Raw genomic sequence first — 72,089 nt, 5'->3', positions numbered from 1 at the left:
TTGACACTGGATCGTCCCTCAATGTTCTACCAAAGAGGGCACTTGCTAAATGATCTTATCAAGGTTCGAAAATGAAACCTAGTGCGCTTGTGGTAAAAGCAATTGATGGTTCTAGGAGGACAATAGTTGGGGAGGTAGAGCTACCAATCAATTTCCAAGTCATGGACATAAATCCCGCTTATAGCTGCCTTTTGGGACGTCCATGGATACATGCTGCTGGGGCAGTGACTTCTACTTTGCATCAGAAAATGAAGTTTGTCGTCGATGACAAGCTCGTCATTGTCTTGGGTGAAGAAGATTTTATCATTAGTCAACTCTCCTCTTTCCGTTATATCGAGGCTGATGAAGATGCCTTAGAGACCTCTTTCCAAGCACTTGAAATATCCAACGCCACACTTGCAGAAGTAAAGGATCCTATTGAGAAAACTAGTTTGTCGTTCGCCTCTTTGAATAGTGCAAGGTCAACAGTTGAAAGTGAATGTCCTACAGGTTGGGGGCAAGTTATCAATGTCAGCGAGAAAAATGATCGTTTTGGTTTGGGGTACAAGCCTTCTGCCAAGGAAGGAGCCCTGATCCCTGCAAAGGACCGCATACGAAGCATACAAGAAGTCTTCCTAAGCACAGGATTTATCCATGGGGATCAAGTTGGTGCAGTTGAAGATGACACTGAAGATGGAGAAGCATCAAATTTGATATACCGGTGTGAAGCAGCCTTAACAAATTGGGAAGCAGTTGAATTCCAGAAGTTTTTCTTGTGTCAAAGTAATTGTGTTTTCCTTTGTTCTTTTTCAAAATTCTTAGCTCTGCCCAAGGCTAACGGATCATTTGTACAGCCACTTTAAATTTCAAAATCATTATGACAAATAAAGAGCATTTTGTTCAAATTCTTATCGTTCATTTATTTGTTCTTCTTTCCTTAAAATGGCAATCCTTTCAAAAACTACAAAAATATTTTTAATTCTTTTGCATTTTATTTCCACTTTTCTAAAAAATCATCATTTAAAAAACATGCAGAATAATCAATAAACTAGTTGAATTCGATGACCCCACTACTTCCTATAACTTTGAACTCCTCATCTACCAAGCGGAAGAGGATAGTGAGGAAGATTGTGATTGCCCTGAAGAATTGGAAAGGCTTCTCGAGCACGAGTCAAAGGCCCTTTAGTCGCATCAAGAACCAGTGGATACAATCAACCTTGGCACTGAGGAAGACAAGAAAGAGGTCAAAGTTGGAACTACACTTGGGGCAAGCATCAAAGAAAGATTGATCAAGTTGCTACAAGAATATGTAGATGTATTTGCTTGGTCGTATCAGGATATGCCAGGTTTAGATACTGATATTGTTGTCCATAAGCTACCACTACTGCCAGATTACCAGCCAGTGAAGCAGAAGCTCCGAAGAGCAAGACCCGACATGGCTCTAAAGATTTGTGACGAGGTGAAACGCCAATTTGATGTCAGTTTTCTAGCAGTTACGAAGTACCCTCAATGGGTAGGTAATATTGTACCAGTACCCAAAAAGGATGGCAAGGTCAGGATGTTTGTTGATTACAGGGATCTAAAGAAAGCTAGTCCAAAGGACGATTTCCCCCTGCCACATATTGACACTCTGGTAGACAACACTGCCAAGTTCGCTGTCTTCTCCTTTATGGACGAATTCTCGGTTATAATCAAATTAAGATGGATCCAGAAGACATGGCAAAGACCACATTTATCACCCCTTGGGGAACAATTTGCTACAAGGTAATTCCATTTGGTCTCAAAAATGCTGGGGCAACTTACCAAAGAGCAATGGTCACTCTTTTCCATGATATGATGCACAGGGAAATTGAGGTTTATGTAGATGATATGATTGCAAAATCCCAAAGTGAAGAGGATCATATAGATCACTTGCAAAATCTATTTGAGCATATTCGGAAATTTCAACTACGACTGAGTCCTGCTAAATGCACCTTCGGTGTCCGATCTGGAAAATTGCTTGGTTTCATTGTTAGTCCACAAGGAATTGAGGTAGATCCAGACAAGATTATGTTGGTGTAAGCCCTAGAGGCCAATACTTTTGGTACTTGTATCGAATTATTTAAAGGCATTTTCTTTATTATGGTTGATTAATAAGGTCCCTGGAATAGATAGTCCGTTTAATGTATTAAGTGTGACTTAATCATGAGAACACATTAAACATAAGGACACTATTCTTAAAGTATCCGTAGTCGAGCTTTAGTGTGAAGTGGGATAACATTAAAGCATTAAGACTATTATGTTTGTAGACTGATGATCACATCTCATGGATCATGGATAAAGAGTTATCAAGTCTTAAACATAGGTATGAATATTAGGAGTAATATTTATACCGGATTGACCCGCTATGAGAATACTATATAGAAAGTTATGCAAAGTGTCATAAGTTATTCTCATGGTGATAATAGTGTATACCACTCTTCGACCTAAAACCACTATGGATCCTAGATGTAGAGTCGAGTGCTTTGTTGCTGATCTAACATTGTCCGTAACTGGATAACCATAAAGACAGTTGATGGGTACTCCACAAAGCATGCTGAGCGACATGAGTGTCCTAGATGGAATTTGCCAATCCTGCGTAACAGGATAAATGTCTATGGGCCCAATATTGAACTGGACAAGGGTGACACGGTCTATACCTTGTGTTCAATATAGACATAAGGGAAAAGGGGTAATTATACACATAATTATTATCACAGGAGGTTTTGTGAGATCACATGACATTTTCGTGACTTGGGTAGCAGTGATGTGTTGCTAGATACCGCTCACTGTTTATTATGTTAAATGCGTGATTTAATATAATTGCCAACACCGCGAAAACCTATAGGGTCACACACAAAGGACGAATTGATGAGAGATAGAATAATTAAGGAACATCGTAAGGTACGGTGTACTTAAGCGGAATACGAAATATGGTAAGGTACCAAGTACTTAAGTGATTTTGGCATATTATGAGATATAGGCCAAAATGCACTTAAGTGGACTTTTTGGCTTGAAGCCCACACAAGTGGTTCTATAAATAGAGCTCTTGTGCAGAAGCTTTGTATGGGAATACAACACAACTGAAGAGTTGGAATTTCGTATCTCTCTCTCACTCAAAGCCTTCATTCATAACAGCTAGCACTGCGATTGAAGGAATCCGTTCGTGTGGACTGAGTAGAGACGTTGTCATCGTTCAACGTTCGTGATCACCCCGTGGATCTGTATCAAAGGTTTTGATCATTATCAGAGATCTGCACCAAAGGTTTGAATCGCCACAAGAGGTAACGATTCTATCACTGATCATGCCCATTCGTAAGGATCACTAAATGGAGAATTTTTAAATTCCGCTGCGCCTTGGATGGCTATTTTCCTACAGGTTAGAGCAATACAAGAAATGCCTACTCCACGTACAGAGAAAGAAGTTAGAGGATTCCTGGGACGTTTGAACTATATCTCTAGGTTTATATCTCATATGACTGCTACGTGTGAACCTATATTCAAGTTGCTTAGAAAAGATCAAGCAGTTGAATGGAACTCTAACTGCCAAAGGGCTTTTGAGAAGATCGGACAATACCTACAAGATCCCCTATTCTAATTCCATCTATTCAGGGGAAACCACTATTTATGTACTTAACTGTGCTTGAAAAATCAATGGGATGTGTGCTGGGACAACATGATGAAACTGGTCGAAAAGAACATGCCATCTACTATTTGAGCAAGAAGTTTACCAATTGTGAAACCCGGTATTCACTCTTGGAGAAAACTTCTTGTGCTTTAGCATGGGCCGTTCGTCGTCTAAGACAATACATGATTTGTCACACTACTTTGTTGATCTCAAAAATGGATCCAATAAAATATATCTTTGAAAAGCATGCTTTAACTGGAAGACTCACCCGTTGGCAGATGTTGTTGTCATAGTATGACATCCAATATGTATCCCAGAAAGCCATTAAAGGAAGTGTGTTTTCTGAGTACCTGGCAAACCAACCTGTTGAAGACTACCAGGCGTTAAAATTTGACTTCCCTGATGAAGACATTATGGTAGTAAAAGATTGCGAAATCCCAAGGCCTGATGAAGGACCGGAATCCGGATCTCGGTGGAAGCTAATGTTCGATGGTTCCTCAAATTACATGGGGCATGGCGTAGGAGCTTTTCTATTGAATCCGAATGGTGGATACACTCTTTTCACAATAAGGTTGTGTTTTGATTGCACAAACAATATAGCAGAATATGAGGCGTGCATCCTAGGCATCGAAGTAGAAATTGACCTCTGAATCGAAATCCTCGAAGTATGTGGAGACTCAACCTTGGTGATATACCAAGTCAAAGGCGAATGGGAAACCCGGATACCAAGTTGATCCCATATCGTGCCTATGTCATGGAACTAATAAAATACTTTGACGAAATCACTTTCCGTCATATCCCCGAGAACTGAGAACCAAATTGCTGATGCTTTGGCTATGTTGGATTCAATGTACCAAGTTAGATTCCATAATGAAGCGCCTCTCATTCAGATATAGCGGAAAGTTGAGCCTGCCTACTGCCAATCGGTTGAAGAGGAAGCCGATGGTAAACCTTGGTTTCACGACATCAAATGCTTTCTGCAAAACCAAGAATATCCAATAGATGCAACAACCCTTGACAAGAAAACATTGAGGAAATTAGCATCCAAATTCTTCTTAAGCAATTGTGTGTTATACAAGAGAAACCACGACATGATTCTGCTCAAATGCGTGGATGGACATGAAGCGGACCTGTTGATCAAGGAGATTCATGAAGGATCCTTTGGAACTCATGCTAATGGGAATGCCATGCCCAAGAAGATTTTGAGAGCTGGTTATTATTGGTTGACCATGGAATCCGACTGCTTCAATTATGCTAGAAAATGTCATAAATGCCAAATCTATACCGACAAGGTACACGTGCCTCTGACCCTACTAAATGTTTTGACGTCACCTTGGCCTTTCTCAATGTGGGGCATCGACATGATTGGCGCCATCGAGCCTAAAGCTTCCAATGGTCACCGCTTCATCCTGGTTGCCATTGATTACTTTACCAAATGGGTAGAAGTCGCTTTTTATGCTAATGTGACAAAACAAGTGGTTGCACGGTTCCTCAAGAAAGAGATTATTTGCCATTATGGAGTTCCAAGTCGGATCATTATAGATAATGGGACGAATCTGAACAATAAGACCATGAAAGAACTATGCAAAAACTTCAAGATTGAGCACCATAACTCTTCACCATATCGTCCAAAGATGAATGGCGCTGTTGAAGCCTCTAATAAAAACATCAAGAAGATCCTGCAGAAAATGGTGAAAACCTATAAGGATTGGCACGAAATGCCACCCTTTGCACTGCATGGATACCGGACTTCCGTCTGCACTTCAACAGGGGCAACCCCATTCTCTTTGGTATATGGGATGGAAGCGGTTCTCCCAATTGAAGTGGAGATACCTTCAATGAGAATCTTGATGGAGAATAAGCTAGAAAAGGCTGAATGGATTCAAAATAGATTTGATCAGTTAAACTTCATAGATGAGAAGCGAATGACTTCTTTGTGCCATGGGAAGTTATACCAGAAACGACTTAAGAGGGCTTTTGACAAGAAAGTACGTGTTCGGGAATTCAAAGAAGGAGACCTCGTGCTCAAGAAGATCTTGCCATTACACAAGGACTCACGTGGGAAGTGGACTCCCAATTATGAAGGCCCATATGTTGTGAAGAAAGACTTCTCCGGAGGTGCCTTGATTCTCACAACTATGAACGATGAAGAGCTCTCACACCCCGTGAACTCTGATGCAGTTAAAAAATATTGTGCCTAATAAAAACCCGCCAAGTCGAAAACCTGAAAGGGAGATTTAGGCAAAAAAGGGGTATCCCGGTGGATCAAAAACCCGAAGGGGCGATCTAGGAAGATGTTAGGGATGAATAAAAAATGATAGCTCGCTAAGTTGAAAACCTGAAAGAGGAACTTAGGTATAAAAAATAGCGTCCAAAGGTGGATTGAAAACCCGAAAGGGCGATCCAGGCAAAATTTATGGGCAAAAGGCATAAACTGCATCAGTTGCTACTGATTGACACAGAAGAATCCGAGGCGGAAGATCAATCCAGTTACTCCCCTTAGAAACAAGGTTTTGGGGAATCATATCTATTAGGGATATTAGTGGTCACTAAATTCAACGTAAACTTTTCCTTATTGCCATTTTCAAAATTGTAACATTCCATGGAGCTACGCCATTTGTGTGCTACCATTCTTGAATAAAATACAAGTTTTGCCTATCAATCATTGTTAATTGTGTTCTTTTATGTTTTTCTTTATTATGCAAAGTGTCATTTATTTGTTAATAATGAAACTTTGAAACTTGAAAAGAATTTGAAATTTAGTGAAAAGAACAAAGTTACTTTGATATATGTGAAAATCAAGAGAAAATCATTTACTTTTCCGAAAGTCTCAAGATTGCATAAATACTCCTGGATCACCGACAAAAATCTCCATGGAACACAACTTATTAATCCTCTGGAAGGATGGCCCTTTGGTTATTTATAATTGTCAATCTTGATAGATTCTCCTCTGGATACGCCTATTACTTGTAAGGGTTTGAGTTATTGGTGTTGAGGAATCAAAATCTCTATAAATAGTCCCTACAAACTCCCAGACTGCCTATTGTCAGCATTGCATATCATGATCATTCATATATCATGCATAAAACAAAAATTAAATCATGCATGGTTCAAAATGTACTTTGTACTCATTTGTGTTGCCCCTTCGATCTCGTCGTTGATTGTTATCCCTTGACCCAAATACCATTTGTCGCTATCACGCCATCCAAAGTCCAATCATCATTGGCATCCCGTAAGGTCCAGTTGTCACTGGTGTTATCTCCAATCCGATTGTTATTAGTATGTCAAGTTCAGTTGTCACTAATATCTTATCAGAAATCCAATTGTTATTTGGTACCCTTAAAATCTAGTTGTCACTAGTATCGTTTCAAGAGTTCAATTGTCATTGGCATCTCCAAAATTCAGTTGTTACTGGCATAATCATCAAAAATCCAGTGGTTACTGGTATCATTTAATAATCCCATGGTCATTAGGGTTTATTTAGAGTCCAATAGTAACTGGCACTATGGTCTTAAAAAACCAATTGTTGTTGGTTTTCTCTAAAAAGTCCAATTATAACTGGCACTCCGTTTGAAAATCTAATCGTAATTGGTACTTGAAGTTTGGTTATTGCCAACATCATTTAAAGTTCAGTTGAAGTTGCCATTAATCCGTTAGAAGCTGGTTGTAATCCATTGCTTACGGTCCAAGTCCAATTGTTGGCATATACAGAGAATTCGATTACCCTGTTTTTCCTGATGGTTCCTAGAAAGTCACAAGTGACTCTTCATTTTAAGGAATTCCCAAAAGCTTGAATGTTACTCTTGTTGAAAAACTCCAATGATGTTTGGTTTTGATTGATTTCTTTGTAAAGAATCATCGTACTCTTTTTGCATCGATGATCTTCTCGTAAGAAGACTCCTAATCTAGTTTGTGTGGATGATTTTCTAGTAAGAAAACTCCAATGTGATATGGATAATCTTCTCGTAAGAAGACTCCCGTCTATCTTGTTATTTTGGGTAAATTTTATGGTAAAAATCTCCAAAGTCTTTGATTGGATATGTTTCTTATAAGAGATCCCCATGATTGTTAAAGGTATTCTAAAGGGTTAGGTCATGTCTAAACTTATTTAATAAAATGTACTGTGGATATTTCTTATGAGAAATCTTAAGAATTGTCAAATACATTCTAAAGTGTCAGGTCATGTCTGGACCTATTGATAAATTGTACTTTGAATGTTCCCCAGTGTCTTTTCCCCAACAAATTGTCATCCCCAATGAGTCTCCACCCATTGCCTTTGACATTTTCTATGAAATACCGCTACCGTATTCTCATCATTCCCCACAGGTCTGTCCATCATCCATCATAAAAATCACGCTAGGGTCCATCATATCCCCAACAAACCAAAAAGAGGTCTTTCAACTCATAACACGACATGTTATCACATCTAGGGGCAAAATTCAGGTCTTTTGTATTTAAATACCTTTCACTTTGGATACCATGAGGATTATCATCACTCATGTCATCTGGTAAAGATATTTAAATAGGGGCAACTGTCATACCCTAAATTTTGGTCCGTCTAAAGGCATTCATTTACATTTCAAGCATTTGTATTTATCAATTTGCATCCACTCATTGACATAAATTATTCCATTTAAAAAAAAAATTATTTCACTGACATTTATTTAATTTTTATTAGATTTTTTTTCTATTTATCAATTCACATAAAAAAAACATGACCTTTATTCATAAGCATTCATATTCATACATTATTCCATTTTTTAAAATTTCATTTTAATGTCACTAATTTAATTTTCATTAGAATTTTTTTTTCTATTTACCAATTCACATAAAAAATATGATCTTCATTCATAAGCATTCATATTCATGTACACCACATACCCATAATTGATATTTGTTGCATTACATTAAGTGCTTGTAGGTTTAGAGATTTTTGTCATGGAAGATTTAGTTTTAATTATTTAGAGTTATATCTTTACATTCTCAAAAATTAGGTTCTTTTTGGTTTGCCTTGGTATTATTTTTAAATTTCTAGCAAGTTAAGTTTTTATGTTATATTTAAATAAGTATTGACAAATTAATTTTTTGTTTCACAAATTAAGATATGAATTTAAAAAAAATGATAATGATAATTTTTTTTCTAAATTTGTTTTACATTTTATTTACATTTTGTTTTACATTTTATTTTACAATTCAAATTTGTTTTTACAATTTACTCATTTCATTTGAATTTATTTGAATATTTTGTAACATTTATAATTCTATTATGTTTATTTTATTTTCTTTATAAAAAAATAATTAAAAAAATTAGTTTTTATGTTACCTTTTGTCTATATCACAAGAAAAAAAAAATTAAAAAAAAGTCTTCTAGTTAAAGTTCAATTTTTATGTTACAGTAACTAAAACCAACATAACAAAAATATTTTATTTTATTATTTTAATGATAAAAGTACATAGTGAACACAGTTTCTACAGTATTGCAATAAGACTTGTTTATCTTCATGGGACCGGTTGTTATCTTGCCTCCCTTTGTTCCTTTATTTCTTTCCAAGCAGAGATTTGTCATGTATATGCAGTGATAGCAGAGCAACAACTTAACACATTTTCAGGAAACAAACACCAATAAAAAGAGTCAAATTAAAAAGGTTGAGAAGCAGTTTGTTAACAAATATAAGTGGTGGCAGAGTTTATACCAAAATAACAAAAAAAGTCTTATCTCTTGAAAATTGGATCAGATGCATCATTTTATGCATCAACATCACACCTTAAAAAAATCTAACATAAAAACCACCAAGGAGGAACCTAGCAGGGATCTCACAACAATATAAAATTTTATCAACCACCAAACCCTAACATTTTGAGTAGTGACAAGCAAAACAATTTGGACGCATAGAGGACCCAAAAAACCACATCCGAAAATTTCACATAAATCATCACGGTGACGAACCGATAAGCAACCCAAATCCACAAAAAGAAGAGAAGTAGAGAGGTTGAGAAAGATATACTTGAGCCTTGCGTAACTCGTTTCTTGTGGGGTATTTTTCCTATCCATTTCTTCTTCTGTATGCTAACTCATATTTCTTTCGTATTTCTACTTTCCGGATTGTTTATTTCTGTGTAAATCACCCCAACATTTGTGCTTTGAATTGTTTTTATTTATTTTTAACTTTCACGAGCTTCCCGTGTCGGATCTTGGTCGGTTCTTTTGTCTTTCCCTGCATCATATTATTTACAGCAACCACCTTGAGAGAGGAAGGAGAAGGTTTTTGAAGGGACGTATCCCCGAGTGTTAGGACGGTCGCCGTCGCGAGCTTTTCGCCGTGGATTTTTGAAGGTCGCCGTTGAGATCTGAGGGGGGGAGCCGTCGTCGCGAATAAGGGCGTTGGCCGTTTTGTTCGAAGCATCTCACCGTGAATCCATGAAACCGGTTCGCGATAGATATGGTTGAGGGAAACGTACAGATCCTTGGATACGGCAAAGGGAGGATTGGGAATCGATCATTAGTTTAAGGTTTCGATTTGGTTTATGGAAGCTTTTTCCTTTGGCATTCTTGGGAAAGTATTTGGTTTTGAGAGAGAGAGAGAGAGAGAGAGGGGGAGAGAGAGAGAGAGAGAGAGAGAGAGAGAGAGAGAGAGAGAGAGAGAGAGAGAGAGAGAGAGAGAGAGAGTTCTTGCTTCGGTTTCAACAGAGAATGAGAAAGGAGAAGTGTGAGGAATTCAACCTTTTTCTTTATTTTGATTGGAATCTCACTAACTTTTCTGTTGCCCAATGCCATTACTGCTTTTCCACTTCCCAATTGATGACTGTTGATATTCAGGAACAATAGATATTCATTAGCTGTTGATTTGATTTCCACGTGGGTTGCTTTTGGACAAGGGGGTGGCAGTTTCATTTAGGGTTAGGGTTTTCCATAAGCTTGGTGCATCAAGTGGGTTGGATCGGATCCAACCCGCTGTAGGCCCAGCGCATCATTCGCTTCTATTTTGATTGGGCTACGCCCGCCCACACTCGGCCCAATCTTTTTTTCTTTCATTTTTTATGTAATCTTATATGTGTACGCATAGACGTTGTAAAACATCACAAGACTGCTTTGGGTCTAGCGGTAAAGACTTCTCCTGTCTTCCGCTAGGTCCTTGGTCCAATTCCTGGCTTGGTACTTGTTTCATTTACTTCATTTTGTGTGGATTTTATGTGGTGTTTATATTTTTCTTATTAACTATTTAGGGTAGTCTCTACCCCATTTAGTTTTGATTTATCCCGAAAACATTACCCTTTTCGATTTTAATTATTATTATTCTTATTTAATTATTACACTTCGTTTTCTTAAGCGTTAAAACAAAACTCTTTTATTCGCATATTTATTTATTACAATTGACACATTTTGGAATCCTCTTCATGAAGCCTTTGAGAAAACATCAATTTAACCTCTTTGTTGTCTAAACCTGTGCTTCGGTTATTTGAACCTCAAACCTTCACATTAATCTTTTTTTTTTATTTAATCCTCTCTGCTCAATAAAATCTGAAGAAAAAGATTACCCTGGATGGAATACCCAGTTGTAATCCCGAATATTAGGCTAAAGCTGTAAGAGCTTGCAAGCCATAAGTATTCGTCTTCTCTTCAAAATACTCCAATAATCAAATCATTTTCTTAAATAAGATCTGAAGAAAAAGATTACTCTGGATGGAATATTCAGTCGTAACCCCGAATGTTAGGCTCAAGTTATAAGAGCTTGCAAGCTATAAGTATTCTTCTTCTCTTCAAACGCTCCAATATTCAAATCTTTTTCTCAATAAAATTTGAAGAAAAAGATTACCCTGGATGAAATATCCAGTCGTAATCCCGAATGTTAGGCCCAAGTTGTAAGAGCTTGGAAGCCATAAGTGTTCGTCTTCCCTCTTCAAAATATTTGTAAATATTCAAACGTCTTTTCTCAATAAAATTGAAAGAAAAAGATTACCTGGGTGAAAGGTCCAGACGTAGTCCCGAGTATTAGACCCAAGTTGTAAGAGCTTGCAAGTTATAAATATTCGTCTTTCAAGCCCAAAAATACATCCAACCAATCAAACTCTTTTCTTCGCCGCCGTGCGATTGATCAGAAAAACCTTTTCAAAACGAAAGACATCTTGTTTTAAGGTGATGTAAAGCAATGCTTCAGCCAAAATTGTTGAGTTGAGATAAGTGACTTTTTTTCCGAATGTGGATTTGTAAATCCATTTGATGTGTGGTACACGTCCGTTCCTCATCTGTTTTGGGTAAAACAATGTTTTCGTCGATTAATACAATATAGCTTTCGCTAAAATCGACCAACAAATAAATGTTTTCTACCCAGAACTACGTAAGCCTTGAGTTCTCTATGTAGATACGTAGGAGCAAGATTACGAAATCTTGTCAGGCCCATTAATAAAAAACTTAGGTTTAGTCCCCTTCGTTGTAAAAAATCAAAAACATCTTTTTTTCTTTTTATCCTATGATTCTTTCCCTCATAATAACTCGAGAAAACCTAACATTTCAAGCTAACACTAACGCGCACAATTAACCTAATGGTTCCCGTTGAGTATAACGGACGTGAGGGGTGCTAATACCTTCCCCTTGCGTAATCGACTCCAGAACCTTGATATTGGTTGCGACGACCATAATCATTGTCGTTCTTTCTTGGGTTTTATCGATATTTCCCCTTTCCTTTTTAGGAATAAATAAATTTCGGTGGCAACTCTGTTTAGTCCATCCTGCGAGCGTGCGATTGCGCTTCGCTAAGTCGTGTTCTCATTTTTTTGAGGTGCGACATACTGTTTCATCGAAACAAAGATTCGAGCTTCTGGAAGCTTCCTTCAATCCATAGATTGATCTTTGTAACTTACATATCTTTTGGGCTTCTTCTAGTATGTCAAATCCTTCAGGCTGTGTCATGTACACATCCTCAAGAAGATTCTCATTAAGGAAAGCAGTTTTGACATCCATCTGCCATATTTCATAATCATGATATGCAGCGATATCAAGTAAAATTCGAACAGATTTAAGCATTACAACTGGTGAAAAGGTTTCGTCATAGTCAACCCCATGAATTTGTTTATATCCTTTTGCAACCAGTCTTGCCTTATAGGTATGTACCTTACCATCCATGCCAGTCTTCTTTTTGAAGACCCATTTGCATCCTATAGGGTTAACTCCTACAGAAGGCTCTACCAAGGTCCAAACCTAGTTTGTGTACATGGAATCCATTTCAGATTTCATGGCTTCTAGCCACTTCTCAGACTCAGGACCAGTTATGACCTCTTGGTAGGTCACAGGCTCATCTTGATCCATGAGTAATGCATCATCTTGATCAGTTATGAGATATCCATATCTCTCAGGTAGGTGACACATCCTTCTTGACCTACGATGGTCTTGTTCTACTTGAGCATGTTGTTATTCCATAACTACTTGTGTTTCCTGCTCTAATTCCTCCATAGGTGTATCAATTCTTTATGATTCTTGAATTTCTTCAAGCTTTACTTTCCTCCCACCGATTCCTTTGAAATAAAATCCTTTTCTAGGAAAACTCCAGTTCGAGCGACAAACACTTTGCCCTAAGAAGGATTGTAGAAGTAATACCCTATTGTTTCTTTAGGATACCTCACAAATAAGCATTTGTCATATTTGGGCTCAAGCTTAGTTGAAATTTGTCGTTTCACATAAACTTCGCAACCCCAAATCTTCATGTAAGACATATGTGGTTTCTTACCACTCCATATCTCATATGGTGTCTTATCAACCTTTTTGGATGGAACACAGTTAAATGTGTAAGTTGATGTGCATGTCCCAAAAAGGAGTTTGGAAGATCAACGTGACTCATCATAGATCAGACCATATCTAACAAGGTTCAATTTCTTCTCTCAGATACACTGTTCCATTGGGGTGTTCCAGGAGGAGTAAGTTGGGATAGAATCCCACACTCTTTCAGATGGTGATCACCTCGATCTGATAGAAGAGTTTTAATATTCTTACCTATTTGGTTTTGTACTTCATTCTTGAATTCCTTGAACTTTTCAAAGGACTCTGATTTGTGTTTCATTAAATACACATAACCATATCTATTGGAATCATCAGTAAATGTGATGAAGTATTGAAAACCTCCTCTGGCTGGTATGTTCAATGGTCCACATACATCAATATGTATGAGGGCCAAAAGATCATTAGCTCTTTCACCTTTTCCTGTGAATGGAGACTTTGTCATCTTTCCAATTAAACAAGATTTTCATGTCACATATGATTCATAATCAAAAGAGTCCAAGAGTCCATCTTTATGGAGTTTGGAAATGCGTTTCTCATTTATGTTGCCTAATCGACAATGCCAAAGGTAAGTTGGATTTAACTCATTAGCTTTCATCCTTTTAGTATTAATGTTATAAATAGGCATTTCAAGATAAGGACATATAGTCCACTATTCATTTGTGCAGTAGCATAGAATATATCAGTCAAATAAATGGAGCAACAATTGTTCTTTATTATAAATGAAAAATCAAACTTGTCCAAACAAGAAACGAAAATAATATTCCTGCTAATTGCAGGTACATAATAACAGTTATCTAACTGAATTATTAAACCACTAGGTAAAGTCAATACATAAGTTCCTACGGCTAATATTGTAGAATATTAGTGGTATACACCATATATTAGTAATGTATTTTGGTATAAATCAACTGTGCCTTATTTTCTCTGTTTTGGTATAATGTGTTTTGGTTTAAACCACAAAACATGTTGGTTTGATATCTCAACTGATGTAAACCAGACAATTATGTTTTATGCCACTGATAACAATTATGTGTCAACTGATAAACTAATGTAAATCATTCAAACTGATGTAATTAATTCAATTGTTGGAAACAAACGTTGTTCTTACATTAACCGATACAAGTTGTAAACATTAATTGATACAAACATTATTGTTCTTACAAAAAGGAAACAAATCATCTGATAAACTTATTCCATTCAAACTGATACATTTATTACAACTTCCTAAATACCAACACACATAAGACAATACAAAACATGCTCTTCCAAATTCTTTCCCGTTTCACCATCTTCTTCATTTGAATTTGTAGTTCCCTCAATTGTTGCTTCGGTTTCTCATTTGTAGCCCTAAGATTTTCCACCTCCATTTTTGCTGCATCAACTTCTTTTGCTAGCTTCTTCAACCTACTTTTTTGCTTATTCATAAATCAGTCATTCTCACATATCACATCCTCACAGAACCAATCAAAATATCCATAACTAACTTGCGTTGAACCCTGTATAAATGGAAAATGGTTTATATTTGAACACACTGTGAAGAAGAAAAAATCCAAATACGTTCTTATCTTAAAATATCGACATCCCCAAAATTGTTTCCCAAAATTTGCAACAGTTGATGTCTTGTGAAGAACAACCATGTCTCCACAATGACATATGAGTTTCCATCAGAGATTTCAGGATGTGCAGACATTAGAATTAAAACTTCCAGAGCTCTTCTAATTAGATTGGTTTGAACAATGCCCAAAATTCATTGTTGATGGTTACTTCAATTTCCACGAGCAATTTCAGTAGAGAACTCTACAAATGAGGAACCCTATTTCGATTTGACAAAAAAACTAACATGAAATGGAGGAAGAAGACGACATCGCAGGTTGGAAACGAAGAATGTGACATATCAAAGCCACCTCAGCTGCCACGCATACATAAATAAATGTCGTTTTAGCCAAATGGATGGAAAAGACTTTTGTGGCGCTATTTGAACAATTAAAGGATTAACTTTGCCTCTTTTAAAATTGAGGGACCAAAATGGATCCAGAGGTAAAGTTAGAGGACCAAAAATGGTATCTTGCCTTAATTTATCATGTTGTAATAAAATGTGTTAGAGCTTAACTTGTCAAATATGCATCCAACTAAAGGAGAATAGCGATCCAAAATGCAGTAGAAATTAAAATTTTCTCCTTTAGTGATCCTTACGAATGGGCATGATCAGTTATAGAATCGTTACCTCTTGTGGTGATTGAAACCTTTGATGCAGATCTAAGGAGTGATCACGAACAATGAATGGTGACAACACCTCTCCTCGGTCCACACGAACGGATTCCTTCAATCTCAGTGCTAGCTGCTACGAATGAAGGCTTCGAGTGAGAGAGAAAGAGAGAAACGAAATTTCAACTACATAAATACTTCTGCACAAGGGTTCTATATATAACCACTTATGTGCGCTACAAGCTAAAAAGCCCACTTAAGTGTATGTGGCCCATATCTTATGATATGCCAAAATCACTTAAGCGCATGATACCTTACCATATTTCGTATTCTACTTAGGTACACAATACCTTATGATGTTCTACAATTCACTTAAGTGCACAGTACCTTACAGTGTTCTTTATTTACTCTATCTCTCATCAATCCGTCCTTTTGTGTGTGACCCTGTAGGTTTTCGCGACATTAGCAATTATATTAAATCACGTATTTAACATAATAAACAGTAAGCGGTATCTAGCAACATATCACTGCTACACAAGATACGAACATGTCATGTGATCTGACAAATCCTTTTGTGATAATACTTATGTGTATAATTACCTTTTTCTCCCTATGTCTATATTGAACACAAGGCATAGACCGTGTTATCTTTGTCCAATTCAATATTGGGCCCGTAGACATTTACCCTGTTACGTAGGATGAGAAAATTCCATCTAGGTCACTCATGTTCCCCAGCATGGTTCATGGAGTATCCATCAACTGTCTTTATGGTCATCCAGTTACGGACAATGTTTGATCATCAATAAAGCACTCGACTCTACATCCAGGGTCCATAGTGGTTTTAGGTCAAAGGGTGGTATACACCACTTCACCATGAGAATAACTTATAAAACTTTGCATAACATTCTATATGGTATTCTTATAGCGGATCAGTCCAGTATAAATATTACTCCAAATATTCATACCTATGTTTAAGACTTGATAACTCCTTATCCATGATCCATGAGATGTGATCATCAGTCTATATACATAATAGTCTTAATGCTTTAATGTTATCCCACTTACAACAAAGCTCGACTACAAATACTTTAAGAATAGTGTCCTTATGTTTAATGGGATCTCATGATTAAGTCACACTTGATACATTAAACGGACTATCTAGTCTAGGGACTTTACTAAACAAACATAATAAAGAAAAAAAAATATTATTAATAAATAATTCGATACAAGTACCAAAAGTATTGACCTCTAAGGCTTACACCAACACTAACAACGCTTGCTTTTTTTTATTTAAATGCAATTTTTGATCCCCCTAGTTTGAGCGTTTTAAATAATTGGCCCCCTATTACAAAATTAGCTACTTTGTTCCCTTAATTTTAATGACCTTTGAATTTTTATGGTTCCCTATCCAATTTTCTTATGTGTCATCTTCATTAATGAGATGACACAACTTTGGTGGCGTCATATCAACATTCTTTCATATTTTTTCTTCTTTTGAAAATTATATTTAAAACTATTTTAAAATTTAGAATTAAATAATTATTATTTATTTATTTATTTTCTAAATAAATTAATGATTACATTAATTTAAATTTTCTTAGAAATTTGTTAACTAAAAATTTTCAAAGATATTTTTTCAAACCCATTTATCTATATCAACCCAATTCACTAAGTTATTTAGTCCAAATATGTTTGACATTTATAAATTCTAACATAATTTACAAATAAATCGATGTGAGCGATGCATTATACTACCAAATGCAGTTCTTAACTACATTATCAAATGAGATACCATGTTTCTGTTTCATCTCTCTTACTGAGTAGAAAATGCTCTGGTTTCTTCTCTTGTTCATGTAGCAAATCTATTCCTGCCATAAAGACAAGGGACCATGGAGAAAAAGCACAAAACTCTGATTTCAACCTATTTCATCATCTCATTCCAACCTTACGTCATCATCTTGTTCTCTCTATCCTCCATAAGCCACACCAATTCAACACAGTGGGAAGAACATGCAATATAAAATATGGGGCAAACATATTCATACCTTGGTAGTAACATGCACAATGTTATTAATCATTGCATTCTGCATTGTAATTCAAGGTAGACAAATAAGAGTTCTGCAACAAGGAGAATTGAAAAATTATCATTTAACTACCAACACTCTTATTTGTCATTATTAATGCATAATATGTGAGTGATGGATACATCTAGTGTTTAAAACGATAACTTTCAATAGAATATATGCATCCACAAAGAAAGAATCATGTCTTAATTGCATTGCATAAAACTAGAATATTAATAAGTAAATCCACGTAGTTGTTTTGCATAAAACCAACTGCCTATGATACAACTTCCTATCTTTAATTGATTTGCATAAAACCAAAATACTAAAAATACAATCATCCATTTATTTGAAACTTCTCAATCATAATTTTTTATTGCAGAGGGAATTCTACCTGGGGAGAAAAATGGAGTACATCACATCAGACCTAGTTAAGCGAATGAAAATTTTATTCATTGCATATGGGTGATTTTGCATCTTATAACTTATGATATTGAAGTATTCCAAGTTTTACTCACAGTCGGGGCCACATTGATCTCGTGTAAATTCTTTCAGAGTATCAAGGTAGACCTTTTTCAATATCTTTTGAGAAGACAATTTTTGTTGCATGGTATGAATAGGTAAGTTAGACTTGGGCGAGTCTGAAACTAGTGTAAGTCCCACATTGATTTATTTGCAAGTTATGATAGAGTTTATAAAGGTCAAACATATTTAAACTTGTAAATTAATAAATTGGGTTGAGATAGATATATGGGGTCATGGCCCAAAAATACTCTTTGAAATTTTTTAATTAATTAATTTCTAAGAAAATTTAAATTAACTTAGTTATTAATTTACTCACAAAAAAATATGAAAAAAAATAATTAATTAATTTTAAAATTTAAAATAGTTTTAAATATAATTATTCAGAAAAAAATATGAAAAAATGCTGACATGGTACCACCTCATAAATAAGTAGGATACATTTGTAAAAGTAGAGATGGACTACAAAAAGTAAAATTTAGGGACAAGAAAGTTAGGTTTTGTAATAAGGGAATCATAGTTTAAAACATCCAAATTAGGGAGACCAAAAATGCATTTAAGCATTTTTTTTTGTATTTTAAAATATTTTAAAGCTTTTAATACTTTAAAATTTTGTGGGTTTATATTTTCAAATAAATAATGGACTGAAAAAAGAAAAAGGCAAAACTTTGAAGGAGGAGAAAAGAGAGAGACAAGACTACATTGATCTAAGTGATTATATGTTGTTATTATTCATCAAGGCAATGAATATCTATTTTTTCACCATCTTTCAGTGTGCGACCTTTCACTCGCAAACCATGAATGATAGAATAATGAGATGAATTTGGAGCATTTCATGAGTTACTATTGTAAATTGAGAAAACTATCATTTACCAATAAATAAGGAGTTAATCATGAATAGATAACCAAATTGAATTTTGTTAAACAAATATATTGTGTGATTTTGAGAGTTTTGCTCTTTTGGTTCTTCATTGGACCAAAAATTTGATCTTATCAAAAAATTAAGTTTCTTGTGGTGATATTGACTTAACCTTATCATCCTTTCTAATTTATAGAAAGAGTGTGGCGCCCCATTTCTATCATTTCCATCATTTTCTTTTTATATTTTTATTTGCTTCAACTTTGTCCCAACTCAAATAATTTATAACATTTTTCCCTCAATCCATTTTACAATATTAAAATCATAAGTGTCATAGCTTGATCAATGTATGAGAAAAATGACTGAATTACAAATTGGTTAACCATCAAATGATATCAAAAGCACAAGTCATATAAACCATTTATTAATGCAAATTTTAATTTCCTTTCTTATTACTCCCTCTGTTTCAAAGTGACAGTTGTTTTAGCAAATAATATTTGTTTAAAAATAAATGTCATTTTCACTTTTTAATGTAGAAATAATTGTTATATTTTAATTATGTCCTTTAATTATTATTCTATACACTACTTTCAATATATTTATAAGGTTAATTTAGTAAAAGTGTTATGTCTTATGACAACGCTTTTACATTCCGTAATATGTGTGCCGAAATATTAAATGACAGTCATTTTAAAATGAAGGGAGTAGTTTGTATTGAATCATATATATAAAAAACAAAGAAGAAAAAAACAAAACAAAAATCATAAAAAAAATTGGTTGTTTTAAGCTTGTGATTATCCACACTTCTCTATTTGTTGCCACATTCTTATTTTTCATGTTAATTTGATTTGTCTTATTTGTTCTCTTTTATTTTCTTGTTTTATTTTTATTTTTATTTCACTTTCAACCTTTTGAGAATTTACCATATGAAATTTGTTTTTCTTGTATGATAGAATTTAGTTTTTTTTAAAGAACTAAAATGAGCAATTTACTAGAAAAAGGAAAAAATGTGCCTTATAAAAAATAAAATTTGAGTGTAAACACATGAGAGTTATTATTGTTATTATTTTTTGAGTAACCATGTCAAGTTCATGTCGTGATGGTAGGCCTCGTCGAATAGAATCTAATAAATCATTGTTGAAAGTTCTCATAGCTAAAATGAGAGAGATGATTAACCAAACAGAGGAAATTCATGCTAGGATTGATCAATTAGAAAAACTACAGAGGAGGAATGATTAAGGAGAAGGAGAGTTGGAAAGCCTAGAGAGAAAAATTGAGTGATATAAAAATTAAAGTGCCAACCTTTCTAGGAAAAAATGATCTAGATACTTATTAAGAGTAAGAAACAAAAATTGAATTTTTTTTTGCCTGTAACACTTATACTAATGTTCAAAAAGTGCAGGTTACTGACCTTGAATTTACGCAATATGCCTTGATGTGGCGAGATCAAATTGTCAAAGAAAGGAGAAAATATGAAGAACCAACCATCAACACTTGAGAGGAGATGAAAATAATTATGAGAGGATGAATTGTGACTTTCTATTACAATAGAGATTTGCATAATAAATTACAATGGCTCACTCAAGGTTCTGAATGTGTTGATGAATATTACAAAAAGATGGAGGTTGAAAAGATAAAATCCAATGCGGTAGAAGATAATGAAGCAACCATGGATATATTTCTTCGTGGGCTAAATCGTGAGATAAGTGACATAATGGAGCTTTATCATTATGTAAAAGTAGATGATTTGGTACATTAAATTATCAAAGTAGAACAACGATTCAAAATAAAGAGCCTAAAAAGGAGAAGCACGACCACTTTCATTTCTCAAATTTGGAATGATAACACAAATAAGAAAGATGTTTCATCATCTAAAAAAGCCAAATCATGATATACCGACTAAGGGTTTTGAGTCCCCTTACCCTAACAAGAGGAACACACACCTATATTTTTGAACACGTACAACTAATTCAAGGTATAACTTTCTCACATATGACCACCTAAAGAGTTTTGATTTATCATATGCATCGCATGCAATATCATTACTATTATTGTAGTCACCCATAAATACAAGATTATTATTCTTATACTATCATATCTTAAAAAAATCAATATAAAACCCAAAACACTTGGATGAGATGATAAATGATTTCTTCTAACTTAATTAAAGATTTTAAGCTCGAATCCAATTTCGAGCACACAACCGTGTTAAATTCTATATCTTTCTCAAATGACACACGATTTCTAAAAAAAAATTAACAAATCAACATCTTTGATATCAATGTCATATAATATCTTTCTAAAATAGAAAATTTTAAAATATAGATTTATATGGTATAAAATATAAATTTAGTTATTTTTGTAATTCTATTTTGGAAAAAGAAAGTGCTTCTAATGCCATAAATGCCCCACCTCTTTAAACGAACACAGCCAACACAGAGCGGAGGAAGGAATTTTGATAGTGAGAGATGGAGAAAGAGGAATTGTGCAGAAAGAAGAATCAGTGATTAGAGATAATCAAAATTGAGCACAGCAGAATGGAATGTGATTTCTTTGATTTCATGTATCACTCTTCATTTTCTATTTTTAGGTTTATTTTGTGGCCATAAAATTTATGAAAGTTCTGCTTGTATTTTGATTTTTTGGCTATTTTGTTTTTTAGGGTAACATGAATTAATCTAGGGTTGTTGTAAGTTGTCAGTGTTCTTCAGGGTTACTTCATACACATTTTCTATGAGGATGTTTGATGATTGATTAAAGTTCAGTAATGAGGTTGAAAGGCTTTGATAAGGGAGTGGATCATGATTGTTTCCTTTAGGTAAATTAATTTCATCACTTTATAAATTGGCTATTTGAAATCTTTAGAGAATGAATTGGTTATAAAAAAAATTTCTAAGGCGGTGATGATAAATATGACTCGAGAGATCCATGACTTCAATGAGAATTTCCACACCTAGCTAAGCACAAATCAGTGGAGACTAAGGCGACCAGCCATTTATGAAAAGGGGCGGAGTGAAGTGAACAAAACTTTGATCATACAATGATTAATAGATGACAATATTTGCCCTATTGGTAAGTAAAAAAAATCAAAAATTAAGATACAACGATAATTACACGATTGTGCATCGATACACCGTGTACATTATACTCTAGACATCAAAGAAATAGATAAATAAAACGATTGACACAAGAATATCTCAACCGACGGTATTTTTTCTAAAAAAGTACATAAGAAAATAGAGAAATAAATTTCTAAAATATTTTATGTGAGGGGTGAATTGTCCTTCTAGAAGAGTTTTACTCTTAAGAAACCACAATTCTAAATCCTGTCATTCCTATACTTTTGTTTTCTCTCACTTTCTAGGGTTTCTTCTGTCATCACAGATTTGTACTCTCTTGCTGAAAGGTAATTCCTTTTCCATGCCTATGAGTATGTGTGTTCACAGTTTTCGCACGCAACATTGCGGCTTTATATTCTCTTAATTCAACCTAGTATTGTCGATGGCGGATGGTGCCGTCCATGGCGGGGAGCCAAAATCCCGCTATACAAGCTGCTTTGTGGTGCCGTTTAAGCGGATTATGGCGGAAAAATCCGCAATATCGCCAATTTTTACCATTCGGCGAGCCCCAAAACCACCATTTATATCAGCCATAGCGGCCATGGCCCCGCAATCTGATAACACTGATACAAGCATGGTTTGGTAATCAGTGCAAAATTAGCGTGATTTGTCTCTTTTCCATATATTAGCATGATTTGGTAATCAGTGCAAAATTTCCATTTAATTTTTTTAGCTTGATTGTGATTGCCCTCGGGAAATCAAGGTTTGCGGCTGCATCGACCATATTTGGGTGCCATCTTCTGTTATATCACAAATAATGGCCAGGATTTATATCGTTGAGTTTTTTTTTGCTTTGGCTTGTTGAATTTTCAAATGGCATAATTTTCTTAAGTTTTATAATGTTTATCCGAGGTGCTATCTGTTATTCATGTTTTGGTGGTTGGCAAATTTTCAACTTTTTTTATCATATATTTTTCAGTGTTTTAATCATAAGAGGGTCTGATTTTTTTAAAGAAATTGATTTCAACTCGTTAATGTGCAATTTCCCCTACAATCCCAAACAATCAATCTATATTTGGTGAAGAGCTAGATTTTTGAAGAATGTTTCTTCATGATGACCATGTTTGTGAAGATTTCCTCTTTTCCTGCGATGTTTATTCTTAGGCTTTTCATCGATGACCTTGCGAGCGGTCAAGACAACTTATACGCTTTTGTTGGTGGTCTTTTGTTTCTTTACATTAATGTTGTAGTAGGCTAACATCCTCTAACGCAATGATAGAATCTGAGAAGTCAGTTAGAATTCAGTTAGAATTTCATATATTGCATATTGTTACAATGAGATACAATGACTATACTTATATAGAAAGAATGGTATAACTAACTATTACAGTTGTCACTATTACAGTTGTCACTAACTATTACAGCTCAACATGCTGTAACTAACTATTACAGTTGTCACTAACTATTACAGTTCAACACTGGAATAAGACAGAATGATAATTAATACATTACTCTATCGTCCCCCCTTAGAAGTGGAGGGTGTGTCAATCAAGCTTTTCTTGTTGAATACCCTAAGCTTATCACGTAGAGGAAGAAATTTTATTGTAGATAATGGTTTAGTTAAAGCATCTGCCCACTGGTCCCGAGCAGGAACATGAGCCATAACAAGACTCTTGTTGAGCACCTTTTCTCTCACAAAGAAGATATCCAACTCCATATGTTTAGTCTTGTTATGCAGAATAGGATTATGAGCAAGTGTGATTGTATTGAGATTGTCACACATAATCTTTGGAGTTTGAAACTCACATTGTAGTTCTTTTAGAAGGGACTGCACCCAAAGTATTTCTGCAGCAAGTTGAGCCATACTCCTGTATTCTGCCTCTGCACTTGACCTGGCAACCAACTGTTGCTTTTTAGACCACCAAGACACAATATTAGGACCAAGGAACACACAATCCCCCGATGTAGACCTTCTGTCATCAGGATCTGATGCCCAATAAGCATCACAGAACCCAAGCAAAGACAGAGGATGTTGAACTGATGCAGGCTGAATGATAAGACCATGATGAAGAATGCCACTTAGATACCTCAATATCCTCTTTACATCCTTCCAGTGATCCTTCAATGGATTTGACAAAAACTGACAGACTTTATTCACAGAAAATGAGATTTCGGGCCTTGTCAATGTAGCATATTGCAAAGCACTAACAACATATCTAAACAGAGTAGGATCAGACACTACATCAGACCCAACTTTGGAGAGTTTGCAACTAGAAACCATTGGAGTAGGCATTCCATTGGCATTAGACATATTTACTTTGGCTAACAAATCACTTACATATTTGGTTTGAGAGAGAAGCAGGGAACCATTCTGTAAGTGAGTGACCTCAATTCCTAAGAAATAGTCTAACTTGCCCAACTGTTTAAGAGAGAAGGCAACATTAAGTTTCTTAGTCAATAAAGTAATGAAAGTTGCAGAATTCCCAGTGATGATTATATCATCAACATAGACCAAGACCATAATATTGAGACTCCTAGTGTGAAGTAGAAATAGACTGGGGTCACATCTGCTGGCCTAAAACCCATGTTGTAGTAAGGCACTTTTAAGTTTATCAAACCATGCCCTGGGTTCCTGATTAAGCCCATAGATAGCCTTGTTTAATTTGCAGACAAGTGTCTTATCAGAAGCCTCAAACCTAGGAGGTTGCTTCATATAAACTTCCTCCTTAAGAGTACCATTGAGGAAAGCATTATTCACACCAATCTGCTGAATTGTCCACCTGTGTGTAACTGCAAGAGTCAAAACAATTCTAACTGTAACAGGCTTCACAACTGGTGAGAAAGTTTCAGTAAAGTCACTGCCGACTTGCTCATGAAACCCTTTGGCCACAAGTCTGGCCTTATATTTATTGATGGATCCATCTGGATTTTCCTTCATCCGAAAAACCCATTTACAACCAATGGGTTTTATAGAACCAGATGGTGACACTAAAGTCCAGGTCTGATTATTCAAAAGGGCCTGATACTCTTATTTCATAGCCTTAAACCAATGGGGAGCAGCCAAGGCCTGACCAATTGAAGTAGGCTCCACGTGAGTGAGCAAAAGTGTAGGATTAAGTCTAGGTTGAGTGATAACGCTCTTGGCTCTAGTTTGCATGGCATGTACATTATGAGGATTAATTACAGATTGGGATGGGTTAGGAGGAACAGAAGTAGACTTAGTAGTAGATGTGGTGTCAGGGGAGGATGGAGTTGATATAGTACTGGCTTCAGCTAAATCTGAAAGAATAAGACCAGGGGAAATATTTGAAGTGAATGAGGGTGTTGTAGGGGAGCTAGATAAGTCAGGAGTCACAAGAGGATTTGATGGACTGTGAGAAGAACTAGAGTCAGCAGTAGAATTGGCAGGAGGTGTAGAAGGAAGATACGGAGAGGGAGTAGGGTCGATATGATGAAGAGGAAAAGGAGATGATGAAACTGCTGGCATAAACCAGGAGGAAGAAGTGGGAGAGGAAGATGCAGTGCTGTTGGAAGAAGAAGAGGGAAACAATGTGGAGTAAGGAAATTTAGATTCATGAAAAAGAACATCCTTAGAAATGTATATATGACCATTAGAAGCAAGACATGTATACCCTTTATGAATAGTAGAGTACCCTAGAAAGATGCACTCTTGAGACCTATATTAAAGTTTATGAGAATTATAGGGACGAAGGAAAGGAAAACATGCGCAGCCAAACACTCTAAGACATGTATAATCTGGATTTTTGTTTAGAAGTTTGGAATAAGGAGAATGGTTATGAAGAGTAAGATTAGGAAGCCTATTAATAAGATAGGCAGCTGTAACAAAGGTGTGATCCCAGTATTTTAAGGGCAGTGTGGATTGAGCAAGTAATGCTAAACCAGTTTCCACAATGTGACGATGTTTACTTTCAACAATACCATTTTGATGATGGGTATGTGGACACGTAAACCTATGAATGATTCCTAACTTAGTGAGATATTTCGTGAAAGGTCTAAACTCACCCCCCCATCACTCTGAACACCTTTAATTTTACAATTAAACTGAAGTTCAACCATGATTTTGAATTGAATAAACGGGGTGAGAGTGTCAGATTTTAGTCTAAGGGGAAAGACCCAAATAAACCTAGAATAGGCATCAACACAGGTCAGAAAATAGGTGTAGCCACCTGAAGATTGAACAGGAGCTGGACCCCATAAGTCACAATGTGATTTATGGTAGCTGAATGTTTGAAACCTAAATGAAACCAGTGTTCCTTGACAAATGAAACCTAGATGTAAACATTGCTTGCCTGCCTGACTGAAATCATATATGTTCTGAAACAAGGCTGTTTCTCTTTCTACTGCAATTCTTTAGGTTTCTCTTAGGGATTAATTAATTATTTGAAGATATTGTCATACACTATCAAGAATATGATTTCAGAAATAATTGTAGATCAAACCATGAAAATAGAGGGCAACCGAATGAACAATCGTTGGGCTCTATTTCACATTGCTGTTTGTCATGTCCATATCCTGTCACATTAGAGTTTAAAGTAATCTATATTTTTCTACTGTTTTGGTGGTGTTTTTTCATTTCTGAGCTGATGTTACTAATCTTTTAGGAAATGCTGATTTTTTTTAACTAGTGTTAAGGGCTAATGGACAATCTTTATATGGAACTCATCCTTACTTAATTTATACCAATAACTTGTTCAATTCATGCATAACTTCTATGTACAACTAGTGGGCTGTTATTTTGGAAGTGTTTTAGTGCATACCTATGACAGATGAACTGCTATATTGTGAATGGGATCTTCTAAGTTGTTCTCGTTGAACTCTTGGTCACCAAGGGGCTAGTTATACTGTATAATAAAATGATAGTTTTCTCACTGCACTATCCTTACTTTAACCAAAACTTGTTGAATGGGTTTGTAAGACCAAAACCAAATTCAACAGGATTTGCTCTATTTCCTTCAAGGGATTCCGTTTTTCTGAATATAGTCACTATTCATGTTTTAGGATAGTAAGAAGACAAGTGGTCGTGGTGAAGAGGGCTTTGGTCGATTTGTGGCAGCTTGCATTTTCATATCAAGTTAATCCTTTAGCCGCTGCTGAACCACTCGCTGCTGCAACACGTCAAGATCAGTGATGAAGTTGTTGATCAAGGTTTAGGGTTTTTAACATTGAAATTGGTCTTTATAGTGAAGTATGTGAATGAATTCGTTTGTTCTATTTCTTTCCTAGTGATAGCAATCATTTTTTTAACTTGTTGCAGGAACAACAAATCATTAATTTAGCTGATTAATCAAGTCACAACCTCACAATATCTCGTTAACAAGGATTGTAGAACATCATGTATGTCTTTTATGCATTTCCAAATTAAATAAATGCATGTATTTGATGATTCATTGAAGTTAAATAAATGACCACATACTTGAAAATAATTAGCATAAATGACCACATACTTGAAAATAAATGACCACTTCTTTTATGATTGATACTCAATAAAGTTCATGACAAATTTCACCTAAAACTGGAAACTACAAATTCAAAGTGGGTTAACTTAAAATTGGATGAACATAAATATGATTCCTCTCACAAATAAGCATGATACATTACCCATATTGTACTTACACAACACAACCAGTTTATAAATCTCTACAATGCTAAGTTATCATTTTGACTTGGTAAAACACTCCTACATAAATCTCTAATTGTGTCAAATTTTGATTATCTGTGTGGTGTATCTGTTGCAGCCGTTACGATATAACAAAGTTTGAGGCAGTCAACCTTCTATTAGAGGAAAATATTACTCTTCTCATTATTTAAGGTTACTATTCTTATTATCCAATATTTAAGTTCTTTTACTTGCTTGGTATAATGCCTTCGAGTTGCTCAAATGATGAAAATTTTCTATAATGCATGATGAAAACCATATAAGAGTTATTTAATTATAAGTTTTACATTTCACATGCTGCTAGGTCCTATCTACTTCTTTCCTTCCACTGTAATAGCAATTAGTCTTAAAGCATGCTTTGGGTTTTCTCTAATAATCTGACCTTGACCATGTTAAATTCTTCAATTCTTGTTTGAGTGAGTGTCACCGCTGGCACTGAGCCTTAGCTGTTCTGCAGTTATTGAATGACCACTTTTGCTTCCAATCAGGATCTTATACTTGAGAATATGTCGAAAGTGAAAACCAATTTGGACTTAATCCAATGGCTCGGACATGACGTGTCACTTAAAGTTTTCTCCTATTTGGATAGTTCTCGTGATCTTATTCGTGCATCTGCTGTTTCTACTTCTTGGAATGATTTTGGTAAGCTCTTGCAGTGCTAGGACTTTATCATGTGTATCTTTATTTGTTTAAATGCTTATTCATTTGGAAGGGTTTTATGTATGCTATATTAAGTTTGTGAATTTTAATGGCATGCTTCTGAAAGTGAACTTCTCTAATGCTAAATTGTCCTGTATATTTTATTTCACTTGTTTCTCTAATGTAGTGAGTAGCTCAATATTCTCTGGCTTTATTTTGCTGTTCAAATAGTAATAATATGAAATCTAAATATTTTGTAGTTATTGAAAATGGCCTCTGCAAGCAACTTTGCTTGATAATGATTCCTGAAATATCTGGTGTTGTTGGAAGCATTGAGGTTGACAACTTGTTTGAAGTTGATGGCAACAAGCTGGGGTATTATTCAGAAAAACGGGAGCGTCTTAATAGAAATCTGATAGGATAATATAACAGTTAATATGATTTTGAGAAAGAAAAAGAAGAGAAAGGATAACAGCAATGCAATTGTATTCAATGAAGGATTCACAATTACATGTATTTGGGAAAGAGAAAAGATGCAACAAACTGGTAGTGGAATACCAGCCCTAAGAAGCATGTATGCCTCTGCCCAAATCACCTAGAGGTGACCCCACAAAATCATAACAGAATTCTTGGCTACCCATCTCTGCCTCCACTCACTCCTTATATAACCTTTTTCTCATGCCACTCATACATTCTTAACCACGTCATCATTCCCCTTTCCTTTTGTCTTTTTCCTCTTATAAACCTTCCACACCCTTGGCTTAGGCCCATAATCAAAGCCCATATTCTGCACCCTATTTCTATCAACTCCCACCTCCTTAGAAACAACCTTGTCCTCAAGGCAGAATTCAGGAAATTGCCCAATTAGAAGTTCATTGTCTTCCCATGTCACATCATCAATGGACCGGTTCTTCCATTGGACCAAGCTCTGCTGCACTTCAGTATCGCCTTGCAAAACAGTTCTAGAACCCACAATCTTATCTGGATACGCATCAGCAGCCTCATTTATCTCCAATTCTCTAGGCAGTTCTCCTTGTACCTCATAGTTTCCTACTGCTCTTTTGATTAAAGATACATGGAACACAGGATGGATTTTTGACTCGGCTGGAAGTTTCAACTTGTATGTGACTTCTCCAATTTTCTCTTCCACCTGAAAAGGGCCATAGAATCTAGCAGCCAATTTCTGATTAATTCTTTTCACTACCGATTGCTGCCTATGAGGCCTGAGTTTTAAGAAAACCCATTCTCCAACGTCAAAACATAAATCTCTTCTTCTTTTGTTGGCATACCTTGCCATCTGCTCTTGAGCTTTCAACAGATGCAGCTTGAGTTGCTTCAAGGCTTCATCTCTCTCTTAACTCAAGTGCCACAGCAGCTACTTTCGTTTCATTAGTTAAGAACTTCAGTAGAGTAGGTGGCTGCCTCCCATACACCACCTCAAAAGGGGACTTCCCAATAGAGATATGATAAGTTGTGTTGTACCAAAATTCAGCCCACGGTATCCAATACGACCACGTCTTGGGATGGTCAGAAGCAAAACACCTCAAGTAACTCTCCAAACACCTATTGACTACTTCCGTCTGACCGTCGGTTTCGGGATGGTACGATGAACTCATCTTAAGTTTGGTTCCTTGCATTTTAAATAGTTCCACCCAAAAATGGCTAATAAAAATAGGGTCTCTGTCACTGATTAGGGAATTCGGAATTCCATGTAATCTCACCACCTCTTTGACGAATAACTCAGCTATGGATTTTGCAGTGTAAGGGTGTTTTAGCAAAATAAAATGGCTGTATTTGGACAATCTGTCCACCACCACCAACACAGCTTCATATCCTTTAGACTTAGGCAAACCAGTGATGAAGTCTAAAGAAAGATCCTCCCAAACTGCATTAGGTACGGGCAGTGGTTGTAACAGTCCTCTAGGAGTAGTAGCACTGTACTTCTGTCTCTGACACACATCACATGACCTCACATAATCTCTTACACTTTTCTGCATCCCTACCAAATATAAAGTATCAGCCAGCCTCCTGTATGTTCTCAGAAAACCTGAATGTCCTCCAACTGGGGTATTGTGGAATTCTTCCAGCAACCAAGGTATTGAAGGTGATGTTGGTGAAATCACCAACCTCCCATGATACAATAAAACTCCCTGTTTCTCATAAAACCCAGGTCTGCCATCTGGTTTCTCTCGTACTTCGGTTATCAATCTTTGAATATATGGATCATTGGCTATCTCCTCCAACAATTTCTGCCTTTCGGCCCACATAGGATAAGAAATGATGGTGTTAAATTCTCCCTCATCATAGCATCTGGATAAGGCATCTGCTGCCCTATTTTCCGTCCCTGGTTTGTATCTAACTTCAAATTGATAGCCCAACAATTTGGCAAGCCAACATTGTTGATCAGGAGAGGAGATTCTCTGCTGTAGAAAATGCTTCAGGCTCTTGTGATCTGTATAAACTACAAACTCCCTGCCCAACAAGTAATGTCTCCAATGTTGAATGCATAAGACTAAGGCCATCAATTCCTTTTCATATACCGATTTTACCAAATTGCCCTCAGATAATGCCTTGCTGAAGAAAGCTACAGGTTGTCTCTGCTGCATTAAAACAACCCCTATACCTCTGCCCGCAGCATCACACTCCACTTCAAAAGGTAACTCAAAATTAGGAAGCATCAAGACAGGAGGAGATGTCATAATTCTCTTCAGGTCATTGAAAGCCTTAGTGGCCTCCATTCCCCAATTAAAATTGTCCTTCTTAGTCAATTCCGTGAGGGGTTTTGCTATCTTGCCATAGTCCTTAACGAATTTTCGGTAGTATCCCGTGAGACCTAAAAATCCGCGCACTCCCTTCACATTTTTTGGTTCAGGCCAATCAAGGATACACCTCACCTTCTCCGGATCTACGGCAACTCCTTCTCCTGAAATTATATGTCCAAGGTAGTCAATCTGAGTACAGCCAAACTTGCACTTTGATTGATTTGCCACAAAGCAATGGGCTGCTAGGCTCGATAATACCAGCTTCAAATGTTGTTGGTGTTCATTAATGTCCTTGCTATATATTAGGATGTCATCGAAGAAAACCAAAACAAATTTTCTCAAATATGGTCTAAAAAGATCATTCATGGTGGCTTGGAAGGTAGCCGGGGCATTCATCAGTCCAAAGGGCATGACTAAGTACTCATAGTGACCATTGTGAGTTCTAAAAGCTGTTTTCGGAACGTCACTCTCAAGTACCCTAATTTGGTGATACCCCGATTTTAAATCGATCTTGGAAAACATAGTAGCCCCATACAGCCCATCTAACAACTCGTCTACTATGGGAATGGGATACTTATCTGGTACTGTAGCTTTGTTGAGAGCCCTATAATCCACACACATCCTCCAGCTCTTGTCTTTCTTTTTGACCAATATCACGGGGCTAGAATAAGCGCTCATGCTTGGTCTGATGATTCCTGCCTCCAACAATTCACCCACTTGCTTCTCAATCTCTTCTTTCTGATGATGAGGATATTTATATGGCCTAACATTGATAGGACCATGCTCCGGATACAATTGAATCCGATGCACCTGTGTCCTCTCAGGAGGTAGTCGAATCTGATCTGTAAACACCTCAGGAAACTCCTTCAATACATCATTCACTCCATGTGAGACTGCAGAATCCTCTGCTTCTATCGCCTGAAACTGTGACCACCACCAATCTGTTCCTGCCCTGTTGTGAATGTTTTCTAGGAAAGTGTTCAGATACCACTGCCTCACATTCCTATTTCCCTGCCCTTGAAGCTTTACCAACTGATTTCCATGGAAAAATTGCATCGTCAATGTTTTCCAATCCATTACCACTTTCCCTAAAGTACTCAGCCAAGAAACACCCAACACCATGTCCGACCCCCCTAACTCCAACACCAAAGCATCAATAATAATCTCTATCTCTCCCATCTTCATACTAACCCCTTTGCACACCCCTTTTGTTATGACCATGTGACCATCACCCAACTTAATATTTTTTGCAGTTACAGGAGTGACATTAAGCCCTAAAGCAGTAGTTACTTTAGGTGAAATGAAATTATGACTTGCCCCACTATCAATCAACACCAACAAATCTACGTTCTCAATTTTACCTTCAACCTTCATAGTATGGTGCTCCCCCATACTCCCCAGAACTCCCATCAACTTACATTCAACTTCGATTTCCTCTTCACTTTCCTTTGCCACCTCTTCCATCGTCACGATTTCCCCTTCCTCGTTCATCTCTTCTCCCTCACCCAAGATCAGAACCCGCAAGGTTCTCTCAGGGCACTTGTGTTGGGTAGGATGATACTTGCCTCCACACTTGAAGCATAACCCCTTTGCCCTTCTTTCCGCCATCTCATCATTGTGCAAGCTTCGTACACCCTTCCATCTCTCCGACGACCCAGAACGGTGGTCGTTCTCACTCTTGCGAGCTGTTGATGCGAATGACGAAGTGTGATTTGCATTAGATCCGCTGGAACCCGTTTTCTGCCCCGGGTTTGACCCACCCGCTCGTCATCGTCATCTTCCTCCTTCAATTCGTCTTCCACGTCTTTCGCAATCCTCATCATCTGCATACGATTTTGAGGATTCAAGGTTCGAACTCTCCTCCTAATCTGCGGTTTCAGACCACTCATGAAATATCCCAGGTATTGTTCTTCCGAGAGTCTTCCCACCTGCGACGACAACAACTCGAATGCTTCCACGAACTCTTCCACACTTCCCTTCTGTCTAAGAGTAGACAATTCTTCAAACGGATTCTCCAACCTTCTTCCTCCGTATCGTGCGATAAGCGCCCGTTTCAACTTCTCCCATGATAACTCATCTTCTGTTTCCTTCAAAAGGTTGAACCAATGGATGGTTGCCCCTTCCATGCTTAAACGCGCTAATTTCACACGCATATCATCAGATGTGTTTTGCACATCGAAATAGATCTCAGCACGTGTGATCCACGCCACCGGGTCGTCACCTTCAAACAGCGGAAGCTTCACCTTCTTCCCTGCAAGGCGAGACTCACTCTGTGATGAGTTACCCTCAGAGTTCTCCTCCTGAGTCACTACCTTTTTTCCCACCTGCTTACTCAGCTCCGTCAGAATCAGGCTCTGTTGTTGCATTTGTTGAGCGTGGTTCTGCATTTGTAGCGCAAGCTCTTGCAGCGTCGTCGTTACATTCCCTACCTGTGCCTCCAAAGCGTCAATCCGATCGCCCATCTTAGGTTTCCTTGGCATCTACAACCTTCGTTGGCAGTGTGATTTGATCCGGCAGGTCGGACCAATTGATAGGATAATATAACAGCTAATATGATTTTGAGAAAGAAAAAGAAGAGAAAGGATAACAGCAATGCAATTGTATTCAATGAAGGATTCACAATTACATGTATTTGGGAAAGAGAAAAGATGCAACAAACTGGTAGTGGAATACCAGCCCTAAGAAGCACGTATGCCTCTGCCCAAATCACCTAGAGGTGACCCCACAAAATCATAACAGAATTCTTGGCTACCCATCTCTGCCTCCACTCACTCCTTATATAACCTTTTCCTCATGCCACTCATACATTCTTAACCACGTCATCATTCCCCTTTCCTTTTGTCTTTTTCCTCTTATAAACCTTCCACACCCTTGGCTTAGGCCCATAATCAAAGCCCACATTCTGCACCCTGTTTCTATCAAAATCATAGAGTCTATGCACTCCTAGCTTTTGGTCTAATTCCTATGAACAACTGCATCTCACAAGCCATCTGTGCATCCAGCACAAATGATAACATAAGAGAACGCCTTAGAAATACGTTGGAGCCTAGGGATATTACTGAACATGAGCCATCATATTGGTCAAGTATAGGGCTAAGCGATCCTTCTGTTACCGAGACTTTGCTTTATCGGCTACATTCCAAGATATGTCTTGTCACAGAGATTCATGTCCAAGCATTCCAAGGTTTGCCCTGTAGATATGCTGATGTATTGTGTATATCAATTTGAACGGAAAAATAAGTTATGCTGATGTTTCCAAACTTTTGCTTCTGCTGACATAGAATTTGTATTTCTTGTCAGATTATTTTAATGAAGGCTTCCCTATATATTCAGCTAAAGCTATCCAATTTAGATTGAGCTGGGCAAGTGACCCCACTAGGCATGGCATACCTTATACTTCTCCTGTATTTCCAATGTCTCAGGTTAGTTGGGGTGGTGGTTGACTATCCATTCTAAATACCATTATCTAGTTTTTTTTTTCCTTTCAATTTTTGAATGAAATTTAACATGCAGTTTTTTTTGTATAATGCTAATTGGCTCTGATAGAGTATAAGCTAAAACAGTTAATTGATTGGGTGGTTAATAAGAGTATGGACTAAGCATAAAATAGTAAATAGTAGAAGGTAGATGAGTAAGGATGGCCATGGGTACTGCAAAATTTATCCATGATGGATATCGAACTTACTGGTTTTGATACTAATAATTAACCATAAAATTTAATGTTTATGGGTACTCTCCCACCCACATTGGCACAGGAAATTTAAAAATTAAACTCAAAGACTAGACCTTAAAGTTTACTAGTTCCACACACGACAAGGTCGACAAACACCTAGATTGGCACTATGCCACCTGTTGATATTTGTAAATACATAGTGTTAGAATATTTGTATATAGAATAGTCCCACATCGACTATATCATGTAATTAGTTGTAATCTCTCTCTCTATATAATAAAGTCTCCGTAGTGCTTTTAAAACACACGGTTTAACCTAAATGTCTCTTAGTCTCTCCTAATTTAATATGGTATCAGAGCCTCGTTTAAGATCCGGTGGGCCACCTACTATGGTTTCCGCTATCGGGCCACCCACCATTTATTTCCACGCTCCAGAAGTCCAGTCCTGGGCGTGAGGGGGTGTGTTAAGAGTCCCACATCAAAGACAATATATTGAACATGTGTTTGTAAGTGGGGGCAGTCCTTACTCTACTAACCGGTTTTGTAGGGTTGAGTTAGGCCCGATTTTGTTTCTTTAAGCCATGAGAGATGTTGATTCCATCTCGTTTACTAAAGTTCCGCTTATCCCATGTGAAAAACTAACCGGATCAGCCAACTACAACGTATGGGCTCGTGCTGTCGATATGTGGTTTCATGGTCAGGGATATGAAGATCACCTAACCACAAAATTGGTTGATGTTACCGCCGCAAAACTCGCTAAATGGAAGAAAACGGATGCCTCTCTCTGTACTGTGTTATGGTTTTCCATCGCACCCAACCTCCAAGCGCAATATCAAGCCTTCTCCACTTGCAATGAGGTTTGGGAAAAGGCTAAGAAAGTCTTCTCCAACGACGTTCATTGTCTATACAGCGTCATCCTCAAACTAGACACACTGAAGTTGCAAAATATGGATATGCAAGCCTATCTGAGTAAGCTTGATGCCTTGAAAGCGAGTTTCGCAACTCTCATGCCTTATGCAAAAGATGCAACAACTCATTCTGAACAACAGAGTAAATTTTTCATGGTCATGGCACTTAAGGGACTACCACCAGAACTCGAGTCCGTTCGTAATTAGATTTTATCAGGTACTATTGTTCCTAACTACGATGCAGTTAGTGAACAACTGTTGCGCTTGGCCACACCTCATGCATTTGGTCCGGTTTCCCCTCCATCTATTGTTGCTCCGACACCAGGTGACACTGCTGCCCTTGCATCTCTCGGCAACAATCAGAATCGCCTTCGAGGAGGGTCATCCAACTCCAAACCTCGACCCAAGTGTGACCATTGTAACCGGCTCGGACATACTATCGACCGTTGCTGGAAGTTACATGGCAGACCTCCACGCCAAGTAAATGCAGCTCAAATTGATAATCCAAATACTATGCAAACTTTACCTTCTCTTCAGAGCCCTACGCCAAGCTACGAGGATTTTCTCAAGTGGTGTCAGAATAATCAGACCTCTGGTTCCACGAGGATTTTGTGCATTGGAGGTTTTTTTGCTAGTGGAGCTGTTGGGAAGTGTTCAAGAAATTCAAGAAAGTGAATTATTCTACATATGGTATGTTTCTCAAATCTCATCTCTTCCTCTCACATGCACACACGAGTTAATGTCGTTTGGGATCAAATATTGACCAAAGAAGAGCATTATTGCCAATATAAATGGAATTGATAAGTTGGTCATTGATAGATTTCACAAATCCAGATTGATGATGAAATATGTATATTATTCAATAGAAATGATGAGCATAGAAGCTCTACAATGAAGGGATCACATGTCCAAAGTCAGAGACTCCTTGTTAGTAGACCAACTGTTAGTAGGGTGTATGTAGGAAAAAGTGAGAATTAAGCTTGTGACTAGAACTAATACAGTTGTAGCTGATGAGTAACTAATTCTGTTAGTAAAACAGAATTAGTTATAGTAATTGGAACCGTAAAAAGTTCTGTTAGTAGAACCGAACTATAAATAGTAATTGGAGGGAAGGGAGAGTCAGTTTTTGAACTCAATTGTAATTGGAGAGTGGCTTTCTCGAATCAGTCAGTTTATTGTATACTCTGAATTCTTTTAGGATTCTTATCTTCTTCCTTCATACCAATTGAAAGTTCAACTGGCATCAGAGCAACACCATCTTGGGAGTAATTCATCGTGCGCAAGACCAAAAACTCAACCACAATGGAATAAACTCAACCATAATGGAATAGCGACCTGAGGAAATGGAACGATAATGGATACGATGAAGACAAATATTCTTGAAGCAATGAAGACACTCATTTTGGGGACCCAACAACGACTTGAAACTCCAAAACATGGAGCGGTGGAGGAGGAAGCAATTTTGGGGATGCGGATGGCGGACTTGGAACTGTGAGTAAATACATTCATAGAGGATCAGAAATAAGGCATCACAAGGTGTAATTGCCGCTTTTAAGTGGCGAAAATGCAACTGGTTGGATTGGAAGAATTGAGCGTTATTTCGATTTAGGCAACTGCCTGAGGAGGATAAGTTGGAAGTTGCGTTGATGGCGGTGGAGGTAGAAGCCCTTGCATGGATGCAGTGGTGGGAGGCGACAAACACTTTAGCGCCTGATTGGCATGATTTCAAGAATGCCATGCTTAGAAGGTTTCAATCCACAGTGGTTTTGAATGTGGTGGAGGTTATTTTGGGACTGAAAGAAGAAGGCACAGTGAGAGAATTTCGAAGGAGTTTTAAAGCTCTTTCCGGGCATTTGAAGATCCAAGATCAAAACTCATCTTAGGAATGTTTTCTAATGGATTGAGGGATGATTTGGGATGAAGTGAGGCTACCAAGACCCAAAGATTTGGCAGAAATGATGGACGTGGCTCTGCTGGCCGAGGAGAAATTGGGTCTGGGCAAATTTGGAGGGTATGTAGGAAAAAAATATCAGAATTTTAACAAATCTAGTGTGTTCAGAAATTGGAGTGCTGAACCAGGCAGCAAACAAACTAATTCTGTCAATGGAGATCAATCAAAAAGTGCAGCATGAGAACATAAAGGATGCAAGAATTCCACCAAAAAGTCTTTATCTAGTGATGAAATTATGGAAAAAGAAGGAAAAGACTGTGTTTAACTTGTGATTAGAAATTCTCTGCAAATAATGTATGCAAGAATAAACATTTCGCATGCTAGTGATAGAGGAGAGCAGTGACACTGAATATTCGGAGGTATCCGAGAAGGAATAAATTGTATGGGAAGCACAAATTGAAAGTATGGATTTGTATAGTTTCCCAGGAATTACTACAAAAAAAATCTTTTATGATGTGGCGAGAGTCGTGGGAACAAAAGATTCTCATGTTAATAGATAGTGGCACTTCCCACAGATTTATATTAATTTAGAGGGTGTGTGTTAGAAGATTCTCGTGTTAATAGATACTGCCACTTCCAAAAGATTCTTAGTAAGCTTCATCTTGAGGGTGTGTGTTAGAATATTATAAAATATTTTATAATATCATTTATATTAATTTAGAGTATCTTAAATTATTTCTTAGTATTAGAATTGATTATAGTTATTATTATCAAGATTTTTTTTTAATATGTGAAGAATCTATGTATCCTATAAATAGGGATTAGTATTGAGTCTTTTGTATAAAGTTAAGAGTAATTATCAATAATATTTCTCTCTCATCTTTTACACATAATCACAAACTCAACACCTATCAAAGCTGAATAATTTGATATATTATATTTAAGAATATACAAGTTCTAATCTCTTTAAATAAAGTAATCTGACCTAATGGACCTTACTAAAGATCCAAACTTAAGTTACTAATAAAAATAAAAAATTAAATAATTATTTATAACACTCCTCCTCAAACTGGTGAATATATATCTATCATTCCCAACTTGGAAGCAATATCTTCAAAGTTATTGTTGTTCAGCCGTTTTGTTAGAAGATCTGCAAGATTGCCTTGGGAGGACACATCTGGAGTGCAAATACGTCAATCGTCTAATTTTTCTTTAATGAAGTGTCGATCAACTTTAATATGTTTGGTTCTGTCATGTTGCACTGGATTATGAGCTATGTTGATAGCCGACTTATTATCACAATAAACTCTCATCGGTTCATCGCACTTTATCCTCAGATCTTCTAAGATTGATTTAAGCTATATTAGTTCACATATCTCTTGTGCCATTGTCCCGAATTCTGCTTCAGCACTAGATCTCGACACTACATTTTGTTTCTTACTTTTTCAAGTCACAAGATTCCCACCTAGGAAAGTGCAGTAACATGTAGTTGATCTCCAATCCACAATTGACCCTTCATAGTCGGCATCGGTATATGCTTCAAGACCTACACTCCCATTTCTTTCAAACAAAATTCCTCTACCAGGTGTTTCTTTCAAATATTGTACAATTCGGAGTGCAATTTGTAAGTGAGTCTCCTATGGTTGGTGCATGAATTGGCTAACTAAGCTAACAGCAAAAGCAACATCAGGTCTAGTATGTGAGATATATAAGTTTTCCGACTAATCTCTGATACATTTCCTTATCAAACGCAATATCTTCTTCTGCATTTCCCAACTTTTCATTTGGATCAACTGGAGTATTTGCAGGCTTACATGATGTCTTGCCAGTTTCCTGCTTAAGATCAGTAATGTATTTCTGTTGAGATATGAAAATTCCTTTCTTAGATTGGGCAACTTCAATTCCCATAAAGTATTTCAATTTTCCCAAAGATTTAATCTCAAATTCCTTGGCTAAGTGTATATCCAACAAGTGATGTCCTTTCTCATCATTACCTGTGACTATAATATCATCCACATCTACCAATAACACAGTTACTCCCCCTGTTTCAAAATGTTTGATACGTAAGATATGATCTCCTTGACTTTGTTTGAAGCCCAAACCTATCATAGCTTTAATGAATCTTCCAAACCATGCTCGTGGCGATTGCTTTAACCCATATAAAGATTTTTTAAACTTGCAAACGGTGTTGGTGGTAGTATGTTCATGGAACCCAAGAGGTATATCTATATAGATTTTTTCTTCAAGTTCACCATGAAGGAATGCATTCTTCACATCAAATTGATTTAAGTTCCAATTACAATTAGCTGCTAAAGATAATATCACCCTATCTGTATTCATTTTTGCAACTGGAGCAAATGTCTTTGAATAATCTACTCCATAGGTTCGAGTGAATTCTTTGGCTACTAATCTTGTCTTGTACCTCTCAATCGATACATTTGCCTTGTATTTAATAATGTATACCCACTTGCACCCTACATGTTTCTTTCCATTTGGTAAAGAAACCAATTCCCAAGTAATGTTCTTTCCAGTGCCTCCATCTTCAAATCCATGGCTTGTTTCCATTTCCTGTCAAGACAATGCCTTAGATAGAGAGGTAGGTAGTTTTATAATGTTCAGATTTGTAAGGAAGGCTTTATGGATAGGTGAAACGTGTTCAAAACTTAGGTAGTTGGATAAAAGGTAAAATGGTTGTTTGGTACAGTTTTCTTCCCATATCTTATATATTTTTTTCAGAATCACGTTCATTTTCAAGAGTAAGGTTAGGAAGTATAAGGGACTCATCTTCCTTATTTATGCTCTCCCCCTGAATATGAGTTTGAATAAAGTAACTTTCTTGTTCATGGAAAGTAACGTCTCGAGAGACAAAGAACTTGTGTGACAGTGGATGATAACATTTGTAACCTTTTTGGGTGGAAGAATATCCTATAAAGACACACTTTAAGGCTTTAGGATCAAGTTTTCCTCTACCATCACTATGAATATGCACGAACGATGTACAATATCCTAAGAGTGAGGTTACTAGAGGTAGACACATTAGGATAGAACGAGGATAAGACTTCCATAGGAGTTTTGGAAGCAAGGACACTAGAAGGCAAACAATTTATGAGATATGATGCAGTTAAGACTGCCTCTCCCCAATATTTCTTCGGAACTTTATTTTGAAATATCATAGCACGTGTTTGGTCTAACAAATGCTATTTTTTCTTTCAGCAATGCCATTTTGTTTAGGTGTTTTAACGCATGAAGACTCATGAATGATACCTTCATTTTGACACAAAGAATTAAGATTATGATTAAAATAATCCTTGGCATTATCATACTGAATCCTTATAATACTCTTACCAATTTGATTTCTAACCATAGAGAGAAATTGAGGAGCCACATGATTAACTTCAGATTTTTGCTTAAGTAGACCCAAGTAACCCGAGTACAATCATCAATAAAGGTGATAAACCAGCGGGCACATGAAATATTTGGAATATTAGATTGAACCCACGCATTTGTATGAACTAGATAAAACGGAAAAATACTCATTTTATTACTAATGTAGAAAGGTACACGCTTGTGTTTAGTAAGCTCACACACCTCATAGTGAAGACTCTCAACATCTAATGTTTTAAATAAAACAAGAAATAACTGCTTAATGACTCTAAACGAAAGATGACCCAGGCGATGATGGTATAAGAGAACCTTCTCCCTATTGGTCTTTATTTGATTATGACAAAAACGAATTGCTGCTGAGAAAATATGGGTTTGAATCTTTGTTATCCAAGTAGTAAAGACCATTCCATTCTCTAGCACTTCCAATCGTCCTCTCCAAATTCTTGTCTTGAAAAACACAAGAGTTATTATAGAAAATAACATTACATGATACTGTAGCACCTCAAATTTGCACCTATCATTATGCATACATTTTCATATTAGGTCATAGCATATCATGATCCATTGCATAGCATTTGCATTGTCCCTCAGTTGCCTCAAGAGCAAGCAATCAAGAATTAGGTCAAACTAATCTCCTGATCAGTCAACCAAGCAAGCAAAGGAATTTCTCATTGAATCAAGGCCTTGGGGTTTGTCCAACAAGTTCACATGGCTTGGAGGTCTATTTGAAGTATTTTGGTCAAGGGTTGAGGGCTCAGAGGTCAGCAGTTCATGCCCAGACAGTCAAAAGTCAAAGAAGGTCAACTGTCAGTCAAAGCAATGGATGGTGGTCATTCTTGTGGAATTAGGGCACCATGGTCAATAATCAAGAGTTCATACAACTTGGGACATCATTTGAAGTCAAGTCCTCAAGGAATCAGGGTTTGGAAATCATCAGTCAATGCACGATCAGTCAGAAACCCTAAAAGTCAACTGTTGGTCAACTGTCCATTTAATCAGTGATTGGATGATTGGATTTGGTTTGTGGGAGTTCATTCATGTCCAAATGGTCATCATACATCATGCCAAACACCATCATGGAAGAATTTGAAGCCAGATCATGAATTTCCCAAAGTAGGAACTGGGCCTGTAACTGAAACTTGCCATAAATGGAAAGTTTTGATCCTCAAACTTACATCATGATACAAGCCTCAAATGAATTTTTGCCCAACATGAAAGTTGAAGATCTTGTTCTCCCATTTCCAAAAAGTCCTAGAACTCTCAATTCCCATGTGTGGTTGGCAAGTTATGATCAAATCGATTTCAGAAAATCTTGAACTTCAAAGGGCCATATCTCCCAAACCGTTTGGCCAAATTTGGTGGGGTTTTTTCCTACAAACCACATTTTTCATCCTCTTTCCAAAAATATAAATTTCATGACCTAAAACCTTACCAATCAAAATGGCATTTTTGGACTTTTTTCATTTAAATTCAAAGTTTGACCAAGAGTTGACTTTTTGACTCAAACATTTTTTCAGCATTTGGCCAATTGGGACAGCTTATAAATGTCATTTAGAAGGTGTTTGCAAGGTCAAATTATGCAGAACATGTGAATCTTGTTTGGTTGCTTGAATTGTAAGAAAAGTACCATTGCACCATACTTGTCCATGCCTTGCCTCGTACCTCAAAAGGACAGCATTATGCAGCAACTTTTCTGTCATGGTGAGCCTATTTTGCAGCCTAAACCAACAACAGTAAAGGGCCATGCTTAGTTGCTAAAAGTTGGGCAAAAGTACATGTGTTTACCATGCTTCCACAACCATACTTGTACCATGGCCATGATAGCTTTAAGGATTTTCCTTTTCTGCAGTAGCAACACAGCAGGGACCATTCCTTTCACTCATCAATAGATTTTGAACCTTGGCCATTCTTCACTAATGCATTGGTACACAAGCCATATTGGATTTCCATTTTGCTGTCAAAAACATCTCTGTCATAAAAGACCAAGGGAGCCTCACAAATTATTTTGGGCCAAAGCAAATTGATTGTGCACTCTCACTCTAAAAAACACACATTGCATGCCATTTTCTGTCGACAAACATAACAACCACACTGCATACAACTCTCACTCAAAAGATCCACTTCACCTTGGCCATTGGGAAAGGAACTGTCAAGCATCCAACAGTAGGGGCATTACCATGCTTGGTACTGCTCATAGCAGACCAAGGCAATAACTTGCTGGCACTAATAGCAGCAATTGGCATCACACAAACCCCTTTGACATTTCTCTTCAAAAACAAGGACCAGTACCATGTCGTGTACTATGCAGAATTGAGGCCACTCTTCCTGTCGTGACAGTAGTGGCAATAGGGGCAGCATGGCACAAAAACCACTGAGCCAAGGCAATTGTTAGGGACATGCTGATTTCAAGGAACTTTGCCTTGTCTTCACAATCCTGCCACCATACTGCAGCAGGCAAAAAGGAGACTTTTGGCAAATTGCTCAAAACCAAAAAAAAACTGCTACAGCAGCACAAGACCAAACACCTTGGCAATGACACCTGGCTGTGCAATTCAGAGAGGACCATACCACCATACTGCAGCAGCAATTGGCATCAGAAAAAGCCACTTGGCCAAGGCAAAGAAAAAGGCATGCTGATTGAAACAAAAACACTTGGCAACAAAAGAACAAAAACTAACATTGGGCATCTGATTTTTCTTCTATCCAAAACCATTAGCAGAAAAAAACATTTTTTCACTCATTCTAAAAAAGATCTCATCCTTGCCTTGCTTCATGACACGACTTCCTTACCATGTGCTGCAAGGAGATGAAACCTAGCAGACCAACAAAAGGTCAACTGATGCAAAAACAGGTTTGCTTGGCATTTGGCAAGATAGCAAGTGCTGTTTAAAAGTCACAATAGCAGTTTCTAACAGCAGAATTGAAAGAGAAAAACTGTTAAAATTCATGACCACAACAAGCAACATAGCACTGCAGCAGATTTTTTTTGATTCACCTCACCTTGCTTGTGTATTTTCTGCCAAAACCTCATCCATTCCAAACCCCTGCACCTACTCCCTCATTTTTAACCTTGGCCTTGGCATATCACTCTTTCTGTCAAAAACAAGTGGACCAAAAAACCTAACTTGCTGGTATTGCATTCCTATTTCTTCCTGTCCAACTCAGAACATTGCCTTGCCAACCATGACAGTTTGGTTCACCTCTATTTTGCATCACTTCTAAACTTTGCCAACATAACTAAACCTAACCTGCCTTGCATTTTCTAAAAGCTGTCCAAGCACAAGTGGACCAAACATCATCAAACCAACATGACCTAACCTCATTCATACAGGCTCATCCCACTTGCATTAACCAACAAAATCTAACCAATTTCCTACAATCTCTAAAACCACCTAACTGCGTTTTGGCCATTTCTTCACAAACCTGTCCCAAAAACTCAATGAGCAAAAAGCTTGGCCATGCCTAGTTTCATATCCCATTTGCATTTACCAAAACCACCAACCAAACCAGAAAATCTCATTGATACACATACATATCCTTGGCCTTTTCTTCCAAAAAACTGCTAACAAACCAATAGAACAAACTCACCATTGCAAAAATTCATTTTCTACTCCAAAATCCAAATTTTCAAAAATTATATTTTCCCCAAGTCCCTTGCAAACCATCCATTCAAACACCTTCCATATAACAAGTAGAAGCTATTGTAGGCAGAAAATCCCATCTGTAATCATTAAATCATCATATCCAAATTTCAAGTCTTCACACTTGCAACTTGAATTGGCTAGAACAGTTGAGGAGGTTTCAAGGCAAACTCTCAAAGGCATTACATTCCTGGAGCATCAAAGGAGCTAAAGGGATCATCTAGCATCATTAAAAGCACCTCTAACATCACATTCAACATTGCCCTGTTCAGGTTAGCAACTTGCTTTCGAATTGCTTGATAGAATGGTTTTCATGACTTGATGTGTGAATGAGAAATGCTGTATTCAACCCCCTGAACATGATTGAATGCTTACTTTTATCCAATTTTGCTTATGTGTGATTTTGAGTTTTGCTGCTAGGGAGTTAGGGTTTCGGTGTTCACCACGAAGTATCTTTGTGCACAATGCACCATTTTGAAATTCATGACCATGGTTGTTTTGAGCACATGAAATAGATGAACATTGGTTTTTATTTCATTTGATTTCGTTCACTATAGAGGAAGATATATGTTTCTAAAGTTTGAAAAATATAGTTGTTTGTGGAGATGGAGGTGATGCCAGGGCGCGCGCGTTTCAGTTTTTGAATTATTTGTTTTGTTTATCTTGACTTGGAAGCAGGCTTATGTCACCAAGTGACTCACAGCCCAGTGGTGGGCGCGCTGAGTTGCATTGCCAAGGGGAGGGGTTCGAATCCCATCTCCCCCATTTGTGTTTTTTCTTTTGAGAAAAAGGTTTTTTTTTTAAGGTTTTCTTTTAGAACTTCCATTTTTGATTTTCGTCTTTTGATTTTATTTTATTTAACATAGAATAAATATGTGAGCATGAAAATGCCAAAAAACATGAATGTTTGACTTTGTTGACTTTTTAGACCATTTTGTGAATCTATCCCGATTTTATGAGTTCTATTAATTAAATGTCATCTTGTGCGTTTCATGTGTTTATTCCGATCTTTCCAAACCTGGGATTTTTGTGTGAAATCAATGTAGGGTAGGAACATGTCCCCTTAGACACTTAGGGTAACCTTTCACACAATGCTCGATTTAATTTTGACAAAGTCCCGATTAAATGTTTTTGACCTCATAAACCTGTCCAAATGGGATGAAATTTGACATGCTTACCATGCTATGTGTTAGGTTTGATCATGATTTATTTGATGATTTTTGGAAAATGTTTAGATTGCTTTTGAGTTAAGTCTTTCTGTTGACTTCTATGAGCTTCTGTTTGCCATGTTTTGACCTAAATGGTTCATGAAATGATGATAGTGATTGATATGAGTGTGAATCTAATTGGTTGTGTTTCCTAATGGTTTGAACATGATTTTGGATACTTGCCCCTTGCTGTTTGGACTTTCTCATTCACTTTTGACCCTAGGCTTGCCCTAGTGGTCCTGCTACTCACCTTTGAGTTTGTAATTTCAGGTTGACCATCAAATGGCCATTAAGACCAATTCTTTTGATTGAGCTTATCCAAGCATCATTGCCTAACCTCTTTGTTTTGTAGGTGGCTTGGCTCACATGCCATAAGCCTTGTGCCTTGCACATCCATGTGCCTCCAATTGACTGTTGGTTTCTGTTTCTGTTTGTTTTGTTTGAAGTTGCATACTAACATCTGCTTGACTGTTTCAGGTGCTTTAGTTGCTTAGTTCCTTGTGAACTTTTTGCTTTGCTTTGCTTGTATAAGCAATTTGCATTGAGGTATGCCTCCTTTACTTCATGTAGTCTGGAAGACCTGGTCTGTTACTTGGCCAGGCAACTGTCTGAAGTCCTCCTTAAGAGGCAATGTTTGTGGATGTTTACTTTTGTCCCTGCATAGAGTCAAAGACCTCCTAAGTGAAGAGGCAATTGGTGGAAGGTAGGGATATGCAATCTATCCCCCACTATTCAGTGTGTCATCTGCTTTGCTCACACCATCGTGTTGATGCATTGCAGATACAAACCCAAGATCTTGTACAACTGTACAGTTGAGTCAGTTTTAATGTGTAGAAGGGTTCCCACTTTCTGAACCCACACATTCTTGTCTTGAGCTCTCCCAGGCCAGGGATAAGAGCTGTGAGGTCTCATCCTCACTTCATCCTTTCATCTGCTTCACCTTAGTCTCTCAATGGCAAGGTTAAGAGCAACATTCACCCCATTCCAGAGGTTTGTTTGTCAAGGTTGATATGACCCCTTGACTAAAACCTAACCCTTGTTTGAGCCACTTGTTTGTGTATAGCGTGTGCTATCTGTGCTTGTAGGATTGTTTGACTTGCTTCCTGTGCAAGTTAGGATAGTTTGACTTGCTTCCTGTGCAAGTTAGGATAGTTTGACTTGCTTCCTGTGCAAGTTAGGATAGTTTGACTTGCTTCCTGTGCAAGATAGGATTGTTTGACTTGCTTCCTGTGCAAGTTAGGATTAGTTTAGACTTGCTTCCTGTGCAAGTAGGTTTTACTTGGCTTGCTCCCTGTGCAAGTTAAGTGTGTGTGTGGCTTGCTTCCTGTGTGAGCCATGCTTAGGATAGGTTGGCCCGCGTGCCGTTTAGCTAGAAACCATAACTTAGGGTTGATTTTGCATGACAACATCTAGGCTCGAGTCGTAGTCTCCCTAGAGTTGTGTCTCCCTCTGTTATCTGGTTAGGCTAGATCCTTGTCCCTGCGTAGGGGAACTACATCGCCCTGATCTTCATACCAGATGAAGTATGTAGGCAGGAGATTGAGCTGATCTCTCCGGGCGCCCTTTTTCTTTTTCCACCTTTGTGTCTTAACCACCCTTGTGTGTGTTTTGGTTCGGATGCTGATGTAAGTCCAACGATTGGCATTCAGGCTCCACGTTTGCCTTTGCCTGTGTTTGTTTGTGTGCGTGTCAGCCGAGCTACGAATGCTCTGATTCTTCTCTCGTCCGAGAAGATACGTATGCATAGGATGCGACATCCTAGCGAGCATGTGTCGTTTCCCTAGTCCGAACTACTTCGACTCTGATGTCTATGCCTGATAGACTAAGTAGGCCCAGGATACGATATCCTGCCGAGTCAGTTTCAGTCAGTTTCTTGTGTCTCTTTCAGCCAGTGTGTGTGAGTGTGAGCAGTGTTTTAGCAACCATTTATCCTTCCTTTTGTGCGTGGATCCCGTAGAGTACTACGGATGCGTAGGGGTGCTAATACCTTCCCTTCGCATAACCGACTCCCGATCCCATCCTCTTTGGTCGCGAGACCATGTTCTTTTCCAGGTTTACTTCGAGCGTTTCCTTTCCCTCTTTTGGGATAAATAACGCACGGTGGCGGCTCTGTTGTTTCTTTCTTTTTCCGCCGGTTTTTCGCGCGATGCGACAGCTGGCGACTCTGCTGGGGATAAACAGAGAAGTTGACCTATGCTGGTCCATCTTCCCTGAGCGAGTCTCTCCTAGCGCTCTCTAGGTTAGGGTTTTGGTTGCTTTGTGCTGTGTTTATTTATTGCATTCATTATTTACTGTTTGCATTCATTGTCTATTGTTTGCATTTATGTTTGCATTAATGTTTGCATTTATTCATCTGTTCACCTGACTGGTTGTCTGTTTCTCTCTGTTGGGGTGGGAGTTCTATGAGGTAAAGGGTCCAATACCCAGACCACGAGTGCAATCTAGGATACCTAGGAATAGAGTGATTCATGGGAAGCGGGTGGTATGGCGCCACTTAGCGGAACATTGATATCACGAGCAGTTCAGACCCTGGTGGGATGCTGTCGTTACATACTTCGGGTGTGTATATGACAGTATTCTGCGAAAGGTTATTTATGTTGCGTTTCTCTCAAGCTTTACACTTGCCTAGACTACACCCGTGAGTAGGGAGGGAATGATCATTATTACAGGTACCGTTGGTGACTCGGTTCTGTTGGTGACTTGGTTCTGATGGTGACTTTGTGTTCAGACAGTGTTCAGTTGACCTTAAGTTGGATTTATGTTCTGATTTTGACTGAAGCTTCGACCCAGTGATCAGAGATTGCACAACCAGCCAGCCGTGTCTGCATCATGTGCATCATAGCATATTTATTTTTCAAAAGAAACGCATTGAAAAAAAAGGAGAAAATGAAAAAAAAAATCAAAAAAAAATCAAAAGAAAAAAAAAAAGAAAAAAAACTAATCCCTGCATGCATATCATTTCTCAGGTACATTCCCGAGCTTGTCTACTGATAGAGATGGCAACGGTTCCCGAGCCGAAGCGGAAGACCTGTTCCTACAGTTTCCACCGTGAGCCGTTGACTCCACTAGTTGAGTTGGGTAGTCTCGTGACAGACGATCGACTGAAGAGTTTTGTTGGGCGGTACGGAGATATCTTGACAGTATTGAAGACAGTAGTAGATCCAGTGCCTCTGCAGACACTACTTCAGTTTTATGACCCAGAGCTTCATTGTTTCACTTTCCAGGATTATCAGTTGGCGCCTACTCTCGAGGAGTACTCTATTCTGTTGAGTGTTCCTATCCAGCATCAGGTTCCTTTCTTGGATGTGCCCAAGGAGGTTGATTTCAGAGTTGTTGCCAGAGCTCTCCATTTGGGTATCAAGGAAGTCAGTGATAGTTGGAAGTCCAGTGGGGATGTCGTAGGATTGCCTTTGAAGTTTCTGTTGAGGGTAGCTAGATGTGAAGCCGAGAAGGGGAATTGGGAAGTTTTTCATGCACAGCTTGCCACCATGATCTATGGGATTGTCCTATTTCCCAGTATGCCGAATTTTGTTGACCATGCAGCTATCAGTATCTTCATTGGAGGGAATCCAGTCCCTACCCTGTTAGCAGACACTTACTATGCTATTCACAGTAGGCATGGTAAGGGTGGAGCCATCAGGTGCTGTCTACCTCTTCTGTTCAAATGGTTCATGTCTCTTTTGCCAGTCAGTGGACCTTTTGTGGATGCTCAGAGCACGCATAAATGGACTCAGAGGGTTATGTCTCTTACCTCCTATGATATCAGGTGGCAATCTTACCGGATGGATGTGCGTAACGTCATTATGAGCTGTGGAGGATTCCGTAATGTGCCACTCATAGGGACTAGGGGTTGCATCAATTACAACCCAGTTCTTTCTCTTCGCCAGTTGGGGTTTGTGATGAGTAGAAGACCACTCGAAGCAGAGATAGCTGAGAGTTTTTGTTTTGAGAAGAAGGATGACCCTGTTAGGTTGGAGCAGATTGGAAGAGCTTGGAAGTCCATTGGTGTCAGAGATGGATCCGTCTTAGGGAAGAAGTTTGCCGTTGCTATGCCCGATTACACTGATTGGGTCAAGGAGAGAGTAGAAACTTTGTTGTTACCCTACGATAGGATGGAGCCGTTGCAGGAGCAACCACCTTTGATCCTTGCTGAGAGTGTGTCTGCGGAGCACTACAAGCAAGCCCTAATGGAGAATCGCCGTTTGAGAGAGAAGGAGCAAGATACTCATATGGAGCTGTACAAAGCCAAAGCTGATAAGCTGCACTTGGCCCATCAACTCAGGGAAGTGCAAGGAGAAGATGCTAGCAGACTAAGAGGTAAGAAGAGATCCTACGAGGAGATGGAGAGTATGTTAGATGCAGAACACCGGGAGCGCTTGAGGCTGCAGAGGGCAGAAGCCAGTTATCAGAAGAAGATCAGAGACTTGGAGAAGCAACTCAGAGACAAAGATGCTCAGTTGAAGAAGGAAGTAGACTTGAGACAGGCATCAGAGGACCACCTTGGAGGAGAAGTCTTGGAGCTGAGAAGACAGTTGAAAGAGAAGATCACTCCTTTACCAGATTGTTCAGAATGCTCACTGTTGATCGACCAGTGCCATTACCTGAAGACCCTCATTCCGGAAGACCGTCTGTCTTAGTTTGTATCTCTGATTGTATTTTGTTGAGAATCACCTCCAGGCTTGTTGGATGGGATTCATTTGCGTGTAAGCCATCCTTTGGATCTTTTTGTTAAGAATCACCTCCAGGCTTGTTGGATGGGATTCTTTTTCTTTTGTACGTTGTTTATTCAGATATTCTGTTGACATTGGTTGTATGCCTTTTTACCCTTATGTGTATATAAGGATGTCAGCATTTCCCTGCATCTGTTTGTTCTCTTGTTGCTGCAGGTTGCCATCTTTTCAGGATGGGTCAGGCTCTTTGAATGCCTGAGAAATGAGCATATCATGTGCATCATACGCATCATTAGCATCATACTCATATCATTTTGCATAACAGGTGTTCTTGATCGTGACTTCTCACTCTTGGTTCCTGTTCAGGCAGGATAGCTGATCAACGTCCGCACCGCTACTTAACAAGACTGAATCGACAGAGAAGTATGGATCAATTTCAAGCTGAGTTGGCTGAGATGAAGGCTAGCATGGCCCAGTTTATGAATATGATGCAAGGGGTTGCACAAGGTCAAGAGGAGCTCCGAGCTATGGTTCAGAGACAAGAGGCTGCAAATCCACCGATCAACCATGCTCCGCCAGAGGGAGGCCCGGTCAATGATAACAATATTGCTGCTGCTGTACCCGTCAACAACTACGCTGTAGGTGATGAGTTGGGGGGTATTCGAATCAACGGTCAACCTATTGTTCCAGATGCCGCTAATGCCAGAGTAGTCCGTGCTCCGGCCCGTAATCCTGCTACGATTGTTGACAGACAAGAGGATATGTTCTCTCTGCTCAGTGAAGACGAAGACATTCTAGGAAGGGTTAATGAGAGAGATCGTAAGGTTGAAGCTCTTGCTGAGAAGATTCGTGCTATGGAAAGTCAAAATTCTCTCGGTTTTGATGTCACCAATATGGGGTTGGTTGAAGGTTTGAGAATCCCTCACAAGTTCAAAGCGCCGTCCTTCGACAAATACAACGGTACTTCTTGCCCTCGCACCCATGTGCAGGCTTACTACAGGAAAATCTCTGCGTATACCGATGATGAAAAGATGTGGATGTATTTCTTCCAAGATAGTCTATCTGGGGCTTCTTTGGACTGGTACATGGAATTGAAGAGAGATTCGATCCGATGCTGGAGAGATCTGGGTGAGGCCTTCTTGAGGCAGTACAAACACAACATGGATATGCCGCCTAGCCGGACTCAGCTGCAGAGTCTATGTCAGAAATCCGGAGAAAGCTTCAAGGAGTATGCTCAGAGGTGGCGTGAACTGGCTGCTAGAGTTCAACCCCCTATGCTGGAGAGGGAGTTGACGGATATGTTTATCGGTACTCTTCAAGGTGTGTTTATGGACCGGATGGGGAGCTGCCCGTTCGGTAGTTTTTCTGATGTTGTCATTTGTGGAGAGAGGACTGAGAGTCTAATCAAAGCTGGTAGGATCCATGATGCTGGTTCCTCGTCTTCATTAAAGAAACCCTTCTCTGGGGCACCTCGCCGTAGAGAAGGAGAGACCAATGCTGTACAGCACAGAGGGGGTGTGTACAGAACAAATGCTAACAGAGATCAATATCGTCCAGTAGCTGCAGTGACTATTCCGGCACCTCAACCTCGTCAACAACAACAACCAAGAGTTCAACAACCGCAGCAACAACAACAACAGCAGCGTCCTTATCAGCCCAGACAGAAATTGCAGGCTGATAGAAGATTTGATCCTTTGCCCATGTCTTACACAGAATTATTACCCGAACTACTCAAGTTGGGGATGATTGGGTTGCGTACAATGGCTCCGCCTACAGTGCTGCCTCCCGGCTATGATGCTAATGTTAGATGTGACTTTCATTCTGGGGCACCAGGCCACCATACTGAGAAGTGTCGAGCTCTCCAGCACAAGGTTCAAGATTTGATCGATGCCAAGGCGATCAACTTCGCTCCAGTGCCTAACGTCGTGAACAACCCTATGCCTCAGCATGGTGGGCATAGAGTGAACAATATTGAGGGGAAAGAAGCTGAAGATCTGGTTGTTAATGTTGATGATGTTCAGACTTCTCTGCTAGTCGTGAAGGGTCGTCTGCTGAAGGGGGGTGTCTACCCGGGCTGTGATGAAAATTGTTTGGGCTGTGCAGAATCTGAGAATGGTTGCGACCAGTTGAGGACCGGTATCCAGGGTATGATGGATGAAGGTTGTTTGCAATTCAGTAGGGCTGTAAAGGATCGTGGAACAGCGTCAACTATCACCATTTACTTTAAACCGTCTGAGGAACGTGGACAAAGGATTGTCAGTGCACCCGCAACGAATGGTACCCCAGTTACCATTCCCGTGCCTGTAACCATCAGTGTTCCGACTACTACCGTGGCGTCTGGAAGAAGGGTTGTTGAGAATAGTAGAGCTGTGCCGTGGAAGTATGATAATGCTCACCGCAATTACAGAAGGGCTGAAAGTCAGACAAGACCAGTGAATCAAGCTCTAGTGACAATTGGTTTACCGAATAGAGTTCCTGCAACTGTTGGTCCGGCTGTGGATAATGTAGGGGGTCCAGGAGGTTTTACCAGAAGCGGTCGTCTGTTCGCACCGCAGCCTTTGAGGGACAATAATGCTGAAGCTCTCGCCAGAGCAAAGGGTAAGCAAGCTGTAGTTGAGGAAGAGCCTGTCCAGAAAGAAGCGCCCGAGGGGTCATTTGAGAAGGATGTGGAGGAGTTCATGAAGATAATCAAGAAAAGTGACTACAAGATTGTGGATCAGTTGAATCGGACTCCGTCCAAGATCTCTATACTTTCACTATTGATGTGCTCTGAGGCACACCGTAATGCCTTGCTGAAGATGTTGAATCTGGCTTACGTGCCTCAAGAGATTTCTGTCAATCAACTGGAGGGTGTGATGGCCAATGTGAGCACCAGACATGGTGTAGGTTTCACCAACCTGGACTTACCACCTGAAGGGCGAAACCATAACAAAGCCTTGCACATTACCATGGAGTGCAAGGGGGCAGTGTTGTCTCACGTATTGGTAGACACTGGGTCGTCGCTGAATGTGTTGCCTAAGCAGATTCTGAGGAAGATTGATGCGGAAGGGTTTGTGCTCAATCCCAGTGACCTGATCGTTCGTGCTTTCGACGGATCCAAACGTTCTGTGTGTGGAGAAGTTACCTTGCCTGTGAAGATAGGTCCTGAGGTTTTTGATATCATCTTCTATGTTATGGACATCCAGCCTGCCTATAGTTGTTTGTTGGGGCGTCCATGGATTCATGCAGCAGGGGCAGTCTCGTCGACTCTCCATCAGAAGCTCAAGTATGTCTGGAACGGTCAGATTGTGACTGTGTGCGGTGAAGAAGAGATTCTGGTGAGTCATCTGTCCTCGTTCAAATATGTTGAGGTGGATGGCGAGATCCACGAAACTTTATGCCAGGCGTTTGAGACTGTGGCTCTTGAGAAAGTGGCGTACGCTGAGCAGAGGAAGCCAGGTGCTTCAATCACTTCTTACAAGCAGGCTAAGGAGGTCGTTGACTCTGGCAAAACTGAAGGCTGGGGCAAGATGGTGGATTTGCCGGTTAAAGAAGACAAATTTGGTGTTGGTTATGAGCCTCTCCTAGCAGAGCAGAATGGTCAAGCGGGTCCGAGTACCTTTACCAGCGCTGGGCTGATGAATCATGGCGACGTCTCTGCAACCAGTAGTGAAGACTGTGACAGTGACTGTAATCTGGACAACTGGGTTCGCCCGTGTGCACCAGGGGGGTCTATCAACAACTGGACGGCTGAAGAAGTGGTTCAAGTTACTCTTCTGACAGAGTAATTTTCTGTTGTTTTGTCATTTTGCATGAAAATCCTACGTTCTGCCCAAGGCGTAGTGATTCATTTTTGTAGGGCCTCATCATGTTTTAATGATTATCATTAATGAAGGACATTTTTTGAACAAATTTTGTGATCCCTGTCTTTCTGTTTTCTGTTTTCCCTTTTTTTCAAAACAATAAAAATGGCAATGTTTTTTTTGTGACTTTTTTTGAACTCTCTTTCTAAAACAAAGCATTAAACATGCAGAAGCGATCTTATGGCATCCACTATGAACAGTCCTGTTATGGCTCAGTATGATTTCGATAATCCCATCTACCAAGCTGAAGAGGAGAGTGAGGAAGACTGTGAACTCCCTGCAGAATTGGCCAGGTTACTGAAGCAGGAGGAAAGGGTCATCCAACCTCATCAGGAGGAGTTGGAAACTGTTAATTTGGGTACTGAGGACGCCAAAAAGGAAATTAAGATTGGGGCTGCTTTAGAAGACTCTGTCAAGAGGAGGCTGATTGAGATGCTGAAAGAATATGTGGAAGTGTTCGCCTGGTCGTATCAAGATATGCCTGGGTTAGATACAGACATTGTGATGCACCGATTACCTCTTAGAGAAGGATGTCCTTCGGTCAAGCAGAAGCTTCGTAGAACGAGTCCTGACATGGCAACTAAGATCAAGGAAGAGGTTCAGAAGCAGTGGGATGCGGGTTTTCTGGCTGTCACCAGTTATCCACCGTGGGTGGCCAACATCGTTCCTGTGCCGAAGAAGGATGGTAAAGTCAGAATGTGTGTCGATTACCGGGATTTGAACAGAGCAAGTCCGAAAGATGATTTCCCATTACCTCACATTGATGTATTGGTTGATAATACGGCTCAATCCTCGGTATTCTCTTTCATGGATGGTTTCTCCGGATATAATCAGATCAAGATGGCGCCAGAGGATATGGAAAAGACGACATTCATTACACCTTGGGGCACGTTCTGCTATAAGGTGATGCCATTTGGACTAAAGAATGCTGGTGCTACCTATCAGAGGGCAATGACGACTCTCTTTCATGACATGATGCACAAGGAAATCGAAGTATACGTAGATGATATGATTGCGAAGTCGCAGACAGAAGAGGAGCACCTGGTTAATTTGCAGAAGCTGTTTGACCGGTTGAGAAAGTTCAAGCTGAGGTTGAATCCGAACAAGTGTACGTTTGGGGTGAGATCAGGGAAGCTTTTAGGCTTCATTGTCAGCGAGAAAGGGATTGAGGTTGATCCAGCAAAAGTCAAAGCTATTCAAGAGATGCCTGAACCGAAAACGGAGAAGCAAGTCCGTGGGTTTTTAGGGAGGTTGAACTACATTGCAAGGTTCATATCTCATCTAACTGCTACATGTGAACCGATTTTCAAACTGCTTAGAAAGAATCAAGCAATCAAGTGGAATGATGATTGTCAGAAAGCTTTTGACAAGATTAAGGAGTATTTGCAGAAACCTCCGATCCTTATACCTCCAGTTCCAGGGAGACCTCTGATAATGTACCTGTCAGTGACTGAGAACTCGATGGGGTGTGTATTGGGACAGCATGACGAGTCTGGTCGAAAAGAGCATGCCATATACTACCTTAGCAAAAAGTTTACCGACTGTGAAACAAGATATTCACTGCTCGAGAAAACTTGCTGTGCTTTGGCCTGGGCTGCTCGCCGACTAAGACAGTATATGTTGAACCATACCACTTTGTTGATTTCTAAGATGGATCCAGTGAAGTACATCTTTGAGAAACCAGCTCTCACCGGACGTGTTGCCCGTTGGCAGATGATTCTAACAGAGTATGACATTCAGTACACGTCACAGAAGGCCATCAAAGGTAGTATTCTGTCAGACTACCTCGCCGAGCAACCGATTGAAGATTATCAGCCTATGATGTTTGAATTCCCTGACGAAGACATCATGTATCTGAAGATGAAAGATTGCGAAGAGCCTCTCGTCGAGGAAGGACCGGACCCGGATGACAAATGGACACTGATGTTTGATGGGGCTGTGAATATGAATGGTAACGGTGTTGGGGCAGTATTGATCAATCCTAAAGGTGCTCATATACCTTTTTCTGCCAGACTGACGTTTGACGTCACCAACAACGAAGCTGAGTATGAGGCTTGTATCATGGGGATAGAAGAAGCCATTGATCTGAGGATCAAAACACTTGACATATTTGGAGATTCAGCTCTAGTGGTCAATCAAGTCAATGGAGATTGGAATACGAATCAGCCGCATTTGATTCCATATAGAGATTACACCAGAAGAATACTAACGTTCTTCAAGAAAGTGAAATTGTATCATGTCCCCCGGGATGAGAATCAGATGGCTGATGCCTTGGCTACTTTGTCATCTATGATCAAAGTTCATTGGTGGAATCATGTGCCACATGTTGCGGTGAATCGACTTGAGAGGCCTGCGTATGTGTTCGCAGCCGAGTCTGTTGCTATTGATGAGAAGCCATGGTATTATGACATCAAGAATTTCCTCAAGACTCAAGAGTATCCTGAAGGTGTGTCTAAGAATGACAAGAAAACCCTGAGGAGGCTAGCTGGAAGCTTCTATTTGAATCAGGATGATGTGTTGTATAAGAGAAACTTTGACATGGTCTTGCTCAGATGCGTGGACAGGCCCGAGGCAGACATGTTAATGCAAGAAGTGCACGAGGGTTCGTTTGGTACCCATGCTGGTGGTCATGCAATGTCGAAGAAATTGCTGAGAGCTGGTTATTACTGGATGACTATGGAATCCGATTGTTTCAAGTATGCTCGGAAGTGCCATAAGTGTCAAATCTATGCTGACAAGGTGCACGTACCACCAAGCCCTCTGAATATCATGAATTCGCCTTGGCCGTTTGCCATGTGGGGCATTGATATGATTGGGAAGATTGAGCCTACTGCTTCGAATGGACATCGCTTCATCCTGGTTGCGATTGACTATTTCACCAAATGGGTAGAAGCAGCTTCTTATGCTAACGTTACCAAACAAGTGGTTACCCGGTTCATCAAGAAAGAAATCATCTGTCGCTACGGAGTTCCTGAGAGAATCATCACTGACAATGGTTCGAATCTCAACAACAAGATGATGAAAGAGCTTTGTAAAGATTTCAAGATTGAACATCACAATTCTTCTCCTTACAGACCAAAGATGAATGGTGCTGTAGAGGCAGCAAACAAGAATATCAAGAAGATTGTGCAGAAGATGGTCGTTACGTACAAGGATTGGCATGAGATGCTGCCTTTCGCTTTGCATGGGTACCGTACCTCAGTACGTACGTCGACCGGGGCAACCCCTTACTCCCTTGTGTATGGTATGGAAGCTGTCCTACCTGTTGAAGTGGAGATTCCTTCTCTGAGAGTTTTATTGGATGTCAAGCTGGACGAAGCCGAGTGGATTCGAACAAGGTTTAACGAGTTGAGCCTTATCGAGGAGAGACGACTAGCAGCTGTATGTCATGGACAGTTGTATCAGAGAAGGATGAAGCGAGCCTTTGATCAGAAAGTGCGTCCTCGAAGCTATCAGATCGGTGATCTAGTTTTGAAAAGGATCCTCCCTCCCGGTACAGATAACAGGGGCAAGTGGACTCCTAATTACGAAGGTCCGTATGTTGTGAAGAAGGTCTTCTCCGGTGGAGCCTTGATGCTTACAACTATGGATGGTGAAGATTTTCCGTCTCCTGTCAACTCAGATGTAGTCAAAAAATACTTCGCATAAATTGACCCGCTGGACAAAAAGAAAAAAAGAGTCCAGGCAAAAATGGGCATCCCGGCGAACCAAAAAAAAAAAACAGAAAGAAAAGGTTCGGGCAAAAATTAGGGATAAAAATGAAAAATTCGTACACCCGGTAAGTCGAAAACCCGCAAGGGCGGCTTAGGCAAAAATGGGTATCCCGGTGGATTGAAAACCCGAAAGGGCGATCCAGGCAAAAGTTAGGGATTAAAGCGAAGACTACAGTCTGAGTTGTCTGTACTTCATCAAGCTTTGTCATCCGCCATCCCGAAAGATGTGATCCGTCCAGTCATTCTTCTCAGAAAGCAAGGAGTTGGGAGGAAAACTGATGATCTGTGAGTTATAACAGAATTGGGAAATAGTGGATGTCGTGTTCACATTGCCATTAGGATAGATTTTTTCTTTTATGCGCAATTACCTCTTTCTAGGAATTGCTTCCTAATGTATTTGCCTCTTCAGGCACATTTTCAATCAATAAAAAATCGTTATTCAGATAAATAGCTCTTGTTTTTATTTTTACTGTTTTGTTTACAAAATGTCCGAATTTTTGATAAGCATTGCATATAAAAAACATGGAGGCTAAACAATAGCTTGCAGAAGATAAAACATTTGAAAATCATTTTGAATGGTGAGGACACTTGAGCGTATCTTGTCCATGTACCCCCTGGGGGCATTTTGTTGTGCTGTTTTTCAGATTGGCATGTGTGAGGACGTTTCCTCAACAGATATTTTCCCCAAGCAAGTTTAGAAGCTATCAGAGTTATGTTCCCCCGCGAAGACGTCTGTGGATAGTGCCTTTTATTCCCCAGCAGATCTAAGGATTGCCTATCCCCAACAGGCCCGTATTTGCCGATTTCCTCCCCGAGTGAGGCAGGTTCATTGAATTTATCTCCAACATTTATCCTACCTGTGGACTGAAGGATGTCCCCAGCGGAGTTTATCTTTCCCCAGTAGCAGTACTATTCTTCAACATGAGTGTGAAGTCACTTTACCACTCCTCAAGCAGAGTTCCCCGCAGAGTATTTCCCCAAGAGGAGTCTCCCCACAGAGTCAGAGCATCTGATCATTTTGGCTCCCCAGCCGGAGTTTTTATCATTTTGCATGTAGTAATCATTGCATCCTCAAAACTGCGTAGCATTTCCATTCAATATGGAGCATTACGCCATAGAAAAATTCAAACATATGCATTCATGTGTTAACATCACCAGACCGTATCCCCGGCAGAGGCGGATCATTTTTGTTCAACATTTGCACCAAGACTGCTACAGTTGCTCTTAACAGCATTCAGAGTTGTTTATTCCCCACAGAGGTTTATTTCCTCACCCGATGGTGACAGAGGTTTATTTCCTCACCCGATGGTGACAGAGGTTTATTTCCTCACCCGATGGTGACAGAAAGTTTGTTTCTCTTCAGTGAGACCCCTAGCAAGTGGTCAACCTTGCCTTGACATATCTCAGATGTCATTCTTGTGATACCAGTAAGTGTCATGCCAGCACCCGCGTGTGTTTCTTTGTTTGGTGTCGGTAAACACCATTGTTTCGGTGTCTGTAAACATCGAATTTCTCATTCCCAGTCATCAGTAAATGTCTGGTCATCATTTTTGGTGTCGGTAAACACCATTGTTTCGGTGTCTGTAAACATCGAGTATTTTCTCCAGTCATCAGTAAATGTCTGGTCATCATTTTTGGTGTCGGTAAACACCATTGTTTCGGTGTCTGTAAACATCGAGTATTTTCTCCAGTCATCAGTAAATGTCTGGTCATCATTTTTGGTGTCGGTAAACACCATTATTTCGGTGTCTGTAAACATCGAGTATTTCCACCCAGTCATCGGTAAATGTCTGGTCATTTTTGATGTCGGTAAACATCATCCTTCGATGTCGGTAAACATCGAGTCTTTTCCTCAGTCATCGGTAAATGTCTGATAATCCCCGGCTAAAAATCCCCAGTAGAGTCATCTGTAAATGTCCTATCTGGTTTCCAGTTGCAAATATTTGTATCTCCCCAATAAAATTCTCATTCCCAGTCATCGGTAAATGTCTGGTCATTTCTTTGGATGTCGGTAAACATCATCTTTCGATGTCGGTAAACATCGAGTCTCATCCCAGTCATCTGTAAATGTCTGGTCAATAAAATCAAAATCCCCAGAAGTCGTCGGTAAACGTCTTGTCTGGTATCACCACAAAGATTCTGTTCCTCCCCAAGTGGAGATGCCATCGGTAAATGGCCCAGTTTCCTTCGATATCGGTAAATATCGAATTCCCAGTTGCAGCAGCCATCGGTAAATGGTCTTGCTAAGTTGACATCGGTAAATGTCCAGTTTCTTTGAAGATATCATCGGTAAATGGTCTTGCTTCCTTTCTACATCAAAATCTGTTTCCCAGCCGCCATCGGTAAATGGTCGTGCTGAAGTTGATATCGGTAAATATCAAGTTTTAACCATCGGTAAATGGTTTTGCTTTTCAGAAGTTTGTTTTCCCCAGCCGCCATCGGTAAATGGTCGTGCTGACGTTGATATCGGTAAATATCAAATTTCCAGTTTCTAACCATCGGTAAATGGTTTTGCTTTTTCTGAAGCTGTCATGCAGTTTGTCATCGGTAAGTGACGTGGTTCTTTGGTATCATATCCAGTCTGTGCAAATTCTACGGTTCTTTGGTATTCAATCCCTGTTTACCCTGAAAGTCTGACAGCCGTTGCTATCATCCGTTCGGGTTCCCAGCTGATTGAATAGGGGCAGCTGTAGCACCTCAAATTTGCACCTATCATTATGCATACATTTTCATATTAGGTCATAGCATATCATGATCCATTGCATAGCATTTGCATTGTCCCTCAGTTGCCTCAAGAGCAAGCAATCAAGAATTAGGTCAAACTAATCTCCTGATCAGTCAACCAAGCAAGCAAAGGAATTTCTCATTGAATCAAGGCCTTGGGGTTTGTCCAACAAGTTCACATGGCTTGGAGGTCTATTTGAAGTATTTTGGTCAAGGGTTGAGGGCTCAGAGGTCAGCAGTTCATGCCCAGACAGTCAAAAGTCAAAGAAGGTCAACTGTCAGTCAAAGCAATGGATGGTGGTCATTCTTGTGGAATTAGGGCACCATGGTCAATAATCAAGAGTTCATACAACTTGGGACATCATTTGAAGTCAAGTCCTCAAGGAATCAGGGTTTGGAAATCATCAGTCAATGCACGATCAGTCAGAAACCCTAAAAGTCAACTGTTGGTCAACTGTCCATTTAATCAGTGATTGGATGATTGGATTTGGTTTGTGGGAGTTCATTCATGTCCAAATGGTCATCATACATCATGCCAAACACCATCATGGAAGAATTTGAAGCCAGATCATGAATTTCCCAAAGTAGGAACTGGGCCTGTAACTGAAACTTGCCATAAATGGAAAGTTTTGATCCTCAAACTTACATCATGATACAAGCCTCAAATGAATTTTTGCCCAACATGAAAGTTGAAGATCTTGTTCTCCCATTTCCAAAAAGTCCTAGAACTCTCAATTCCCATGTGTGGTTGGCAAGTTATGATCAAATCGATTTCAGAAAATCTTGAACTTCAAAGGGCCATATCTCCCAAACCGTTTGGCCAAATTTGGTGGGGTTTTTTCCTACAAACCACATTTTTCATCCTCTTTCCAAAAATATAAATTTCATGACCTAAAACCTTACCAATCAAAATGGCATTTTTGGACTTTTTTCATTTAAATTCAAAGTTTGACCAAGAGTTGACTTTTTGACTCAAACATTTTTTCAGCATTTGGCCAATTGGGACAGCTTATAAATGTCATTTAGAAGGTGTTTGCAAGGTCAAATTATGCAGAACATGTGAATCTTGTTTGGTTGCTTGAATTGTAAGAAAAGTACCATTGCACCATACTTGTCCATGCCTTGCCTTGTACCTCAAAAGGACAGCATTATGCAGCAACTTTTCTGTCATGGTGAGCCTATTTTGCAGCCTAAACCAACAACAGTAAAGGGCCATGCTTAGTTGCTAAAAGTTGGGCAAAAGTACATGTGTTTACCATGCTTCCACAACCATACTTGTACCATGGCCATGATAGCTTTAAGGATTTTCCTTTTTTGCAGTAGCAACACAGCAGGGACCATTCCTTTCACTCATCAATAGATTTTGAACCTTGGCCATTCTTCACTAATGCATTGGTACACAAGCCATATTGGATTTCCATTTTGCTGTCAAAAACATCTCTGTCATAAAAGACCAAGGGAGCCTCACAAATTATTTTGGGCCAAAGCAAATTGATTGTGCACTCTCACTCTAAAAAACACACATTGCATGCCATTTTCTGTCGACAAACATAACAACCACACTGCATACAACTCTCACTCAAAAGATCCACTTCACCTTGGCCATTGGGAAAGGAACTGTCAAGCATCCAACAGTAGGGGCATTACCATGCTTGGTACTGCTCATAGCAGACCAAGGCAATAACTTGCTGGCACTAATAGCAGCAATTGGCATCACACAAACCCCTTTGACATTTCTCTTCAAAAACAAGGACCAGTACCATGTCGTGTACTATGCAGAATTGAGGCCACTCTTCCTGTTGTGACAGTAGTGGCAATAGGGGCAGCATGGCACAAAAACCACTGAGCCAAGGCAATTGTTAGGGACATGCTGATTTCAAGGAACTTTGCCTTGTCTTCACAATCCTGCCACCATACTGCAGCAGGCAAAAAGGAGACTTTTGGCAAATTGCTCAAAACCAAAAAAAAACTGCTACAGCAGCACAAGACCAAACACCTTGGCAATGACACCTGGCTGTGCAATTCAGAGAGGACCATACCACCATACTGCAGCAGCAATTGGCATCAGAAAAAGCCACTTGGCCAAGGCAAAGAAAAAGGCATGCTGATTGAAACAAAAACACTTGGCAACAAAAGAACAAAAACTAACATTGGGCATCTGATTTTTCTTCTATCCAAAACCATTAGCAGAAAAAAACATTTTTTCACTCATTCTAAAAAAGATCTCATCCTTGCCTTGCTTCATGACACGACTTCCTTACCATGTGCTGCAAGGAGATGAAACCTAGCAGACCAACAAAAGGTCAACTGATGCAAAAACAGGTTTGCTTGGCATTTGGCAAGATAGCAAGTGCTGTTTAAAAGTCACAATAGCAGTTTCTAACAGCAGAATTGAAAGAGAAAAACTGTCAAAATTCATGACCACAACAAGCAACATAGCACTGCAGCAGATTTTTTTTGATTCACCTCACCTTGCTTGTGTATTTTCTGCCAAAACCTCATCCATTCCAAACCCCTGCACCTACTCCCTCATTTTTAACCTTGGCCTTGGCATATCACTCTTTCTGTCAAAAACAAGTGGACCAAAAAACCTAACTTGCTGGTATTGCATTCCTATTTCTTCCTGTCCAACTCAGAACATTGCCTTGCCAACCATGACAGTTTGGTTCACCTCTATTTTGCATCACTTCTAAACTTTGCCAACATAACTAAACCTAACCTGCCTTGCATTTTCTAAAAGCTGTCCAAGCACAAGTGGACCAAACATCATCAAACCAACATGACCTAACCTCATTCATACAGGCTCATCCCACTTGCATTAACCAACAAAATCTAACCAATTTCCTACAATCTCTAAAACCACCTAACTGCGTTTTGGCCATTTCTTCACAAACCTGTCCCAAAAACTCAATGAGCAAAAAGCTTGGCCATGCCTAGTTTCATATCCCATTTGCATTTACCAAAACCACCAACCAAACCAGAAAATCTCATTGATACACATACATATCCTTGGCCTTTTCTTCCAAAAAACTGCTAACAAACCAATAGAACAAACTCACCATTGCAAAAATTCATTTTCTACTCCAAAATCCAAATTTTCAAAAATATATTTTCCCCAAGTCCCTTGCAAACCATCCATTCAAACACCTTCCATATAACAAGTAGAAGCTATTGTAGGCAGAAAATCCCATCTGTAATCATTAAATCATCATATCCAAATTTCAAGTCTTCACACTTGCAACTTGAATTGGCTAGAACAGTTGAGGAGGTTTCAAGGCAAACTCTCAAAGACATTACATTCCTGGAGCATCAAAGGAGCTAAAGGGATCATCTAGCATCATTAAAAGCACCTCTAACATCACATTCAACATTGCCCTGTTCAGGTTAGCAACTTGCTTTCGAATTGCTTGATAGAATGGTTTTCATGACTTGATGTGTGAATGAGAAATGCTGTATTCAACCCCCTGAACATGATTGAATGCTTACTTTTATCCAATTTTGCTTATGTGTGATTTTGAGTTTTGCTGCTAGGGAGTTAGGGTTTCGGTGTTCACCACGAAGTATCTTTGTGCACAATGCACCATTTTGAAATTCATGACCATGGTTGTTTTGAGCACATGAAATAGATGAACATTGGTTTTTATTTCATTTGATTTCGTTCACTATAGAGGAAGATATATGTTTCTAAAGTTTGAAAAATATAGTTGTTTGTGGAGATGGAGGTGATGCCAGGGCGCGCGCGTTTCAGTTTTTGAATTATTTGTTTTGTTTATCTTGACTTGGAAGCAGGCTTATGTCACCAAGTGACTCACAGCCCAGTGGTGGGCGCGCTGAGTTGCATTGCCAAGGGGAGGGGTTCGAATCCCATCTCCCCCATTTGTGTTTTTTCTTTTGAGAAAAAGGTTTTTTTTTAAGGTTTTCTTTTAGAACTTCCATTTTTGATTTTCGTCTTTTGATTTTATTTTATTTAACATAGAATAAATATGTGAGCATGAAAATGCCAAAAAACATGAATGTTTGACTTTGTTGACTTTTTAGACCATTTTGTGAATCTATCCCGATTTTATGAGTTCTATTAATTAAATGTCATCTTGTGCGTTTCATGTGTTTATTCCGATCTTTCCAAACCTGGGATTTTTGTGTGAAATCAATGTAGGGTAGGAACATGTCCCCTTAGACACTTAGGGTAACCTTTCACACAATGCTCGATTTAATTTTGACAAAGTCCCGATTAAATGTTTTTGACCTCATAAACCTGTCCAAATGGGATGAAATTTGACATGCTTACCATGCTATGTGTTAGGTTTGATCATGATTTATTTGATGATTTTTGGAAAATGTTTAGATTGCTTTTGAGTTAAGTCTTTCTGTTGACTTCTATGAGCTTCTGTTTGCCATGTTTTGACCTAAATGGTTCATGAAATGATGATAGTGATTGATATGAGTGTGAATCTAATTGGTTGTGTTTCCTAATGGTTTGAACATGATTTTGGATACTTGCCCCTTGCTGTTTGGACTTTCTCATTCACTTTTGACCCTAGGCTTGCCCTAGTGGTCCTGCTACTCACCTTTGAGTTTGTAATTTCAGGTTGACCATCAAATGGCCATTAAGACCAATTCTTTTGATTGAGCTTATCCAAGCATCATTGCCTAACCTCTTTGTTTTGTAGGTGGCTTGGCTCACATGCCATAAGCCTTGTGCCTTGCACATCCATGTGCCTCCAATTGACGGTTGGTTTCTGTTTCTGTTTGTTTTGTTTGAAGTTGCATACTAACATCTGCTTGACTGTTTCAGGTGCTTTAGTTGCTTAGTTCCTTGTGAACTTTTTGCTTTGCTTTGCTTGTATAAGCAATTTGCATTGAGGTATGCCTCCTTTACTTCATGTAGTCTGGAAGACCTGGTCTGTTACTTGGCCAGGCAACTGTCTGAAGTCCTCCTTAAGAGGCAATGTTTGTGGATGTTTACTTTTGTCCCTGCATAGAGTCAAAGACCTCCTAAGTGAAGAGGCAATTGGTGGAAGGTAGGGATATACAATCTATCCCCCACTATTCAGTGTGTCATCTGCTTTGCTCACACCATCGTGTTGATGCATTGCAGATACAAACCCAAGATCTTGTACAACTGTACAGTTGAGTCAGTTTTAATGTGTAGAAGGGTTCCCACTTTCTGAACCCACACATTCTTGTCTTGAGCTCTCCCAGGCCAGGGATAAGAGCTGTGAGGTCTCATCCTCACTTCATCCTTTCATCTGCTTCACCTTAGTCTCTCAATGGCAAGGTTAAGAGCAACATTCACCCCATTCCAGAGGTTTGTTTGTCAAGGTTGATATGACCCCTTGACTAAAACCTAACCCTTGTTTGAGCCACTTGTTTGTGTATAGCGTGTGCTATCTGTGCTTGTAGGATTGTTTGACTTGCTTCCTGTGCAAGTTAGGATAGTTTGACTTGCTTCCTGTGCAAGTTAGGATAGTTTGACTTGCTTCCTGTGCAAGATAGGATTGTTTGACTTGCTTCCTGTGCAAGTTAGGATTAGTTTAGACTTGCTTCCTGTGCAAGTAGGTTTTACTTGGCTTGCTCCCTGTGCAAGTTAAGTGTGTGTGTGGCTTGCTTCCTGTGTGAGCCATGCTTAGGATAGGTTGGCCCGCGTGCCGTTTAGCTAGAAACCATAACTTAGGGTTGATTTTGCATGACAACATCTAGGCTCGAGTCGTAGTCTCCCTAGAGTTGTGTCTCCCTCTGTTATCTGGTTAGGCTAGATCCTTGTCCCTGCGTAGGGGAACTACATCGCCCTGATCTTCATACCAGATGAAGTATGTAGGCAGGAGATTGAGCTGATCTCTCCGGGCGCCCTTTTTCTTTTTCCACCTTTGTGTCTTAACCACCCTTGTGTGTGTTTTGGTTCGGATGCTGATGTAAGTCCAACGATTGGCATTCAGGCTCCACGTTTGCCTTTGCCTGTGTTTGTTTGTGTGCGTGTCAGCCGAGCTACGAATGCTCTGATTCTTCTCTCGTCCGAGAAGATACGTATGCATAGGATGCGACATCCTAGCGAGCATGTGTCGTTTCCCCAGTCCGAACTACTTCGACTCTGATGTCTATGCCTGATAGACTAAGTAGGCCCAGGATACGATATCCTGCCGAGTCAGTTTCAGTCAGTTTCTTGTGTCTCTTTCAGCCAGTGTGTGTGAGTGTGAGCAGTGTTTTAGCAACCATTTATCCTTCCTTTTGTGCGTGGATCCCGTAGAGTACTACGGATGCGTAGGGGTGCTAATACCTTCCCTTCGCATAACCGACTCCCGATCCCATCCTCTTTGGTCGCGAGACCATGTTCTTTTCCAGGTTTACTTCGAGCGTTTCCTTTCCCTCTTTTGGGATAAATAACGCACGGTGGCGGCTCTGTTGTTTCTTTCTTTTCCCGCCGGTTTTTCGCGCGATGCGACAGATACGTCTTTTGTGAGTTTATGTATGGAAATTAGGCTAGTAGTCAATTTTGGAGTATGAAGGACGTTGTTAAGAGTGATGGATGAATTAGGTTTAATCGTTCCTTCACCTGCTACAGTTATAAGGGTGCCATCTGCAATGGATATTTTTTTTGTTACTGAGACAAGGTGAATAGGTGGAGAAGTGTGTGGGTAAGTGTGTCATATGATCAGTGGCTCCAGAATCTAATATCAAGTATTGTTTAAAGGGTATATCTAAAGCATTAAATCCAAACGAAAAAGGAGAGTTGCCAAATGGAAAAGATAATAGAAACGTACCTAGACGTGTTAAAGAACAAGTACATGTTGGTTTCTCCAACTTACTAAGGAGAGATCTCACTTTTTCTACTTCACTTAGGTTAAGGTTCACCCCTCCTTCTAGTCTGTCTCCACTAGTACTTCCAGCCATGGTTGTCAAAATCGGGATCTCGATAAAGATCGTTAGGGTATGAAAAAAGCGTAAATCGTAGGATCGTAAGATCCCAACAAATAGACAAAATTAAAGAATAACTAGGAAAAATAACCTTAACATAAAATTCTCATTAACTTAATCATAATAGCAAATATTCAATTAAAAAAACACATAACTTCCTCAATCATAATATTCATAACAGCAACTCAAAACATAATTGTTTCAAACACATTTTAATCTACATCATCTTAACTCAAATATTATCTAAAAAATATTATTTAACAAATACTTCAAGGCATTCTGATCATCAATGCAAGAATCCTCTTCTTCTCCATCAAACTCATCATCAAGGTTATGAATCTCCAATTCATTTTCAACAGTGGCAGCTTTAATTCCATTCCCTCATTCAGCATTAACAACATCAATTTCATTCCCTCCTTCAGTAGTGGCAACTTCAGAATCATTATTTTCTATAGTAAAATCTAAAATTTCATTTTCAAAATCTTCATCATTGTTGACAATCCATTCATTATCATTGAACTCTGGGAGGTGCAGATGATAAGGCCCCAACAATAGGAATTGATGAAGACATGGTGAAGTTTTTTTTTGAAAAACTTTGTTTTGTAAGGAAGATGTATTGGAGTGCAAGGATGGAAAAGATAAGAAGAAATGAATTATTTGATTTGAATTTATAGAGGAAATAGATGAGGAAAAGAAACCCAATCATCATATGATTAATCGTTATAGAAGAATTAGATGAAGAGGTATTGGAGTTCCAATGGTTTTGGTGGCTGAGCAGCTTTCACGATAATTATTTTTCAGTTCTCAAAAAGTGTATTTAACATATTCCAAGTCCCAAAACCCTAAAAAAAGAGCATTGTCGTTAGGGTAAAATGGGTCAGTTTTTGGGCCGGGTCAAAACGGATCCGAAATGGGTCAAAAAGCGGTGGTCGGTTACCGGAGCCTAAGATCGTACGCTTTTGGGAGTTAAAGTGCGATCCTAACAACCATGCTTCCGGCCACGTGCGCATGTTCTCCCTTTTTGGATAAGTCTCTTTTTTGACCCCATTCTCTATTAGGAGGTCGACCAGACAATTTCCAACATTTTTTCTGAGTATGAAGAGGCTTGTTGCAATAGGTACACCACACCCCTTCACCCTTCTTCTCGACATAGGTTCCTCCCAATTTCTTCTGATCAACTAACATGGTTGAATTCTTCTCAACTAGCATTACCGAGCTTTCCACAGATGGTGGTGTCATCATTAATTCCCTTCTACTTTCTTCAATCCTCACTATAGACACTACATCATTAATGTTCAGTACTTTTTCTTTGCAAAGAATTTGTACTCTACATGGTCAAATTCAGAGTTGAGCCCTACCAGAAAGTCTAGACTCTATCTTGCTCAATGTACTCCCTAAGTTTTGTTGCATCTGCAGTACATTCGATTTTGATAACTCTGGAGTGGTCTAACTCCATCCACAAGGCTTTGAGATGATTAACGTATTCTATAACTGTTTTTTTGCCTTGCTTAGTTCCCAATGTGTTCACCTTCACATCATATATTTTGGGCATCATCTTTGGCTTTAGAATAAGTCTTTTAATGCTTTCCAAATCTCTTTTGCTGTACTTAGGAACATGCAAGTGTCACTAATTTCTGAAGTCATTAAAGCCCATAACCATGCAATGATCACTGAATCTTCTGTATCCCACTTGTCAAATTTGGGATCTTTCTCTTTGGGAGGTGCGTCTATAAGTTGTTTTGCTTTTCTCTTACCTATCAAGGTCGTTTTCACTAGTTTAAACCACTTTAAATAATTCTTTCAATTCAACTTGTAAACGTGAGGAATAATAGGTAATTCTGATTCAGATTTGTATGCATTTGTTTCATCTTTATTGTCAGCCATTGAGAAAACTTAGAAACAAATGCAAGTAAAAAAAATCACAAGTGAGTGCGGGGTTGTTCAAATAGTGGTGATGAACAGTACCACACACAATAGCGATGAACAATGCTGAAAAATACTTGGAACAATGCCGAAACAATAGCAGTGAACAATGGTGAACATCACCACAACAATGCGACGAACAATACAAAAGTGGCAATGAACAACACCGCAAACAGTGCGGTGAACAATGTCGCACAATGCAATGACAGTGCTGCACAATGCGATGAACAGTGCCGCACAATGCGGAAGTTTAACTAAAGAACCGCAATGGGATTTTTTATGCGGAAGCGAGACTCTCTCGAATGAGAGCTTGTGATACCATATCAAAACTGAATAATTTGGTATATTATAATTAAGAATATACAAGTGTTAATCTCTTTAAATAGTATTCTGATCAATGAGCCTTGTTAAAGATCCAAACTTAAATTACTAATAAAAATAACAAACTAAATAATTATTTATAACATTATCCATACTTAATCCAGAATGGAAACTTCTTCTACTTGCTAACCTGGCCCATATCCTCATTTGTCATAGGGCCCAATGTATAAATCTCTTCCTCCTCTCCGCACATTTCTTGTACATGCACGCCTGTTTCCATACCTGACAGATCTGTTTCGGTGTCTCTTGCCAACCCTCATTACACGAACATGACACATTAAACTATCAAACTATCAAACACGTCGATGGAGTTCTGGAAGGAATCCGCCTACAAAGATCTTTGGGTAAATGACCAACCTGAGACGAAATACATTCAAATTTAACAATGTATTCGTCTACACTTTGAGTTTGTGGAATTACCAGTAAATAATATATGGGTATTCATAGAACAAATTTTAATTTTTAGGAGTATTAAATGAAGTAAACTCCATCTTTAAACAAAGATGTTGATGTTGCGTTAGATGTGTGCTAAAACTAGACATGACAGGAATATAAATGAAAATATTAGAGTGTTGGGGTAACACCTATATTAGAAAATATGGTGAAAAAAAGACTTAGGTGGTTTGAGTATGTAGAGAGAAGACCTGTAGATTCTTTGGTAAAGAGAGTAGATCAGATGAAATAAGTCAAACAACTAGAGGAAGATCTAGGAAGACTATAAGAGAAGTTACGAATTAGATTGAAGTATAGTCTTGGATAGAACATTATGACGAAAGTTGATCCATGTAGTCTACTCTAGTTAGTGGGATAAAACTTGATTGTTGTGTAAATTATTCTCTAAGAAGTTATCTTCGTCTTGATGAATCAAGTTTTTTTTTTATAATAAAAATAAAAATAAAATGGAGCAATATTTTTTTACCAAAATTTCATACTTAACCCTGAATGTTAGTAATTTATTTTGTTTCTCTATTTATAGGAAGAATTGACACTTCCTTCATTTGAAGTTATTTTTCTTACTTTACCCTGAATGTTAGTATTTGGTTGTATGTTATTCTGGTATGATAAATTGGAATACTGTGGTGCAGCATCTCCCATATTAAAGTTGTTGGACGAATACTTTCTCAATAGGATGATTCGAAAACTTGGAAGATATGTGTAGCTATGGAGGTTGTGGGTATGTGAGCAACTCACAAGTTGATGATTAATTAGAGTCTAAGAAATTTATGGATGAACTAAATTGTTTTTACAATGGCACATTCAAAGGATTATTATTTTTAGCACATTATTGTTAAATCACATTAGTGATTTGGATTTATTACAGCATGATTACATTTTGAATTTATTTAAATAAATACAATTTCGTACTTGATGATAGATGCCAAGTTGTTTTATTTTGCCCTTGTAAATGTTGTGCATATATTGGTTGGCATTAATGCTATGATATCTTCTTCAGTCTTTGAAATTTTAGGGAACAAAATAATGTTTGAACAAAGCCAGATTGAAACCACCTCATTTTCGTGTTGGGACGAAAATAATTTTTGAACAATGCCAGATGCAATATAAAGATGGAATTACTAGACATGATAAAATGGTTATACCTTTGTGTCTCTTTTAGTTTATTAAAGTAACACTAAAATAAACGAAGTACATAGCTTAATAGTTAATATTTTCAGTAATAAATTATTGATTTTGGTTGGAAATATTCATCTTGAATAAGAAAGTGTCATACTGTCTAGAGTTATATATGCACTTTAATGCGTTGGTATATGATGCATCAGATACAATTATTTTAAGCTTGGATTTGCCTTTTTTCCTCTCATAATCTTGTGTTATAGTATTGTGGGTTGTAGTGAAATAATTTTTTTGCGAACTAGGGGTCGTAGAGGGTGCTTGGTTGTACTTTATCTTTATTTAGTGTACTAGGGATCGTAGAGGGTGCTTGGTTATACTTTATCTGTTGTAAAAAAATTTACATGATAAAATTCTCTAGTTGTCAATTGTCATTAAGTCTTGTGTTATGATTGTATTTTTATTTTT

The 72,089-nt window shown here is 38.8% G+C and overlaps 3 protein-coding genes across 4 annotated transcripts; 2 read left to right on the top strand and 1 right to left on the bottom strand.

Moving 5' to 3' along the window:
• The first annotated feature begins 21,443 nt into the window (after positions 1-21,443).
• Positions 21,444-50,748, top strand: LOC127104049 (uncharacterized). Its single transcript, XM_051041266.1, has 9 exons — positions 21,444-21,864; positions 27,125-27,271; positions 27,381-27,460; positions 27,862-27,935; positions 28,271-28,424; positions 28,682-28,833; positions 34,064-34,367; positions 34,484-34,605; positions 48,854-50,748. The coding sequence occupies exons 5-9, from the start codon at positions 28,289-28,291 to the stop codon at positions 50,522-50,524; spliced, it is 2,385 nt and encodes a 794-aa protein (XP_050897223.1). The 5' UTR covers positions 21,444-21,864; positions 27,125-27,271; positions 27,381-27,460; positions 27,862-27,935; positions 28,271-28,288; the 3' UTR covers positions 50,525-50,748.
• On the bottom strand, positions 25,134-26,182 carry LOC127104050 (flocculation protein FLO11). Its single transcript, XM_051041267.1, has 2 exons — positions 26,129-26,182; positions 25,134-25,694 (listed from the first exon to the last, which is right to left on the bottom strand). Exons 1-2 carry the CDS (start codon positions 26,180-26,182, stop codon positions 25,134-25,136), a joined length of 615 nt encoding a protein of 204 aa, XP_050897224.1.
• On the top strand, positions 39,767-71,421 carry LOC127105351 (uncharacterized). 2 transcript variants are annotated; one of them, XR_007794991.1, is made up of 5 exons: positions 39,767-46,433; positions 50,924-54,320; positions 54,570-64,219; positions 65,632-65,700; positions 71,138-71,421. XR_007794991.1 is itself a non-coding variant. In XM_051042521.1 (4 exons), exons 3-4 carry the CDS (start codon positions 50,983-50,985, stop codon positions 58,045-58,047), a joined length of 6,816 nt encoding a protein of 2,271 aa, XP_050898478.1. In that variant the 5' UTR covers positions 39,767-44,951; positions 46,365-46,433; positions 50,924-50,982; the 3' UTR covers positions 58,048-62,846. The 2 variants fall into 2 exon arrangements, 1 of the variants encoding a protein (XP_050898478.1); XM_051042521.1 differs by lacking the exons at positions 65,632-65,700; positions 71,138-71,421 and having other exon boundaries at positions 39,767-44,951; positions 46,365-46,433; positions 54,570-62,846.
• The last annotated feature ends 668 nt before the right edge of the window (positions 71,422-72,089 follow it).

Source organism: Lathyrus oleraceus, chromosome 7 (genome assembly GCF_024323335.1).
Source record: "Lathyrus oleraceus cultivar Zhongwan6 chromosome 7, CAAS_Psat_ZW6_1.0, whole genome shotgun sequence".
Lineage (NCBI taxonomy): Eukaryota > Viridiplantae > Streptophyta > Magnoliopsida > Fabales > Fabaceae > Lathyrus > Lathyrus oleraceus.
Note: the sequence above shows the minus strand (reverse complement) of the source record. Positions and strands in the feature narration are given on the sequence as shown.

What these genes read in the sequence shown, in the direction of transcription:
- LOC127104050 (XM_051041267.1), bottom strand. Translation starts at nt 26,182, where the DNA reads ATGGTTGAACTTCAGTTTAATTGTAAAATTAAAGGTGTTCAGAGTGAT. An exon ending in GTGTTCAGAGTGATGGGGGG is followed by an intron (nt 25,695 to 26,128) that starts GTGAGTTTAGAC and finishes TACATTTCTAAG; the next exon opens with GATGTTCTTTTTCATGAATC.
- LOC127104049 (XM_051041266.1), top strand. Translation starts at nt 28,289, where the DNA reads ATGTCGAAAGTGAAAACCAATTTGGACTTAATCCAATGGCTCGGACAT. An exon ending in TACTTCTTGGAATGATTTTG is followed by an intron (nt 28,425 to 28,681) that starts GTAAGCTCTTGC and finishes AATATTTTGTAG; the next exon opens with TTATTGAAAATGGCCTCTGC. An exon ending in CTGTATTTCCAATGTCTCAG is followed by an intron (nt 34,606 to 48,853) that starts GTTAGTTGGGGT and finishes ATCATTTCTCAG; the next exon opens with GTACATTCCCGAGCTTGTCT.
- LOC127105351 (XM_051042521.1), top strand. Translation starts at nt 50,983, where the DNA reads ATGGATCAATTTCAAGCTGAGTTGGCTGAGATGAAGGCTAGCATGGCC. An exon ending in CAAGTTACTCTTCTGACAGA is followed by an intron (nt 54,321 to 54,569) that starts GTAATTTTCTGT and finishes TTAAACATGCAG; the next exon opens with AAGCGATCTTATGGCATCCA.